This window comes from Triticum aestivum, chromosome 3A (assembly GCF_018294505.1).
Source record: "Triticum aestivum cultivar Chinese Spring chromosome 3A, IWGSC CS RefSeq v2.1, whole genome shotgun sequence".
Taxonomy (NCBI): domain Eukaryota; kingdom Viridiplantae; phylum Streptophyta; class Magnoliopsida; order Poales; family Poaceae; genus Triticum; species Triticum aestivum.
The window spans coordinates 51,631,663-51,703,751 of NC_057800.1; the positions used below are offsets into that span (position 1 = coordinate 51,631,663).

The 72,089-nt window shown below is 43.9% G+C and overlaps 1 protein-coding gene across 4 annotated transcripts; it reads left to right on the forward strand.

Moving 5' to 3' along the window:
• The first annotated feature begins 6,857 nt into the window (after window positions 1–6,857).
• LOC123060181 (ubiquitin-like domain-containing protein CIP73) lies at window positions 6,858–18,634 on the forward strand. Of its 4 annotated transcripts, none has more exons than XM_044482761.1 (16): window positions 6,858–7,154; window positions 7,473–7,598; window positions 10,990–11,107; window positions 11,870–11,950; window positions 12,958–13,061; window positions 13,170–13,205; window positions 13,283–13,420; window positions 13,502–13,586; window positions 13,671–13,855; window positions 14,435–14,599; window positions 14,691–14,762; window positions 14,848–14,962; window positions 16,269–16,661; window positions 17,563–17,927; window positions 17,995–18,104; window positions 18,273–18,634. In XM_044482761.1, exons 2-16 carry the CDS (start codon window positions 7,479–7,481, stop codon window positions 18,283–18,285), a joined length of 2,100 nt encoding a protein of 699 aa, XP_044338696.1. In that variant the 5' UTR covers window positions 6,858–7,154; window positions 7,473–7,478; the 3' UTR covers window positions 18,286–18,634. The 4 variants fall into 4 exon arrangements, with proteins under 4 accessions (XP_044338696.1, XP_044338698.1, XP_044338699.1 ...); XM_044482763.1 differs by having other exon boundaries at window positions 17,563–17,906; XM_044482762.1 differs by having other exon boundaries at window positions 6,890–7,150.
• The last annotated feature ends 53,455 nt before the right edge of the window (window positions 18,635–72,089 follow it).

Below are 72,089 nucleotides of genomic sequence, written 5' to 3' on the forward strand. Positions count from 1 at the left end.
ATGTACCTCAGAAATTCAAGGTCATGAGCCTCATAGTAGAGACTATCAAGAGGACAGCAGCAGACCAGAAGAGGAGCTGTGGATATGCCCCACAGATTCAGGAGCTCATCAACTCCAAGATGGGCACGGGCATATACTTATTGGACAAGGAACATCTGCCCATCCGTCCAGATTTTGAAGATAATCAAGTTGTTATGACTGAGAATGAACCATCGTCTGCACAAGCACAAGCAAAGAAGGAGAAGGCAAGGAAGGAGAAAGCTGCCAAGATGCCAACTCAAGAGGAGGCATCTGAATATTTCTTGAAAACTGAACAAGAGCAGCTTGGTTACCTAATTGCATCCACCCTGCGGATTGAGAGAGGACTAGCCACCCTAACTCAGAACCAGGCAAGCCTAGAGAGAATTATGGAACAAAAGTTCTATGACTTGGATGTCAAGGTGACAGAGATTCAGACTGCAGTGGAGCAGCTCCAGGATGACATGCAAGAGAGGAGAGGCAGGACTACAACTGATGCCTTTGCCAGAGTGCCACGAGGTCCGAGGTCGTCTGCAGTGCCAGTTGCTGACACCAGAGCCACCACTTCTGCACCAGCTACAACCTCAGTTCCACCTGCTCCAGCATCTACTTCAGCTCCAACTCCAGCGTCTACTTCAGCTCCAACTCCAGCGTGTACTTCAGCGTCTACAGAAGCCTTCGTCCTTGGAGTGATCCGGACTCCACCACCACCTGAAGATCAAGCCTGAGCGTCGATCTAGCACTATGCATTTTCTAGGAACTTTTTGGTAACTTGTTGCCAAAGGGGGAGAAAAATGTATAGATCATAGGCTTCGAGAGAGAGTGTTGCTTTTATTCTCTCTTGTTTTATTTGGTGGTTTTTCGAACTTTGTTTGCTTTTGAGTGCTTGAGATACTATGTCATTGCTCGTGAGACATTGATGATCATGTGTTTGATCATAAGCTACACTTAATGTTTGCTTAATGCTATTATCTTATCTATCTTATGTGATCATTCACTATTTTTGGTGATGAGTGCATGTATTTCATTCTTATCATTTTAAGCGCTCCACCAAGATGTATGTGACATGGAAGAGTAACCCATGACTCTAACTCTTTGTGCATTTGCAGTCCAAAGCAAATTTTAAATATACACAAATTCAGGGGGAGCTCTTACTTATCACATACTTCTCAAAGCGACGATATATTTCATGCGTATTATCATTTGTCGAAGCTTTGATCTATATGTTGTCATCAATTACCAAAAAGGGGGAGATTGAAAGTGCAACTATCCCTAGGTGGTTTTGGTAATTCATAACAACATATAGCTCATTGAGCTAATGCTATTCCAAGATGATTATTTCAGGAAAGCTCAATGATTGGCATGGCATGGATGTGAAAGTGGAACCCTCAAAATGCTAAGGACAAAGGATTGGCTCAAGCTCAAAAGCTCAAGACTCTTCATTTTATATTTTAGTGATCCAAGATCACATTGAGTCTTTAGGAAAAGCCAATACTATCAAGGAGGGATGAGGTGTTGCTTAATGAGCCTCTTGCTTCATGTGCTTAATGATATGCTCCAAAACCCTCAACTACTTTCCCATATCCACATATGACCTAAACCCTAAGCCAAACTCGGTCCTACCGATTCTTTCTATCCGGCGCCACCGAGTTTCATTTGTCATAAGCCACTGCCAAACCCTAGCAAATCGGTTCTACCGATAGGGATCTCGGTCTCACCGAGATGGGATTGCAAACTCTCTGTTTCCCTTTCATAACTTTTCGGTCTCACCGAAAGAGCGAATCGGTCCCACCAAGATTGCAATGTAAATTCAGTGTTTCCTTTTTGTAACTTTTCGGTCTCACCGAAAGAGCAAATCGGTCCCACCGAGTTTGCCTGACCAACTCTCTGGTTAGCTAATTACCAAAATCGGTCTCACCGAGTTTGTGTAATCGGTCTCACCGAGATTATGTTATGCCCAAACCCTAACCATATCGGTCCTACCGAGTTGCATGTCAGTCCCACCGAAAATCTCGAACGGTCACTAGGTTTACCTTTTCGGTCCGACCGAGTTTGTTGATTCGGTCCCACCGAGATTGGAAAACTGTGTGTAACGGTTGGATTTTGTGTGGAGGCTATATATACCCCTCCACCTCCTCTTCATTCGTTGAGAGAGCCATCAGAACACATACACAATTCCAACTCATATGTTCTGAGAGAGAACCACCTACTCATGTGTTGAGACCAAGATATTCCATTCCTACCATATGAATCTTGATCTCTAGCCTTCCCAAGTTGCTTTCCACTCAAATCTTCTTTCCACAAAATCCAAATCCTATGAGAGAGAGTTGAGTGTTGGGGAGACTATCATTTGAATCACAAGAGCAAGGAGTTCATTACCTACACACCATTTGTTACTTCTTGGAGAGTGGTGTCTCCTAGATTGGCTAGGTGTCACTTGGGAGCCTCCGACAAGATTGTGGAGTTGAACCAAGGAGTTTGTAAGGGCAAGGAGATCGCCTACTTCGTGAAGATCTACCGCTAGTGAGGCAAGTCCTTCGTGGGCGATGGCCATGGTGGGATAGACAAGGTTGCTACTTCGTGGACCCTTTGTGGGTGGTTGCTTCTTCGTGGACCCTTCGTGGGTGGAGCCCTTCGTGGACTCGCGCAACCGTTACCCTTTGTGGGTGGAGCCCTCCGTGGACTCGCGCAACCGTTACCCTTTGTGGGTTGAAGTCTCCATCAACGTGGATGTAGGATAGCACCACCTATCCGAACCACGGGAACAACATCCGTGTCTCCAATTGCATTTGAATTCTCCAAACCCTTCCCTTTACATTCTTGCAAGTTGCATGCTTTACTTTCCGCTGCCAATATACTCTTTGCATGCTTGCTTGAATTGTGTGATGATTGCTTGACTTGTCCTACAATAGCTAAAATCTGCCAAGAACTAAAATTGGGAAAAGGTTAAGTTTTTATTTGGTCAAGTAGTCTAATCACCCCCCTCTAGACATACTTTCGATCCTACCGATTTGCCTAGGGTTTGTGGTAGTGGCTATGACATCTGAACTCGGTGGCGCCGAATAGAAAGAATCGATGGGGCTGAGTTTGACTTTTGGTTTAGGTCATATGTGGATGTGAGAAAGTAGTTGAGGGCTTTGGAGCATATCACTAAGCATTTTGAGCAAGAGCCTCATTAAGCAACACCTCATCCCTCCTTGATAGTATTGGCTTTTCCTATAGACTCAATGTGATCTTGGATCACTAAAAATAGAAAATGTAGAGTCTTGAGCTTTGAGCTTGAGCCAATCCTTTTGTCCTTAGCATTTTGAGGGGTCCACTTTTCTCATCCATGCCATGCCAATCATTGAGCTTTCCTGAAGTATTAATCTTGAAATAGCCTTAGCTCAATGAGCTATATGTTGTTAGGAATTACCAAAACCACCTAGGGATAGTTGCACTTTCAGTGGCCGGCCGGCCTCTCCTCCACCCCTTTATATACGGGGGAGGGGGCAACCCATAGACACACAAGTTGATTTCTTAGCCGTATGCGGTGCCCCCTCCACAGATTTCCACCTCGGTCATATTTGTCGTAGTGCTTAGGCGAAGCCCTGTGTCGGTAACTTCAGCATCACCGTCAACACACCGTCGTGTTGACGAAACTCTCCCTCGGCCTCAGCTGGATCTAGAGTTCGAGGGACGTCACCGAGCTTAATGTGTGCATATCGCGGAGGTGCCGTGCGTTCGGTACTTGATCGGTTGGATCATGAAGAAGTTCGACTACATCAACCGCGTTACTCAACGCTTCCGCTTTCGGTCTACGAGGGTACGTAGACACACTCTCCCCTCTCGTTGCTATGCATCTTCTAGATAGATCTTGCGTGATCGTAGGAACTTTTTTGAAATACTGCGTTCCCCAACAATATCCATGAACAAAGAGCGAGCACTAAGCTAATCCACACCTGACGTACATGCCTGAACAAGCTGCGACAATGGCGAGTCTGCGAAATGGAGCGGTGTCGTGTTGACATTAACGCAAATAAGGCGCATGCTCCCAATGGCGGAGGTCGGGGACTTCCGACTGAGCTGCTTGGCGATGTAGATGTAGGGGGGCTCATATTGCTTTGGCCAGGCAACACATGCATGGACGACGACGGCGGTGGTGCCACACATCTAAGGCCTCAATCAACCCCTGCACCCCGTCCCCGGTCCCGCCTGCCTACCCAACACCCTTCTTTTCGTCGGCCGCCCCTCCTTTGCCTTCGCTTTGAGACAACGGGCTTGTTGTGTCACTGAGTTGACCTTGTGGGCAGCTACCTTCTCCGGATCACCCATGCGGCGAAGGAAGTGAAAAGTACGAGAATGGGGGATGGTGATGCTACTTGTGAGCTACGTTGGGATTTCCCCCGGAGAGGAAGGGTGAAGCAATATAGTAACGGATAGTATTTCCCTCAATAGAGAGCCACGGTTATCGAACCAACGGGAGACTCACGCAAACAATCGTCGATAGTACCTACACACACAAGAGCAAATACTTGCACCCGCTGAAGATCATAACGAATGAGAGAGAAAGAGAGAGCCATCTAGCTAATACTATGGACCCATAGGTCCTGTAGGAACTACTCAAACATCATTGGAGGGCAGCAAGATTGATGTAAAGCCCTCCATGGCCGAGTCACCCTCCGGCAGAGTACCGGTGGAGGCCTCCATATGAGATCGTGGAAAAACAAAGCCTTGCGGTGGCAGAATAATTGTTTCGGGTCTCGCTATGATGTTTTTGTGATTTTAAGGAATTTATAGAAGTGGATTTAGGTCAAACGGAGTTCCATGGGGCCCACAAGCTCAGGTGGCGTTGTGTGAGCTTTTGGCTCTCGCGTACATCATCTAGTCTTCTCTCGAACCTTCGAGGGTCCCTTCTGGTCCAGAAAAAATCATCGTAAAGTTTTGTTGTATTTGGACTTTGTTTGGTATTGATTTTTTGCGAAATAAAATAACAGCCAAAAACAGAAACTGGCATTGGGTACTAGGTTAATAGCTTAGTTCCCAAAAATGATATAAAATGACATATAAAGTATACAAAAATTATTATATAATAGCATGAAACAATCAAAATTATAGATACGTTGGAGACATATTAGGTGACATGGATTAGAGTAAAGAGGGGGGGTGGAGGGGGTTTTAGCACCGAAACATAGTAGACTGCCACAAATGAGTGGGCTCAGACTCGGTTTTAGGTGTGCAGGGTGTTGGAGTCCTGCGTGGCGGAGGTCCGGACTCCGCAAAGCCCCCTGGCTTACTTTCGGTTTGCGGGAAAATGAACATGCGGACTGTTGCCATTGAGAACATGGTGAGAACGAGAGTGTAGAAAGGCTTTTGTATGACAAAGTAAAGACACGAGAAGGAAGGGCTCCATCACGTAGGGTGGTTCGATGTCCGACTTGTTTATTGAAATGGTTCACAGGGCACGTAGATGCAGAAGCTGGGAGGAAGGACGACGTGGAGGCGGCTAAGGGGTGGCATTTAAGGAGGAGGGATAAGCGCGAGAAGGGTTGAAGAGTGCATGGGAAGGTTGAAGAATGACATGGCATGATGAAGAAGCAGCGCAATGCCTAGCGATGGTCACCGATGGAAGGGCGACAGAGATGTGAAATCATGAAGCTAGGAAAAATCGGGAGGAGAGAGGGGTAGAGAGGTACCTCGGTGCATGGGTTTCGGCATGACTTGTAGAAAGCGGGCCCAATAGCAATCAGGGAACAAAGGGAAAAGCTTCCCCTCAATTGACTGATGACTGTCGCACATCAGTCGTCTTCGTGGGCACCTGATCCAATTTTGATCGTACGACGCGGAGCGCAACATGAACAAACCACCTAGTTTACAACATGGACCTTGTTGCAAGCAAATGTGGACAAACACAATGCTTGTAGCGGTATGCGTCGGACGCCTCCTGCGTGTGCCATGCGTCCCCACGAAGCCGACCCACACATTACCATCCTTCTCTTCTACTACATTCTCCCTCGACCATTCAGACACTCTCCATTGCTCTACCCCCTCTTGACTCTCCGCCATTGGACACACTCTCTCTTCCTCTTCTTTTCGTCCTGACCATCCAATCCCGTCACATCGCTGCCTCGTCCCTACCTCGGCCATCCAATGCGGCAATGCCTCTCCCCAATCGCTTGATCCCATCGGCGAGGGCAAAGTTGTCCCATGATCGTGGCCGGTGCGGTAAGCCAGAGAGAGGAGGCTGCAACCTGCGAGCGTTTTTCTACACCACTATGTTGCAATGGCGAGGGTGAAACGATGACGACAACGACATGCTTCTAGAGTGGTCACATGCGCCGTTGTGCTGCAGAGTGGCCATCGCAACATCACCTCTGTCACAGACATGGGGCAACGTTGCAACACCATCGGTGTTGCAGAGTGGGCACCACAACATCATCTCTATTGCAGACAGGGTCAACGTTCGCAAGACCACCGGCGTTACAGAGTGGTCATGACAACATCACCTCTGTTGCAACAGTAGAAAACGGTTAGACGGGCAACACGACTCATTTTACAGAGACTCGAGCGCAATATGATCCATGTTGCAAAACAGCTGGGGCGCAACTATGCGGCTGACGCAGAAAAGATCGGACGACTCTCCCGTGTGCCATCTAACGGCTGTCAAGGCGGCCGGCCCGACGCGATCCGATTTATCATCCGGCTGATGCGTAGCGCCGCTCGGGAGTCGGGAACAAGCGGGTGCCGCGGTAGTGAAACAAAGTAGATACCAGCCCAATCGGACGTACCATAGTTCTTTGTGTGGTGATCTGACGGCCAGGAATGGCTCTCGCGAGGAGGCCCTCGGCGTGCGGGTCTTCGGCCCTTGCAGGGGGGATAATTGCAGCCCTATTCGCTAGAGCGAGCGAACCAAGAGGGCGCCTCCCTCCCGATCGAACGACCAGAGAGAGAGAGAGAGGCCTTTTCCCCGAGTGCGACCGCTAGGGTTCCTAGTCGCCGCCGGCCCGCCGCCGCTACTGCCGGCCCTCCGCTGCGGCGTGCCCAGCCGGCCGAAGCCTCCGCTGCCCCGCCGCCGGAACAGGAGCCCAGCGGCGCCTCCCTCTCCCGCCCAGCAACGCCGCCGCCCGGAGCTACGCCGGCGACCAGTCCATAGGCAGGTAGCCCTCCGTCCTCCGTGACATCCCCCCTCACCCTCCTCCCTCCTCCCTCTTGCATCCTCTGTCTGTTCAATTTTTTCCCCGATTTTAGTATTGGATGAGTACTTGCCGTAGATTGGCTATATTGTGACAATATAATGAGCACTGTTTCTTGACGAGTACTTGCTGAATGATTTTTCCAGTGCACGTTCGAGTTTACATGTGAAAGGATCTTGCTTGATTCCGTTCCACTGGTCCATTGGATGAATAAACTCACACTTCACATGATCAAATTGTCGGTTGGCGTTTCTAGTAACTCTGTTTCTGTCATCATCGCAGGAGATTATGGAGTGTAATTCTTCAGATGTGCAAATGTCACACTGCGCGGAGGGTTCCGAGACTACAATAGAGATCAAAATCAAGACTTTGGATTCCCAAACATACAATTTGCGCGTGAATAAATGTGTAAGTTGATAATTCATGCTCGTATCAGAAACTATGGTTATAAAGTTGCTCTCTTGGAACACACGATGTGTTTGTGTGGTTTTCTGCTGTACTCTGGAAACCCTTAGCCGTTTCCATACAATATTTGTTCACAATCAGTCTGATTCCTGCAACGTCCTCCTATTTTTTCTCAGTGAAATCACTGTTGCAAATTTCTCCCGTTAGTAATTTTGAGAACACACCAGCACATCCATATTTCATTAAGCAATGTGTTAGTTGGATGCCATTTAATATAATGCCTTTATGCCAAACATTAGAAGTTGCAACTAGTCCCTCTCCCTCTTATTATCTAAGACTATCTTGATTTGGTACTGTTATGTGTTGTTCATAGGATTCTTATGGTGTATGATTCAGAATATTCTCCAAAAGATCTCATACTGCCCTCATGGTATATTTTCTTAGTTTATTGAGTGCTTTTGCCAGAACATATATTTTTGAGGAAGTTTTGATCAAGGCATCTGCTAAGTAAAATGATGTCCAAGTCCAACGAAATTATATGTGTCATAAGGAGTATGATGGGTAAACCTTAGGAGTGATTCTCACTTGCTTAGATATTTTTTTGAATTGCAGTCTGAATGTGTTCAGCCTGCCCCCTCTGCATTGAGGTTCAGCACAGAGCTGAGCTGCACACATTGAAATGTCATTTACCCGAGTACTAAGTAATCAGCTCGACTATGCTAGATTGTCGATGCCTTTCGTGTCCCAAGCATTTCCCACAGCAGAAATGAAGCACCATGTCCTGTGCTCCATATGGGATGATGCCTTTGCTGCATAAAGGGTATTTTTTATAGCAGTCTTTCACTCGTCCCTTACTATTCATGTGTAGCAGTACCATATGTTCGTAGTCAATTAATTGTGGAGATGATGACAGTAGGCTATTTTGTCAGTATGGATATCTATTTAATTTTGAAAGAGACTGGTTTAGTTCGGAAGATAAAGATATGATTTGTTAGTAGGGATGAAAATGGAGTGGAAACTTTCCGTTTTTCCGGAGGAAAAATGGAAACGGAGAGGAAATATGAAAACGGAAACGGAAATTTACAAAACGGAAGTGGAAATGGAATTTTTTATGCGGAAGAGGAAACAAAAACAGAACGGTGTTTTCCGGTGGAACATGCATGGAAATGGAACTTTCCGTTTCCGTGAATATGGAATTTCTGTTTTTACTATAGACCTATAGCTGCTTTGTAGCCCAACCACCAAAGAGAACACAATGACACAATTAGTAGAATGGATCTAAGGCCGAACTTCTACTACCACACATGTACTCAGCTTGACCCTATACGCAATTGTCCGGTACTACTACAATACTATGCTAAGTTGCTAACATAATGATATTATTTTGTAGCCATGTTAACAACTCATTGAATTTGTTTGTTTTTGTGTGTATTTCTGTATGATTCAAGGGGTTTTTAAGTTCCGATCAATGCCTATTTCTGTTTCCGTATCCACTTTGTATTCGCTCTGTGTCCGTTTCCGGTAGTATCTATTTCCGTATTCATTTCCGGGGTTTCTGTATTTGTTTCTGCTTCTGCAAAAAAATGTGAAAACAAATATGGTAGCACTCAGTTCCGTCCGTTTCCGCTCCGTTTTCATCCCTATTTGTTAGGAAAGTTGGGATTCTATTCTTAGGCATCAAGTCGCGTCTTTTCTATAGAAGGGGCATCATGTATCCTGTACTGATTATGAATGAATGATCATAAACTAGTAAAGATCCAATGTCCGTCCTGAACTTCCTCTTCCTCATCCCTGGTGCCATGGCCATGGGCCGCGGTAGGTTAGAGTTGAAACCCATAAGATCTCAAAACCTAGTCATGATGTTGGCACATGGATAGCTAACTTGCATGCACTCCTATCCATGGCTCGTTTTTTGGTAATATTGCACTCCTTCAGGTCTCTCTTGATGGACTCCTCCCATGTCAAGTTTGGTCTACCTTGACCTCTCTGGACATTATCAACACTCTTTACCGGCACTTCTGGAGGCCTGCGTTGTATATGCCCATACCATTTCAGACGATGTTGGACAAGCTTCTCTTTAATTGGTGGTACCCCAACTATATCACGTATATCATCATTTCAGACCGCTCCCTTCTTTTGTGGCCACATATCCATCTCTGCATGCGTATCTCTGCTACACCTAGTAGTTGGACATGTTATCTATTAGTTGGCCAACATTCTGCGCCATACAACATCGCTGGTCTAATCGCGGTTCCATAGAATCTGCCTTTCAGTTTTTGTGGCACTCATGTCACAGAGGACGCCAGAAGTTTGGCGCCACTTCTATCCGGATTTGATTCAATAGCTCACATCTTCATTGATATCACCATTCTTCTGCAGCATTGACTCCAAATATCGAAAGGTGTCCTTATGAGGTACCACCTGCCCATCAAGGCCCTTCCTCGTGCCTAGTAGTACTGAAACCACACTTCGTATACTCAGTTTTGGTTCTACTAAGCCTAAACCTTCTGATTCCAAAGTCTGTCTCCACAACTAACTTACTACTTGCTAATTGCCCATGTGTTGTTGCAACAGGGGCATACATATTCTAGTGGTTCAACATCAATATTGCCCGACATAAATCTTACACCCATCATATTCTAGATTTTGGTAAGATTTGATTTGATTGGAGTATGATTAGGGGAAGGCAAAGAAAGTTCTAATTTATTGAGGCTTTGGTAAGATTTGATTTGATTTGATTTGGGTATGGGTAGGGGAAGGCAAGGAAATTTTTGATTTAATTGAGGTTTTGGTAAGATTTAATTTGATTGAGTTAATGTATGATGTGGGGGAGGGGGGATCGAGGAGAGGGGGGATTGAGTTAATGTGCATGTGGTTTTTAGGAAGAAAATCGTAAAACTAGGTGGGAGGGGATTACGTGGGAGGGAATGGAAGAAAGGGTCGAAACCTTGGAAGTAAAGATCACCCCGCACTATCATCGACTAGCACCACATCATCCGCAAAGAGCATACTCCATGGGATATCTCCTTGTATATCCCTTGTGACCTCATCCATCACCAAAGCAAAAAGATAAGGGCTCAAAGCTGACCCTTGGTGTAGTCCTATTTTAATTGGAAAGTCACGAGTGTCGCCATCACTTGTTCGGACACCTGTCACAACATTATCGTACATGCCCTTGATGAGGGTAATGTACTTTATTGGGACTTTGTGTTTCTTCAAGGCCCACCACATGACATTCCGTGGTATCTTAGCGTAGGTCTTGCCTCCTTTCATCCTTCTTAAAGCCTCCAAAATAGACGATGCATTGAAATATTTTTCAAATAGTGGGTTCTATTCCTATTTTCTCAAAACATGTCAAATTGTGTAATCTTGTTAATCTTTTGTCCTATTACAGGTGCCAATGCCTCTGCTAAAGGACAAAATAGCTACCGTAACTGGAGTATTGTCTGAACAACAACGTTTGATTTGTCGTGGGAGAGTCTTGAAGGATGATGAACTTCTCTCTGCTTATCGTATCCTCATGTACTTTTAACTTGCATTCTTATATTTCTTGTCTTAACTATTGTTTACTTGATCAATGGATATCATTTCTGACAGAGGTTATCATTAGATGCAATCCAGTGCACATTATTTTCTCTTGAGAAAATGCAAAACTTTGTTCCTCGATGCATTAATAGAAATGAGATAGTTACATTAGAAGTCTAGGATCTAGGCTATGAATGCCAGACAACTTAGCCCTCATGTTACATTCTTCGTACTTGCAAAAGCTGTTGGACACATTTAACGTCTGCCAATGCCCATTCCCTTGCCTCCACTTGCATCTTTCATCCAATGCATAATATGTCTGGCTGTTTGCCGTTGAATATTCGCACATTGCGAACGAACAATATCATAAGAAAATCAGGTTACTATTGAGTATTATAATGGAGTATTTATTCCATTTACGGTTTTCTGTCGTTAGTTTCACAAGATTTTTAGAGGATGTTTGTCACATTGTTGGGGATTTATGATGCTCCATTTGGAATTGTTTTGGTATACACTTCTAACATGGATGCGTCTTCTGGTGCAGCAGCAAATCTCTTTTATGTTTCTGTCTGTACCATTATGCAAAGCCATGAATACGAATACGCATGTCTTCACTCCTGTCATGAGAAGTTCCTAAAACCCAACTAAAGTCTCCATTGGATCATGCCAACAAAATGTTATATGTGTCGTGTGTCAAGTTGTATTTAGATTCAGCCCTGTAAATGTTACTCCTTAACAGTAGTTTTTAGATGTTGAAGATGGCCATACTTTGCATCTTGTTGTTAGACAACCAGGCCAGCCAGCTGCATCAGGAAATGCAGGAAATGAAGGTATGTGGAATTTTTCAATTGTACAGTATGAATGTTTTGTTAATTGAAACCTTTTTTTAAGATACATGGTTATCTTTGTATCTGTGCTATTTAGTCTTTTTTAGTTTGGAGTGCTTGAATACTTTGTAAGCTTCTAAAGATGGAAATAGTTTTCTAGTCATAACTGCAGTTCGTGCTATATGTTGAATCTCTTCATTATGTTATTCTTGTTTTTGTTGTTTCTGGACAGAGCTAGTGACCATTCTATAACAGTGCAGTGAAGCAGGTGTTGTGACCTATGTGTCATTGTGATTGCTGGCACATACGGTTGTTTAGTTGCAAAATAGTAATGTTCAAAAAATTGTCAAGCTTAAGCGAACTGAAAGGCCAAAGCTTAGAGCAATGGGTGCTTAAGGTTTTTTAAAATTTGGCTGTTTTTGAATAATATGCACAGGAAAGTCGGAAACATAATACATAGGCAACTGAAATAGCATCTAAAATGCAGTTCACACCATAGCAAAAGGTTCACACAGCAAGCAAAATAGCAGCTAAAAGTCTAAATTGCAGTTCAGTTCAAACAGACATATCCTAATAATAAGATAAATGGCATGTTGCCATCAAGTGCGCAAGCAGCCAATCTTAAGTGGTGCGTGCAGTCACCACTTCATCTTCATCATCCTCGTAATCTGTCCTCCGAATCTGTCTTCTCTGGTTCTTCTTTTTCAGACTCAAACTCTTAATCATGAAGATCTGTTTCATCTGACCATTCTGCAAGTACTCTGAGGTGTGAGCTTGTTGCCCTCATCGTATGGTCATTTTGGATGATAATCTGTAAACATCCGCAGTTACTATTTTTAGATTGTTACAGCCTGTGGCATTGGTAGACTAACCAGGCACAGTACAGTAGGGAATATGATTTCATTTTGTATCTTAGGAATCACACTTCCATGTTCTCAGTCTGAATACAAACTTCTTTTTTATTGGAAATAGCAACTTCTGTTCCTTTATAAACTGTCAAAATATTTCAGCTAGTGTATCAAATTCAACTCGTCTTCATGGTCGCACGGTTCGGAGTATTGTGCTTGAGGCTGTAGATTTGGACCAGGGGAGTGAATTCTCTAGCATTGCCCAGGTAATTCAACATGCTCCATATAATCTACTTGTTCTAATTCAAGAATATCTATATTTAGCATATATGACTGAGGTTTTGTTCAAATTGCCTCTATTCTTCTTTTGGCAGATTCTCCAGAGCATGTTGACCAGCCCACAAGTTCAGGTAATCCAGCATTCTCAAAATACTTCTTTAGATCAGATCTTCAGGAACTTATTTGGGATTAACTATTTTAATGCCAGGGTGGATCAGCACCTTCTGATACCAGACCTTCAGAACCTATGCAATCTTCATTCCCAAATGATGTCAGGGTCGAACTTGATCAGCAGCAGGCTTCTCTGCATTTCCCTGAAGCGGCAGTTGGATCATCAATGCCAAATGTAAATCTTTGCGTTGTCTTTCATCCTCATCGCACGCCTGGTAAGGATGTAATGTCACTAACATACTCTTATCTTTTGCAGGTCATCCCTGATTCCGTGAGTACAATTTCTCAGTACATTAACCTTATGAGGGACTCGTTTAGGAGGGAAGGCTTCAATGGAAATGGTTTGACTGTGCTTTCAATCTGCGATAGCATCCATTTTGTAGTTTGTTCTGTGAAGATTTACCCCCAGTTCTCTTCTTTTGCAGCACAAACGGTGGGTAACATTGACCCTGGAACTGCAGGAAGTGCTCATGCTAGTGGTACACAAAGCCAGGAAAGCCAGCCTGGTTCAACTTCTGCACATCATGTACTTCCTACTGCAGCATTGCTAGCTGAAACCATGCACTCTACTAGACAACTTCTTGTTGACCTGGCTGGAGAATTGCTATCTGTAAGTTGCATCTTTCAAAGCCTTCTGGGTTTCAAGTAGCTGATGCAAAATGCTAGTAGTCCTTATCATTTTAGCAAGCTGTTTTTGTTTATTCTTGTTCAGCTGAGAATGCCGTTTATTTAGTTCTTTGCCTATTCCCTTTGATAGCGGACCTCAGATATTTTCGTCATTATATATTTTAAATTCTAGCTATTCAAATGATGCCATGTTGGTATACCCGGTTTTATTATTTTAATTGGATAATGAGCTGTACAAAAGATTTTATGTTTATAGTGAGTAACCTATTTAGCTACAAAACTGAATTTGACGTTAGAATGTGTTAACTTCAACGCGGCGTCAAAATGAATTAATGTATTGTGTGTTATGATGTGGCACTTCAATATGAATAAAGGGCTGAATTAATGTATCGTGTGTTATGATGTGTCTAAGGATTCCGGTATGAAAATTTTGTATTTGGCTGATACAGGTTTACTTGTTGATTCAGTTTGCTGTTTATATATTAAGTTACTGTAATTATCAATTTTTACATCACTTACCTGTGTTTGAAGTCCGGAATTTGAAATCGTGTTATCATTCTAGCAACTCTCGACGCAATTGGGAGATCTTGGGAATGTAAGTGACTCCACAACACGGAGGAACCTTCAACAGAGTGCAATGAGACAAGGTGTTCTCCTCCAGAGTCTTGGTTCATTACTTCTAGAACTTGGTCGCACCACAATGATGCTTCGTATCAATCCCGCACCTGTAGGTTTCTGTGACAACTATGTTTACCTCATTTCAGATTGGAAACGATTTTGTTTTTGTACTTCTGCACTGACCCATTTACTATTTTCAGTCAGAAGCGGTTGTAAATTCTGGACCGGCTGTTTTTATTTCTCCATCTGGGCCAAACCCTCTAATGGTTCCTGTGAGTTTTTAAATCTTAATTTAGAATCAATAAATAGAGAAGGCATGTATCCTGTTTATCCATTTGCTAACTAATTTCTGTCCAGCCTGTTCCGTTTTTTCCAGGACCAAGATCTGTCCAAATGGGTCAGATGTTTTCTAGTCTTGGTTCACAAGGCTCTGTTCTACACCCAAGAGATGCTGATGTCCATATCCGTACAAGTGAGTAATGCTTTCCTCTGTTGATTCAGTTTTCCTTTTGGAGCATTATCGGTGTGTGAATTTCATTTTTTGCTTTGTTATGTACCGAAGGTCTGTTCAGCTATCATCATACCTTAAGTTAGTTAATGGTGGAACTATGGAAACACGAGTTCTGAGAGTCGAGTAGTGTTGATATTGTGTAGACTGGAGTCCTAACTTAGCAGACTGAGTAATCAGTACATGTAGGGTGAATGTGTCAGTTAAAAGTTTCATTTGTCACAACCTCTAGCTTGAATTACCAAATTGTTGTAAGAGCCAGTTTAGAAGTGCAGATCGGGGGTGGTTTAGATCTGATGTCTTATCTGGTATATTATCAATCAGAACATGCAGGGTGGGCGTGTTGATTCAGAGTTAGATCTAAGAATTCATGACGCTTGCTTTTAGCAATTTATGGGGGTATGCTAAACTTGATGCAGTTAGTAAGCACGGATTGGGATCTGGTTTTATCAATTTAGGCCCCGTTCGGTTTACAGGATTTGCGGCCATTCCAAAGGAAAGCTAGCTTGTACAGGATTTCTTTCCTTTTACCTGTTCGGTTCAGAGGAAGGCTGCAAAACATTCCAGAGGAAAGCATTGCTAGGCATGCAGATTTCACAGGCTTGGGCAAATCCACCCGGAGCACATTTTTGGGCGGAGTCCCGAGGCAAACAGAGCAGTTGCACTGTGTGGTAGCATAAAATATTCAAGCAAAAGTACGGTGCTGAACTAGTAGCCTAGTAAAATATTGGGTTAGCTACTGTTCATTACTCTAGCCGTTCTGTGTTTTTGTGAGCCATCCGAACGCAAGTCCTAGCTCCTATCCCTTGTTTCTCTTTTCCACAGTTTTCCACTATTCACTCAATCCAATTCCTGCACAGTTTGTTTTTCCTTTGTTTTTTATGCCTGCACACCGAACGGAGCCTTATGGTTTTATACTAAACTTTGTGCCAGATGCAAGCATATATTGGGATTGGGAATTATTTAGAGCTGAGGTAGTATTGTCATATTAAATAGACCAGAACAAGCAGAATAGGGGGTGTCAATTTAAAGTTAAATAATTGAATCAGGAGAGAGTTTTTTCTGTCCGTGGCTTGTGATTTCCCTCCACTATTTCTGATATAAATACTTATCTCTTTTGCATATGTTGTATGGGTCTCTCTTCCGGTTTGACTTGAAAGAATAAATAAATAATTGATGCATCTGGGATAACTGCCTGGCGTGTTCATTTTCCTTCTGTTGTTACTTTGGTTGATGATAATGGTTAAATGCCAGTCTTTTTGGATGTTAGGTGGGTCTGTGCCTGTAGCCAGTACTAACCCAAGTGAATCGGTTGGGGCACAGCAAGCACAAGAACATACAGATAGAACTGGCAATGCTTCACATTCAAACGCTAGAGGAGCATTTGCACGAGTTGCAGGTGGTGCTCCTTTTGCTGTTGGGTCTGGAGTTAGACTATTGCCACTTAGGACAGTTGGTGCTGTGCCTGCTGGCATCAGTCGCTCTCCATCGGGTTCTTCTAGTGGAGGAGTTGGTGTTATCATTCCAATGATCACCAGAGTTCATCAAAGAGTAAATTCTAATGGTAGCGGTGCACGAAATGGTCAAACTCCAAATGAACCTCATAGTGACACCCATGCTAATCTGCAACCGAATCCTCAGCCATCTCAAGCACATGAAGCAGGTGAATGAGTTTCCTCACTTCATCTGTGTTGTTTTCGTCCTTTTCAATTGTTGTGCTATTTGTTCTTTAATAAATCTGTAGTTTCTATTAGGGGTTTAATCTGGTTGGGTGGAGCCATATTCTAGGAGCTCAATTTATGCTATTGAAAATTTGTTCTCTAGCAGACTCACGACTAATGCGATCCTGAATCCGGGTCCTGTCAATGCCCACTGATCCTCATACCTTGTTGGATTTGGACAGTTCTTTTTTTGAGAAGATATTTGGACAGTTTTTGTTGGCTGCAGCTCGGATTCGGATCATAGTTCTCATCGATTCGAATAATATAGTGAAGGCGGAGGATGCTAAAGGGATATGGGTGCCATGTCGATGGTAACAACTGCCATCAAATGAAGTCTGTCCCATAGGTTTGACATTATGGGTGTGCTTGTTAGCCTGTTCACTGTGACAGACCAACAAGTTGCTTTTTTTTTTCTTGAGTAATATCATGGCGTGGTCACTTTGCTTTCTGTATGTGAACTTATGTTCATACATGTGCCGAATATTGCAGGTAGAAATGTTTACACAAAAACGCTTACAGTTGTTTCTAGTTTCTACCCTGAACCAATATCTGTAAAATAAAATAAAATGCTAGAACATTCCCCCCGTAAAGAGATCAAACCGATGGTTTTGTAAAAAAATTCTGACAAAAAACTGACATTACCATATGTATGTCCATATATATGATTTTTAAGAAGCAAATGCTGTTAGGATATGAGAGGGCAATATCTGACTTAATCTGATTAGTTTCTACCTGAGTTTTGCATGCCACTCCTTGATGATTCTTCATTCAGTATTCTGGTCCACATGTTGACCTTTTGGTGTTTGGAAAGACAAGGCTGAACATGAATGGATTTTGTTTTAGGTAATCTGGGACATCCGGTCGAGGTCAATGTGGGGAACACTTCGCAGGCTTCCCATGGTCAGCAGAATGGCCAGGGTCCTTTTTCTCAGTTGATGGACAGTCTGCAGTGGATTGGATCACTGTTTTCTGGAGAAAATCCCCCAGCAAATGGTACAAGTCAGCATGCACCAGCGGCTTCTGCTGAGCCGGTAGATGCTAGAAACCATGTAGTACCTGAAGCTTCAGTTGCCAGCGACGAGGGGATACGCTTTGCTAATTTGGTCAGGCAAATTATGCCACATATCTCCCAGGTTGAAAACCAGCCTCAAAGCACCCCAGCAGACACCAGCAGTACTCCTTCACAGGCAAATGCAATCCCTATTTCTGTAAGTAACTTCAGAAATAACATGGAGTTATTGGTAGATGTATCGTAACATTGAGTACTGAATGCAGGCTGCTGTGCCCGAGAGCGCAAACGGTTCAAGGGATGGGCCAAGTGATTCCAGGAATTCACGTCAACATAGCCGCGACCCAGTTGATGGGCCTAATTCTAAAAGGCAAAGGTACATTGCACGTCTCACGCATGTTTATCTATCTTCTTATGATGATAATTATTGATGTTTCATGAGATCGATTTGTTTCATCTATTCAAGGAATGATTTCCCTCGTAATTGGCCTTGAAATATCTGTGGACTAATCATTTGACCTGTGTTGGCCATTTGTTTTTGCAGAATGAGTGAGTGATTCAGGTGGGCTTGTTATTGTTGGGTGGGCGCTGCTTTTGCAGTCTGAGCTGAGAAAATTTTCCAGTTGCTGCTACACCAGAGAATTAATGATGATGATACCGTGAGTCATAATCTTATTGAGACAAGTGGAATTGTTTCTGAGTGTATAGTCGAGCCTTGGGATGTTAGGCGGTTCATAACCTGTGCTATTCCTTCTTTGCACAGCAGTGTCTGTAATCCTTTTTACTTTTTTGATGGAGCATAAGATGTTTTGCAAACTGGTACCCATCTCCAATATGTGGAAGTCAATTATATTTGGGGTGGAAATATCCGTGCGGTTAATCAAGCCTGGCTTGGTGCTTGTTGCAGTAGAGCCCATTTTTCTGTCACTTGTTGCTGTAGATCATCCTCGTTCTGGTCAGTTCAGGGGGTAAGGAAAATGCATGTAGCATGTTGCTTGAAAGGCTCTTCCTGTGCACGTATGGTTAGGGCATCTACAACCTGAGTTGGCAAATCTGGGCTCTATACATCCGTGGATGCCCTCAAATTATCACAGAAAAAAGTACATAGTCCTAACATAGTTCAATCATAAAATTTGTTCATAGTGAATAATTGATACGCCCTCAAATTATCACAGAAAAAAGTACAGTCCTAACATAGTTCAATCATAAAAATTGTTCATAGTGAATAATTGATACATAAAACACATAGGTGATTTTCAGCATGGATACACATATGATCCACAAGATCATTGAGAAGTTGCATATGCACATGTTGATCTTGAAGTTGTCAATGCACCTTAAGAAAGTTGGTAATATGCTTTGTCTCTTGTTCCGAGAAGCGGACCTAAACACCGGGCTTCTCAAAATCATGCCCTTCACCCTTGTCCTTGACAATCATGTTGTGCAAAGATTACAAAACATGTCATGAGCTGTCAATGTGTCCTCGCTTCCCACATCATTGCAGCTCCATGAACAATACTCCAACGAACTTGGAGCACTCTGAGTGCCCTCTTCATATCTTGCTTACCACCTTCTTGGGCTTGTGCAAAGAGTCATTATTTCCTAACATGAGGATCCAATATAGTGCCCTCTCCACATCCCTTTTACCACCTTCTTGGGCTTGTGCGGAGAGTCATTGTTTGCTAACACGAGGATCCGATATAGGAGAGCTCCTATGCGCCGTTCGCTGCAGCGAATTATCGAGCGGACGCACAGGCGCGTCCAGCTGGGCCGGCCCATTCGCGCAACGCAGTGAAAAAATCCCAAAAAATTATGCTGGAGAGAGGGATCAAAACAGGGACCTCCATCTTTGTATGCACGAGCTAACCATAGCGATAGACAAGCTTTCTTGGTTTGCTATGGCGTGCGGAGCTAAATGTAATGGAGACCCAAACATTTTCTCAAATTCCTAACGCAAAAATTATTTTGAAAAGGTGTTTCTTAAAAAGAGAACACTTTCCAAATTTTAGAAGAAAAACTAAAAGGCATGAAGAAATTTTTGATAAACTGAACACTTTTTAAAATCCCTAACATTTTTTGAATTTAGGGAACAAAATTTTGAAATCGAGAAGAAAATTTGAACATGAATTATTTTTAAAGCACGGACATTTTTTTAATCTTGAGAACAAATTTTGAAACGGAGAACAAATTTGTAAGTGTGGAAATTTGAGAACAAAATTTGAACATGAACATTTTTTAAAGCACGAACATTTTTTAATCTTGAGAAGAAAATTTGAAACAGAGAACAAATTTGGAAGCGTGGATTTTTTTAAAGCATGAACATTTTTTTTGAATGTTGAGAACAAATTTTGAAACATAGAATAAATTTGGAAGCGTGAACAATTTCTTAAAGCACGGACATTTTTTGAATATTGAGAATAAATTTTGAAACAGAGAACAAATTTGAAAAATCCCGAATATATTTGGAAGTGCAAACATTTTTTGAAAACCTGAACAAAAAAGTTGAAGTCTGGTACATTATATTAATTTCGAAAATTTTGCACTTTTTTGTGTAACGAGAACAATTTTCGAATTTTGAGAACAATTTTTAAAAAACTGACCATTTTACGGAAAGGCAAACAAAATTTGAATATTTTGAAAAAAGGAGAGAAAAGAAAAAGGAAATGAAATAATAAACCAAAGAAAGATAACAAACAGAAAAAACGAAAAAGAAAAAAAAGGAAACAGAAAGTAATTTGAAAATCTGAAGAACAAAAAGGAAATAGAAAGAGAAGAAAAGGAATTGAAAAAATGAAATAAAGAAACAGAAAAACAAAGAAAGAAGAAAAAAAGAGAAAGAAAAAAAAACAGTGAAAAACCGGTTCAAGAACCTTCTGGAAGGTTCCCAAAACTGGTCAGGAACCTTCCAGAAAGTACCTACTGTAGCGCGCGTAGTTGGGCCGGCCCATCTGGATCGCTAGGTCACTCGGCTCTGTGCGTTTGCTCGACAATCTGCCGCAATGAGCGTCCGCTAGGATATTCCCCGATATAGTGCTCTCTTGATATCCTTTTTACCACCTTCTTGGGCTTGTGCGAAGAATCATTGTTTCTTAACATGAGGATCCGATATAGTCTTCACAAACGCCACCCACTGAGGATAGATACCGTCGGCATGGTAGTACCCCATGTTGTAGTTGTGCCCATTGACGGTGTAGTTGCATGGCGGAGCTTCCCCATCGTTGGAGCACATTGATGTTATTGTTAGAATCAGGTGTGTCAAAGGAAGAATGTCAAAATCCGTAAGTCCTTCGACGCCACTGTTTCAAGTATGATGATGGCTTCTTTGGCGTGACCTTGGTACAACCCACATAAATCTTTTGTGCAGTTCTTTCATTGCCAGTGCATGCAATCAACTGAACCGAGCATACCTGAGAATCCTCATGTTGCTTCAATTGCCAACAATTTTTTCCATGTCCTCCCAGTTGGCTCCCTTAGGCACTCTGGCCCAAACACCTTCACCAAAAGTGCGTACAAATTGCACCATGTTGTTCAAGACCGTGGTCCCTCCCATCCGGATTTCAGTTGCCTTACCATAAGCAAGCATCCTAAGAGCAGCCGTGCATTTCCGCATCAGAGAGAAATAACATTTTTCGCAACAATCGTTCCTCAACTTGAAGTTTCCATCAACCTTCTCCATGGCAGTGACTATGCGCAAGAACAAATCTCCGCTCACCCGGAAGTGCACCAAAAAACCCTTCATGGTATGTTGGGCCTAGTGTGAAGTAGTCCGTGTACAGAAGCCATGGGCCAGTGATGCTATCCCGGGGAATAACTCTTCGGACCTTTATCAAACCCTTGAAGTTCAATATGTGCTCCTCTTCTCTATTTCTTATTGGATGCTCATCATCATCATCATCATCATCATTTTAGCATCTTCATCGTCTGAATCTGACGATCCAATGAACTTTCTGTATATGAATTCATCAAGGTTCGTGTTTCCATAGCCATCATTCGACAAATCCATTGGTGACCTACAAATGACCAAAAGAATAAAAAAACTACTCAAACATTTCATTGAACATATAGAGCACAAGGTGTATATCCAAAGGAGTTGGACGTACCAAGGCGGCGTCCGATGTTGGCGACCTTGTCTGGTAGCGGGATGGTTGGCGGAGTTGTGGGTTGGGCCCTCCGGTGGCGGCACTATGGGTCAGGTACGAAGAGGTATCAACAATGGTGGTGGAGCTATGGTGGCATGCTGGGCAAGGAGGGGGACATCTTCAAGCAATTTGGCATGGGCCCTTGCAGCCAGTCCTATGTGGCAAATGCGCCCGTGCGTCCCCATATCCGCCCCACATATGGGCTGGGTATGGGGATTGTCGGTCAACCCAGACGTTTGTGCTAGATTGTCCGGTCCAGTTGGGTGGCGTTTTACTATTCGAGCAGTGATCGGGCAGTCTGCCCGTACATTTGGGGCAGATATGGAGCGTCCGGGTGTAGATGCTCTTACCAAGCTGAAACGAATACACCAGTTATCCCTTCGATTTCAGTAGTACCAGGAATTTAGTGCGACCAGTAGCCAAACTTTGGGTGGGCACTTTCAAACTGAACTGAGTGGCGTACCATGCAGCGCTCTCCTTTCTCCCCCTCCCATGCCCTCATGGCCAGTGGCGATTGTATGTATGAGCTGTGAGCCCACACCTTCTTCTAGGACAAACATGCTAAAATTATTGTAAAGTTACTATACACTATGAAGAAAATAATGCAAAAAATTAACAATGACCCCATAGGTTCTTCCGGCTGGCTTCGCCACTTCTCAAGGCGACTGAGCCCACGCTATTGGAATCACCCTGCATGGTATACATCACTCCCCTCGCCTCCCTGTCTCGGTCTCCCCTCGGTAACAGACCGCGGGTGTAAGATCACACGTACATTGTATGTAGGCATGGTTGGTGAAAACGATTTTGAGGGAGGGTGGCCTCCTTGGAGGGCCTTGACCTCCAATTCCACCCATTGTTCTTGTATGTTTGGGGCCAAAGCCATCTAATTACAAGGTTTGTGTTTGTATCAAAGGGCTGCCATGATTGGCTAGATCGCTAGAGTCTGGCTGACCTTTGCAAAGATGATGTGTTTGTGGATGGGGTGCTGCTATGAAGGATCGAAGATGCGCTACACATCGACTAGAGGGTGTGTGTGTGAATAGGAGACTAACAAATTTTAAACTTTTCTTAGTTGCTTTTAGAGGCTAGTATGAAAATATACGATGCATTATAACAAGATAACAAGCTAGATATGGCAACTAAGCAAGCAAGTAATAACATCAAGTAAAGCTAGGGAGAGACAACTGAATATGATGGAGAGATCCAGAATTCACACTCTAGGGGGGGGGTGCTAATCTTCATTCGAGAGGTGTGGAACAACAAATGCTCCCACAACAATTAATATCTCACGTAAGTCTTCGATAACCTTGGTTAATGAATGGCCCAGTTCCCTCTCACTAGGCATAATTCTTCAGGAGAGATCCCCTTACAAATGAGCCCAGGGGACAACCACACAACTTGAAAGCTCATGGGAGACACAAACCGTCTTGGGTTTTGCACAAACCCAAGAGTAACAAAATTCATGAAGGATTCTGCGAGGAATCGACAAACTCAAGTTTTGCTTTGGTGGAGTTGTAGATCAGGATCTCTTGCTCTACCTAAAGTTATAGGTAGAATGGAGGGATATCTCAAGCGTTTTAAGGGTAGAAAAATGATGGAGAGAGTGTTGGAGTCATCCCCTTTTTCATGGAGAAGGGGGCCCCACTTAAAAACTGCCCCTTATGATGTTGTCTAGAAATCTTAGAGGGTTCGAGACACCATGGAGGGTCCGGTTAGTTGGAGGGTCCTAGGGGAGTCCGTGCGAAACCAGAGGTTTCTTCTTCCAGCTAGAGGTGCCTCATATATCACTCGAATGTGCCTCATATATCACTCAAAGGGCCTGAGAGGCTAGAAGTTCCGAGACACCTTGGAGTCTTCGACCCAGGGACAGAGGCAAACATGTCAACTCGGATACCACACGGAGGGTTCGAGGTGGGTCCCAGGCTCACGGGAGAGCAAACATAAGGGCACTTTTAAGGGGCTCTCTCTCTCTCTCACACACACACAAAGGTGTGGGTGGTTTTGGCTTATCTTTGGCTCACCAATTCCCATACATCAATCCATCTTGTATCCCCTCTTTATAGTACGGCATACCTATGGCTCAAAACGAGAAATCCTCTGTAGGAAATTGATGTGCCATGTTCTTTTATTCTTTAGCTTAGGGGATCACCGACCAACTTTATGGTTCTTTTAAAAGTGTGTGTGTGTGTGTTGTATAATCACTCAAAAAATCTTTAGTATTTTGAACATAGTGCCATTAACGCCAAAACCCTCATTAGGGACTAGATTTCTATTTAATCTCCCCCTTTTTTGTGGTTGTTGACAATATGCTTAGAACAATATAACAAAGGTACTATGATTAAGATCATCATTGGTTCTAGGGATTTTTATTTCTGTGCCCCTGGTTCCTTAGTTCTACTCATTCATCCCCATGCTCTTAACTTTTGATCACTTCTCCCCACTCCCTTGCCCGAGACACTCAGAACTGGTCACAGCGGACATTGCTGTCAGGTCAATGGCTTGACCGTTAACTCTGACGAGTGGGGCCGCGTAGGGCCAAGTCCACATTTTGACCGTTACATGCTAACCAGTGGAGCCGCGAAACTGACACTCACTGTAACCTGAATCAGATCGAGTCGCTTCCGCGCCGCCCCCTCCGCCGCCGTCGTGTCGCCTCCTCCGCATCTACCCTCTCTCCCCATCTAGTATTAGGAAGCGATGTCGGGGGGCACCCCGTCTAGCCCATCGACCGTGGAGATGATTGGGTCGAATCAGAGGCGGATAATTCATGGATTCCACCTAGGTAAGCATCATTTTCCTCTCAAATTGATTAGGAGATATGTAAATTAGGCTGTATTTAACCACGTTGGCGTGAATCAGTGCAATTTATCTAAAAAAATTCGGCCTAACTGCGCCCTTTATATCTTATTTCAATCGAATAGGGTTGATCCTGCACTTGCTTTTCGCCTGGTGGTTAGAATGGAAACTAGCAAGCTGCGTGGAACTAAACCGTGTCTGATTTCTGGATTTTTCTATCCTAAAGTGGTAGAAACCAGTGTTTCGTTCACAGATTTCTGCGAGGCACTCTGTTGTGAGTATCCGTGGAGCCCTGCCAATGCTGTTGAGCTGAGATATTTCGAAGTACCGAGCAGAGATTTGTCCCATTAACTTGTGATGAGCATCTGGGATTGCTATTTAGTTTGAATGCTGAGAGCCATTTTGGTAAAATCCATATCGGTGTGCTTCAGGCATGCAAACAACATATCCCGAAGGGGAAGGGTGTTCAGACATCATCTGTCTCTGCTAATAGCGAGCGTCCTCGCACTCCTTGTAGGTCAAGACCAAGTAAACCTAGTGGTTCTGAAAGCCGCAACATGTCGGCTGCCGCTAATTCTACCACTTATCCTCTCCCTTATGCACCTGATGTAGAAGTAGATGCAGAGCCTGATGAGGAAGTGCCTCGACATGATGATGAGGATGAGATTCTATTCCCCGAACTGGTAGATAGAGTCAGTCAATAGGAAGTGGAAGATGAATAGCCAGAGGAGCCTAGCAGCCATGCTAGATTTGATGACACTAACGATGAAGAGAGGGAGGAGAACATCGACTCATTAGTTTTACAAGAATATGAGGGTGAGGACATGCCAACAATTGAGTGGAACAGGGAGAATCCTGAGCTTACTTCAGGAACCATATTCGAATCGATGGTGGACTGTCATAATGCAGTGACTACATATTGCATTCTCACTGAAAACTCTTATGAGGTTGATAGGAGTGATCCAGAAAGATTCACTGTTCATTGCGCTTATGATAGGTGTGGGTGGAGGTTGCATGCATCCACTATGCTAAAGAGCAAATTGATTCAGGTATTACAACTGAATCCTTTTATCAGATTATTTATTCATTCTATATTCAGATCATGTGTACTGTTTCTTAATTGTATTTGAAATCATTTTTCATTTTGTTTCAGCTAAAAAGCAACCCACACGGGCACACTTGCCCACCCGGAGGGAGAGGGGGAAAGGACAAATCAAAGCTTGCAAAGACTAGGTGGGTGGCAGATGCAATCTTGGATTGGGTGAGGGAAACACCAATAATTCACTACAAAAAAGACACATCCATGACATTTTGGGCCGAACGAAATTTTTTCTGTCATACTTATGACACTTCTATGACAATAATTGTGACAAAACACGGTATCATCATAGATGTGGTGGGGTCCTACTTCTATGACAAAAAATCATGACAAAAAATGGGCTTTTCGTCCTGGGCGGGCCGGAGACGCAGTTGCATGACATTCTTTGGGCTGTCCATGACGGAAAAAACCATGGTAGAAGCGAGGGCGAGGAAAATATCGGGGTGTTCCCAGTTACGGTGGGTGGTCGGGGCCGAGCGATGCATGTTTCTCTCGTACACGCACGCGCGTGGGTGTGAGGCGTTGGGCTCTAACTGAACCCGAGCGAGGTGTTGGGCTCTAACTGAACCCGAGCGATTGCACTGCAGGCTACGCGTTACTGAACCCGAGCGATCGATCAATGGCTATTAACTTAATCCGATCGAGCAATTCCTTCGCTACTGCTGCTAACTGAAGCCGATTGATGCTTCCTCTGGATGAACAGTGAGCGTTGCTGGGGGGGGGGGGGTTGGATGAACAGTTCCCGGTGGGGGTGGATGAATAGGACCCCGATTGATCGAGCCGGTTGGGGCTGGATGAACAGGACTCCATGGAGTACTTAACCCGATAGAGCGATTCCTTTGCTACTACTGCTAACTGAAGCCGATTGATGCTGCCTCTGGATGAACAGTGAGCGTTGCTGGGGGAGGGGGGGTTGGATGAACAGTTCCCGGTGGGGATGGATGAATAGGACCTCGATCGATCGAGCCGGTTGGGGGTGGATGAACAGGACCCCGTGGAGGGCAGGATGAACAGGACCACCCCGTGGAGGGCAGGATGAACAGTAGATGGTGGAGGGCTGGATGAACAGTAGCCCGTGGAGTGGTGGTTGAAAAGGAGCCCGTGGAGAGGGCTGGTTGAACAGTAGCCGATGGAGTAGCGCGCGGTGGAGGCTGGATGAATAGGAGCCCGTGGATGAACAGTTACAGGTGGAGGCTGGAGGAGGTCGACGGTGGATGAACAGTAGCCCGTGGAGGCTGGAGGGGGTCGACGGTGGAGATGAACAATATCCCATGGAGTCCCGTTTTGCGGTACGCCACACCCCTCCCGATGAACAGGACCCCCGTTTCGACCGTAGCGCTCCAACACAAGTCCGTTTCCCCCCTTTTGCGGTACGCCACACCCCTCCCGATCAACAGGACCCCCGTTTCGACCGTAGGAGGTCCGTTTCCTCCGTTTTGCGGTACGCCAGACCCCTCTCGATGAATAAGATCCCGTTTCGAACGTGGCCGGTCGAACACAAGGCCGTTTCCTTCGTTCTGCGGTACGCCAGAACTCGTTTCCATCAGCTGTTCTGTCCAAGCCCTCCCGATGAACACGACGACGCATTCCGTTCCGACCCAGCCGGTTGGCTCCCCATGAACACGATGACGACGCTGTTTCTCCGTTCCGACCCAGCCATGCACACGAGCCCGGGCTGTACGTACGCGCGAGTAGGCGTTCGAGACTCCGTCCGTATGTACGTACGTGGCTGTATTTACTTTTTTGCACCCTGACCACTGTACGTACATGTACATGCTACGTGCGCGCCTCTACATCGACCAGTATGTACGTACACGTTCGCGACCAGAATGACAACGCTACGTACGCTTCAACCAGGTGGGTCCCAACTGTCAGGCACTTCCTTGCGTGCCAAGGTGTAGCTGGTGGGTCCCAGCAGTCAGGGGAGCGAATCGTTTTTTTGCCCGGACGCACTTCCTTGCGTGCGAAGATGTAGCTGGTGGGTCCCAGTAGTCAGGGGGAAATGTTTTTTTTCGCGAAATATGGTGGCCCGTTCGGTGGGTCTTCGCTGTCAGGTGGAGGAATATTTATTCTGCGTGTAATAAGGAGGCACTTCCTTGCTGCGGCCGTGGACCCAGCTGTCAGCCTCTCCATGTATAGTACTCTTCCGATGGAAGTCGTTCCTTGACCACGCCGCGCTGAAAGCACCAGGGTGGTGGCGACGGCGAGGCCTAGGAAGGGGACGATGCGGAGCCGGGGAAGACGCGATAGTGGAATCCCGCGCAGAGAGGAGTACGAGGGTTCACTGGTTCGGCTGCGGTGTGAGGCTGCCGTCACCGCAGGGCCTGGCCAGTGGTGGGAATAGTAGGGGGTGGTGAGGCCTCCGCAGCAGCACAGCCGACCACGGGAGGCAGGAGCATGCGGCACGACCGGCGCTGCTTTGGGCGGCTGGAGCAAGAAGACCAGAGGTTGAAGAAGCACTACGGCCGTTGGATGGACATCGTATGGTCACTGGAGCTAAAACCGTGCATATTGACTAAGTTGACAAAGCTCTCCGTCCCCATCAACTTAGTAGACCCACAAGTCAGCCTCCCACTATACTGGGTCCCAGCTAGCAGGGGGAGTATTCATTTTTTTGTGCGTAATAAGGAGGCACTTCCTTGCGTGCGAAGATATAGCTGGTGGGTCCGAGCTGTCAGTGGCGGTAACATTTTTTTCGCAAAATACAGAGGCCCTTTCGGTGGGTCCCAGATGTCAGGTGGAGGAATCATTATTTTGCGCGTAATAAGGAGATATTTCCTTGGGTGCGGCCGTGACCCAGCTGTCAGCCTCTCCACGTACATTCCACTTCAAATGCATGTCGGTCGTTGACCATGTTGACCAGGCCGCGCTGAGAGCACCAGGGCGGTGGACGAAGGCGAGGCCTAGGAAGGGAACGACACGGAGCCAAGGAAGACTCGTCAGTTGTTTCCCATGCAGAGGGGGGACGACTGTACGAGGGTTTACTGGTTCGTCTGTCATTGCCGGAGAATAACAGCAGGTGTGGGTGAGTAGAGGGATGGTTAGGCCAGCGATGGGAGTACGGTGGGGCGGTGAGGCCTGCGCGGCAGCACAACCGGCCGCAGGGAGGAGAGAGCAGGCAGTCCCGCCGGCGCTTGTTTGAGCGGCTGGAGTAGGAAGAGCAGAGATTGAAGAAGCACGACGGCCGTTGGATGGACATCCAACAGTCACTGCTTGTGCATTAACCTTTTTTTAGGAAAGCCTCAAATCTGTGGAAAACATCATACATCATATATGCCATTATTTCTAATAATTTATAGCCCATTTGCCAATTCTTAAGGTTTTTTGGAGCCCATATTCTTTTTGTTAGCATTACAGCCCATATTGTGGCCACGGTTAAAAAATTATACGAAATTTTGCATATTTCGGTGCGGTCCGAACTGTTTTTAATCCTGAAATTTCGAGTCACGTTCAAACTGATTTTAAAAATAAATATATATCAATATAAAATCCAACAAATTGTCCATGCATAAAAATCAATGCAATTTAAAATCTCAAAATGAAAAAAAAGAAATTTGAAACTAATTGCCGGTTTGATGTGTTTTAAAAATGTACAACCCATTTCTCATTACTGATAGGCCATTTTCTCGGGCAGCCGAATGAAAGCTCTCCTTGTCTTGAAAGATTTACAGCCCAACAGGCCTGACAAAGTGACTTACTTGTCAAATCACAAAAAAACTAGGCTGTGGCCGTGGACCCAGCTGTCAGCCTCTCCATGTACAGTACTCTTCCGATGGAAGCCGGTCGTTGACCACATTGACCACGCCGTGCCAAGAGAACCAAGGCTGTGGACGACGACGATGCCTAGGAAGGGGATGACGCGGAGCCGGGGAAGACGCGATAGTGGATGCCCACGTGGAGAGGAGTACGGGGGTTCATTGGTTCGGCTGCGGTGTGAGGCTGCCGTCGCCGAAGGGCCTAGCTAGCGGTGGGAGTAGTAGGGGGCGATGAGGCCTGAACGGCAGCGCAGCCGGCCACTGGAGGTAGGAGCAGGCGGTCTCACCGGCGCTGGTTTGGGCGGCTGGTGCAAGAAGAGTAGCGATTGAAGAAGCAGCAGGACCGTTCGATTCAAATCCAATGGTTACTGCTGCTAGAATCGTTTGTTGACTAAGTTGACAAGCCCTGCGTACACGTCAACTTAGTAGGCCCACAGGTTAGCCTCCCAACCGGTGCGCCCAGATGTCAGTGGGAGGAACCATTTTTTCCCGTAATAAGGAGGCAGTTGATTGCGTGCGGCCATGCCAGTGGAGGGAGTAGGGTGGGCCGGGGAAGCCTGCGCGACATCACAATGGGCCACAAGAGGAGGGAGCAGGCAGTCCCGCCGATGCTAGTTTAGGCGGCTGGAGCAGGAAGATCAGAGATTGAAGAAGCACGTCCGCCGTTGGATGGACATCCAACAGTCACTGCTACTAGAATCATGTGTTGACTGACAAAGCCTTGCGTAAACAAGTGAGCCTCGAAATATGTGACGTGTAAAGCCCATTTGCTATTATTTTTATAATTTTTACTCATTTTGTAATTCATATGGAATTTATTGTAGCCCGTTTTCCATTTTTAGAATTGCTGCCCATTTTCTGGTCAGTACCAGGGTTAAAAAAATTAACTAAATATGTGGGAAATTTTGAAAATTCACAAATTTTTGCTCGGGAACAAAATATTCTTAATCCAAAAATTAGTAGTCATACTAAAACAAATTTAAAAATAAATTAGTACTATGTCATGTTAAATCCAATGAAATACATATAAGACATCAGTGAAGAACAAAAACAAAAAAGAAACTAATATCCCATTTGCTATATTTTTTTGGGATTTTCAATCCCTTTTTATATTACTTTTAACAGACATTGACCATACTCTTTGGCCAGGCCGGAATGCATCCCTCCTTGTGTTGAAAGATTTGCAGCCCAATAAGTCGGAGAAAACAAATAGGCCTAGCTTGGGTATTCTTCAAAAAGAAATACTGGGCTATCTATTTTCTCAAAGAAAAAACTACTGCGCTGGTCATGTTGTTAGACGGGCCACAGAGACCGCACAACCCAGTTTATAGCCTACTCCTCCGAATTACTACTAAAAAAAGTTGTGCAATTCTATTGTTAATTGACTATACATTGAAAATGATGTGGGTCCCATATATCAGCAGGGTGGATTAGAGTAAAAAACGAGGGGTTCATCTGAGTAGTAAAAGAAGCACTTGCTTGTGTTCGGGAGTGGACCTGGTGGGTCCGTACTGTCATACTCACAACTACAGTCCTCTCCCGATTTACTATGTTGACAGGGACCGTTTCAAAAAAAAACTATGTTGACAGGGCCGGACGGCGGTGCCGCGGCGAGCGCACCAAGGCGGAGGATAAAGTGCTGCCGCCAATGTGCTGGGCTGGGTTGGACATTCTTATTAAAAAATAAAAATGGACCGGATCTATTTATGACGTTGACTACGATTTGCATGGGTCCGCTGGTTGCAGGAAGAAAATGCTGGGAGGAAGAAGACTGGTCGCTATCTTTGCCGAAGAATAATATCGACTGAATGTAACGACACTATCATAGGAAATAATATCCTCCTGTTAAATCGTGAATTTAAAGAACTGGTGCATGAGCATTTAGCTTTATTTATTTATTTACTTATTTATGTTTAGGGGACCATGACCATGTACCTGGGCCGGATTCATGTGAGAGCCTCCCTTCCAGTTAATTATGGGCTTCTCTACTGGGCCTTCATCAGTGGACTGCATGTTATCAACAAGTGGAAAATGTGTTCCGTATGAAAAATAGTATGCGCTACGTACGGTACGGGGCACTAAAGGATCGAACCGTGCAACGACTTCCAAAACATTGTGTTTGTCGTTCTAACAACATATTTATTCAACCAACAGACGAAATATACTACTGATTGTACATTGAAAAGAGCAGCAGCAGCAACCAGGGCCGGGGCAACAGAAGCAGTAAGCAGGCCAGAAGAGTGAAGACGCAACTCTCTCTTCCAAACCAAACATCAGCCATCATTACAAAATGGCTACCAAAAAAGAACAAGTGTATCCATCAAACTAAATAAAGATCCTACTACACCAAGTGTACGCATCTAACTAATTGGCTCAGTTAGACGTTACTATTTATTAAGCTGTGGAGATTGGCTGATGGCTTGAACCAGATGGGTGCCTGACGGGGGAAACTCCAGCCAGCAGGTCGAAGTCTAATACTTGCGACCCTCTCTCCTACTTTGGGCTGCAGAGCACGGCGGCACATATCAGGGTATGGTGCATGTAGAGACGCATGGTACACTGTGTACACACAGTTTTGCCTGATGAACGAAACCGCGCTACCATCATGATCCTTGCCGTCGATTATCTCCTGGTTAATCAGATAATTCAGTCTGACAAATAGAGAGCGTGTACCAAGGCTACTTACCAACCTCCAGTCAAAAATTTCTGAAGGCCCAGAGAAGCTGGGATCTTGCTCAAAGACCTTGCAGTGACTGTGATTGTATTCCGCGAAACAACACGTCCGGTACGTGCGAACGATCATCAATCGTTCATCGTCGTCTGATCGAGCCAGAAATCATCTGCAATTGCCATGCCGCTTTTCTTTGAAAGGTTCTGAGATTAGGAAGGGTAGGGACACCAGGCGGCCTACAACATCATATCAAGTTGGAGTCAAATAAACCACAAAAAAGTTGGAGTCAAATAAAAAAGGGCTCTTGATGTAGTCAATCTTAAGAACAACATGTTATGAGCATGAATATTTTTTCAGTAAATGTTGACAATAATATAAGCAAGCCATCATGATATCATAGGAAAGTAACATAAAAAAAGTTGGAGTCAAATAAAAAAGGGCTCTTTGATGTAGTCAATCTTAAGAACAACTTGTTATGGGCATGAATATTTTTTCAGTAAATGTTGACAGTAATATAAGCAAGCCATCATGATATCATAGGAAAGTAACATACTGCTGTAACAACCATTTGTAGCGATGACTGGAGTAGGCCAGCAATACGTCCAGCCATAGGAGTCAACAGCGTAAATGAAGCCCTTGTGTTCAACGGCATCAGAGAACCATGGAGGGTGTATGATCCTGCGATGGACGTGCAGATTTATCCACTTACCGCAGTGAACTGTCAGATAGGCGAGACCGTGGTTGAAGAACGCAATTAGCCTGAAGTCTTTATAATTCGCAGATCTTGTGGGCACTTGGCAGATTACAACCTTGAGCAAATCAAACTTGGTATCATGTTGGCTACTGTAAGATTCCGAGTATTCTGGGCCACGGTGCCAAAGCAGTGCAGTGTTAATCGAAGGAAGGGGGATCAATCGCCGGGTGTAGACCTCCACGAGCATCCAGCTACCGCGACTGTCGACGAGCACCATCCAAGACGTGTTTATGCCGACCCAGTACATACCGTTAATGTAGTTGAGGGTGACGGGGATCAGATCGCAATCAAGGGGGTTGATGCTCGCCATCCTATGATCGTTATGCTGCGTGACACGCCGTTTCTGAAGATCAGGCGGCATCAGCAAGCAAGGAGCTGGCTTAAAAAGCTCCGGCCTGAGGGCTTTGAGTAAATGGTACAGCCCCGACAAGCACGCGGCGAGCGGCATGGTACTGAGATTGCCCACACGTGAAACAATGAGCTTGATTACCACTGTGGGGAGCGAATTCCAGCCATTCTTTCGGCGGACGCTGCTCGGTTGTGCCATTGTTAGTTCTTGGGTTTCGGACGAGGGGGGGGGAAGCGCCTTAGCGGGGATGGAAGATTGGACGATGGGGGAGGCACCTTAGCGGGGATTGAAGAGCGGACAAAGATGGAGAAGCGAATATGTGCTACGGGAAGTGGACAGGTGATGATGACTACAACACGCCGCTTGACTTACGAGACACATACCAGCATCGTAGGGTCATATCGAAGTCAGACAACTTGCTTGAGTGATCACAGTACTGATACTCCCTACAGTACCTGCTACTATGCCCTAACTTGCTTGAGTGGAGTAGTAGTGGAGTAGGAGTCGCTGGAGGATTAGCGCCGCCTGCTAGTTTCGGAGGAGGACGACAACGTCTTCCTCTTGATCATGGCCACCGGGCACCTTCCGTGCAACGCACGGGCACCTTACTATAGATTAGTACGACAAAAAATGAACTAACATTATATATAGTACGATAAATGATGATGCATGTCACCTAAAATTATATCATTGAAAACTATGTTCAAATACGAATCAAACGATATTGTTTTTGTTGACATGCACTAACATTTTGTGAGTTAAATCTTCAGTCAAATTCAATGGGGGATAAACCATGACCGATGTAGTAGTACTAGTGTAGAGGGCGGCGCTCCACGGGAGTCTCACCCCACTCGTGGCGCGGCAGTAAAGCCGTCATATCACAAAACCCAACCACTCCTAGTAAGACGTGGCCTGGTAAAATAAATGGACAAGCAACCAACACATCCCTCCGTCTTTTTTGCATTTCATCTCTCTGCATTTACTTTCTCCGGTTCATCTCGCACACTCGATCCGTAGCTACTACTCCTAGTATCCCTAGCTACTACTCCTAGGGCCAGTTCTTTTGGCGGCTTCCCCAGCTTTTCCCATAAGACTAGTCACAGTGGAGAGTAACATTAAGGCGCCTCACTCATTTATTTGGGCTTCTAAACTACTACTAGTAGTACCTCTGTCCTGGTTTATTCCTCACCATTGTAATTTGTGCTAAATTTTGACCAAAGATTTAACTCATAAAATGTTAGTGCATGTGACATGCACTAACATTTCATTAGTTAAATTTATGATCAAAATTTGACACAAATTACAATGGGGACCAATAAAACAGGACGAGGTAGTAGTTATGGGATTACTCATCTAGAAGCCTAAAAGAACTGGCCCTGGTACTCCTACTAGTAGTAGTACTCAAGTTGGAATTCCAATTGCATGGCACAACTTGTTAGGCAAAAAATTCGATACAGGGTGCAGGAAGCGGTTTGGGAATTTGCATGCCTTTCCAACCAGTGAGATACTCAGTACAAAGTACGACAGAGAAATAACCACAGAGAAGGAAGCTAAAAGTAAACAATCAAACGAGCATTTTTGCATTTGTTTTGCATTGAATCGTTTCACAAGCTTGACTAGTGTTGTTTTTCTACTTTAACAAAAATCGCATCGTAATGTTAAAACGTGCATTTGCACGTACATAAGTAATAGTAGTACTCCCTCCGTCTAGGTGTATAAGTCTTACCGCCTTCTTGGTCACGGTGCACAAACAAAGATGACTTATTGACCTGGACGGAGGGAGTAGCACAGTCTGCAAGCATATATAGAGAGAGACGTGTAGTGCGATAGTATATAGTAAAGTTTGTGCTATATGCACATACTTGCAAAATGTGTACGAATACACAAGGTTTCCAAACTTTCCCTTTTACATACTTAATTAAGGACGCTAATAATTCCTGAACATTCGAGATTTATCATTTGCGCCCCAAAACTAATGAAGTCGCCTTACGAAACAAAAATTATACTCCTCCTAAAAGCCACGACGCTCGCAGGAGTGCTTGCAGCACGCCACGAGTGCCCTGGTGCGTGGTCGTTTCCCAGCGCATCGACACAATGCCTCTTCCTCAGCCTCGCAACTCGTGAGGTGCTGATTGGCGGCTTGCCGGCGGGCGAGAGCAATCTCACCGGTGTGGTGATCCGGCGCCAACAGGCACTCCTCCTCGCTAGAAGCGTGCACCCGGTCCACGTACCGCCAAGCGTAGATGAGGCGCTTGGGCCCGACTGCACTCAAGGCGTCGGCACAGGCGTCCTCCGCCACCCTCACGGCCCTTGCACGAGCCTTCTGCCAAAGAACCAATTGCCCGACTCTCTCGAACGCGACATAGGCCTCCCAGGCAGCTTGTTCCGTGGTGCGCTTCTCTTCCTCGGCCTTCTTCTCAGCCTCTATTATGGCGCGCTCTGCTGGAGGCAAAGCCTCCCACAAGGCAACATCCATTTCTTTCCAAAGCTCCTCAAGGCTGGGGGGCTCGGTGAGCGGTGCGGCGTTCTCCTCGTAGCGGGGAGCCGACACGTCCTCTGACGCGTGTGCTGGTGAGATTGGGAACGCCGACTCGTCCACCTCGACGCGTCGCGACGAGGAGCGGAACGCCGACGCATCCTCCTCGACTAGTGGCGGCGAGGAATGGAACGGCGACGCGTCGCGTCGTGGCAAGGAGCGGAACGCCGACGTGTCCTTCTTGACTAGTGGCGGCGAGGATCGGAACAACGACGCGTGACCGTCCGCGCGGTGCAGCGAGGGGCGCCTAGGGCTTGGGAGGGGCAATGCCATGGTGGTTGACATGAGAGGGGGGGGGAGGAGATAGCGATGAACGTGAACATGAGGGGGAGGAGATATCGATGTCATGGGAGGCGCAGTATTTATAGCGAGCAATGGCACACCTATGTAAGATATGGATTGAGCTGCACTGACTTAACTGCAGGTCCAGTTGCATCACTGACATGTGGGCCAGACCCCTGTTGGGCCCATATGTTAGTGACCCAATGCACCTGTAGTTAAGTAACAGCTACATGGGCATATTTGTTGGAGTAAATTACGAGGGAGGGAAGGGGTGGAAATATTGCTGGTCACAACGGATTGGACGAGCGCGGGGGGAGGAGAGTCATGCATGCAGATTTTCTCCACACGGGGTGGAGTGGTGGGACCGCCGGAGGGAGAAGGAGAGTCTGGAAGGCATATTGTTTCCACACATGGAGAGGAAAAGATTTGGAGACGAACGGGCTTCCTGCAGGTATGGGAAACGGTGCATAATAAGTCTCATCTTGCATGCCGGGCTAGGTATAGTCTCAAGTCATTAAAAACATACACGCCCCACACATGTTCATATTTCAAGGTGCACTAAATTATTGCATGCGATGATTAAGGCTGGCCATAATGGTGGTATCTTAGCTAGTATCATGCACACGGGAATAGCAAACATGCTGATGTGGCAAAGAAATAAAGAAGAGAGGGGGGTTAGAGTAACTAGTGTTCATGCATGCATTGGTAAACACATTTTTTTGTGAAGAACTACAAAAACTATTCCACCGCCTCTATTTTGCTAAGAGTGGGTCAAAATTTTGAATCGATCCCTTTAAACTAGAAGGGAGGTAGTAGTACTCTAATACCTAACCTTGGCCCTGTTTGGATCCATGTGTTAGAGTTAGTTTGGGTTAGTTTGAACTCAACTAACCCCAAAAAATCTAACCCACCCAAGAGGTGCTTTATACTCATTATAATTAGTATTTTAGATATTGATATTTTTAGTATAAATGGTTGAAGGAAGTAAAAAGGACCAGAGGGAGTATCATGCATGCGGAGTAGGCAAAAAAATTGCTCATTTATAGCCGGTCGAAGTCTCAAAGGGCGCGACCGCGCGAGGGAGGCGAAGGTCGTGGGAGGCGCGACGGTTGACAGAATTAATTGAAGTTACACACAAGTCGGCATGGCGTGCGAATAGGCAGAAGCTATACCGTCAGGCCTACGATATGGGTCTAGTAGACATGACATCTAGTGGGCCCCGCATAGTTCTTGAGAACTCTTTGGGGCCTTGCAGCCGTTTATCCACTGGGCAAGCCAGCAACCCCATGCCGTCCGCACGCCCTACTCGTCCCCGTCTTCTACTAGTACAGTACCTTACAACAGTTCGCTCCCAGTCGTCCCATCCTTTCACATTACGGCAGTTTCACTAATCCTAACCCTCCTCCCAAATCCATGGCGTCCCAAATCTCCATGATCGGCAGTGAGTACAATGTTAGAACCATCACCGGTGATGAGTTCGACGTCATCTACACCTGTTCTTCCGCAACGTTGAAAGAATGTCTTACTTGCTTCAAACGCATGTTTGAAAACTCAAATGATGAGTGGGTCGCTGGGCTAGATGTTGAGTACACCATAGTCCTGGGAAGCGAGAAGAAACTAAAGGAGGCAGAGAAGAAGAAGCCCGCCGTGATCTAGGTTTGTGTGCATGACTTATACTTGGTCTACCCCATATGCCATGCCGATGTTGAGTGCGTGGAATTTAAGAAGTTCCTCAAGGGCGGCCGAGTCAAATTCGTTACTGTAGACTTTAGGAATGACAAGGAAATCCTGGGTCAGATAGGCCTCGTTTTAGGCAACCCCTTCGACCTCCAGAAGGAAGGGCTGGTGTCCTTCTCTCAGCCTTCAATGCTGACCCTGGCAGCAGCCATGATTGATTGTTCGTACGTTAAACTGAAGAAACCTCATCACGAGTTTCATCATGCATGGGAGTCAAAGACATTAGACGAAGATCACATCCTGTGCGTAGCAATGGATGCCTACCTTTGTTTAAATATCTACAAGGGTTGGATGAAGAAGTAGAGCCCAGTGTCCGGTTCAAGCAAAGAAGCGTCAGCAAAGAGGAAGAGGGACGAGGACGAAGTCGAGGACGTGTACTCGGACTCCGAGTAGGTGGCAGTGCCGTCGCTCATGCTGGTTCTACTGCAGTGTCAAGCGGACTACTACCTCTGTCCGGGATTATTGGTCCGACCAACCAAATCACCCGAACCAAGGCAGAGCGCAAGAGCATGCAAATTCCTCGATTCTTGTAGTTGTTAATTAAGCTTGCGCCTGCTGCCTTTGCATGCATTGGCTGGCTTCTACGCATGCAACGGAAGAAGCATTGGTCCCGGGACAGATGCTTGCATGCAGCCAGCCTCCCTCACATGCAGCGGCTGGCTCGTAATTAATGGAACGACAATCGATAGGAGCGGCCTAGTAAAAGCGGACGCGGCTGTGTTGCTTAAGGGCCCTATAAACCCGAACAAAGGTAGTAGTTGCTTAGTTTATTTTCAAGGGTGTGTTGTGCTGAGGCCCCAGCAGAACTACATTTATGTTCTTTCTCGTTATTTGAACTCTTTAGTACGTATAGTAGTACTAGTACTATGTCTTACTACTGTTCTTCTTGCAGTTGGTACTACTGCTCGTATCTTCGTGTTCCTACTGTAGTTAATACTTTCGTACTAGTAGTATAATTTGGGTCAATCGATTTGTGAAAGAAGTTCGACGGAGTGAAGGAAGAAGATGACAGGGTGCCCATGATCTATCTTATGAGTGTTGGGTGTGGAATGCAGTTCGCCGGAAAAAAATGGATCGTGCCCGGGGTTAAACAGATGGCGGGGGTGGGGGGAGCATCGTGGTGGCAGGCGGTTCAGGGGAGGGCGCGGCGGCGGCAGCAGGCGGTTAGGCATGTGGCGGGCTGAGAAGATGAACCGTGCATCTATTTCGGAGGTTGAAGAAGCCCTTCTAGCCATCCATGTTGCATCAAACAGCTCACAAGAGTCGTCTGGCCCAAATTGATCCTTCAGATTGCAGGATCCACGTGGCATTCAAGATCTCGAAGGTAGATTCCACGTCCGCACCCGGTTTGCGGGCTCGACGCGCGCGCGATCGGCTTCCGCCGCGACAGCCACCATGCGCGCCTCCTCCAGCGGGCGGAGATGACAATGACATGCTAGTTCCTCCTCGCCGGCGTGCTGGAGCACGCACTCGTCCTCCTCTTCGTACGCTGCGTGCATAGATGCGGCTCCACCAGTTGCTCGCGTGCTTGGCAGCGCGGCAGCATCCCGAGGAGGGACTGCAGACAACGTGAGCGGGCGAGCCTTCGGCTTGGCGGCGACACGGCGGTGATGGGCGAGAAATTGTTGGCCGGAGCAGGCGGGCGTCGGCATGTGCAACGACGGCGACATATTGATGAGTGCGCGTATGGGAGCTCAATTTAGTTTTATATAGGGTTGGTCAAACTTAAAAGAAAACCGTACTAGTACACATAAACATTAGACTTAGGTAGCGCTTTTATTAGTTACCACAGCCATGATGCGGAATCCTGTGCAAGTGCATGAACCACGGCCGCGCGGTCGATCGAACGGTGCGTCACAGTGTCGCGCTCGAAGGACATCCACCGAACCTTTTTCTCTGTGTGAAAACAATCCCCGAATATTACTCAACATTTTTTTCTGGGAAAAGTTCTTGAAGCTACAATATTTCCATATATTTGAATTCAGCTCCAGTTCGTGTTTATTTGGATTTGGACGTTTTAGGTGCGCCCTAATTCTTTTTAATACTGATTTTGGGGCTGTTTGGTTCCCAGCCACCGTTTGCGAAGCCAAAATTTGGCACCCACAGTTTAGTTTTCATGTGTTTGGTGTTTGCCAAACTTTGGCTTGCCACACTTTATTGCCCCTATGGCCCACTTGTCATAGAGACAATGTTGCCACACTTGCCTAAGGTTAGTTCTTCAAAATGAGAGCCATAAGTTGGAAAGCCTAAGGGAATCTTGCCACACTTTTTGAGTGTATGTAATGTGGGACCCTAATGTGGCTTGCCTAAGGTGTGGCTTGAACCAAACACCCACCTAAGTTGGTCAAATTTGCCTAACCTTAGGTGTGGCAACCTTAGGCAAACTTAGTCTCAAACCAGACAACCCCTGTGTGTGTGATTGTGAGAGAACGTGTGTATGTGTCCATATGTGTGTTGTGGCGGAAGGGCAATGTGGAGACGGTGTGCGTGTGATAGAGACATAGAGAGGTGTGAATGTGCAAATGATCATGCATGAGTGAGACAGACAGATGCCGATACATTGTGTATACATGAGAGAACGATCTTCTATTTTACTTGTGTGTGTGTGAGAGAGAGAGAGAGCAAGAGCGGAGCATCCGTAACACAACAACCATCTCTCTCGATTTGTCCGTCCCTCGCACGATCGCATGTAACACATGCATAAACGCGCACATTTTGACACCCTCACCCGGCCCCTGCCCACCTCAAGGCCCGCATATCGCTCTCTATCTCGCACGCACAATTTCTTCGTGAATACCCTGTTTAGCAAGTAGCTTTCCATCACATACACACACATTTCTCTCCTTAGGTTTGTTTTCTCTCAATATCTGACACACACACACACAAACATCACACATCACACACACCCCCTCCCCCGAGCACACAATTCATCCCCATCCAAGGTTATATGGCGACCACTCTCGCTTGTGCTTCTTCGCACCCCAGCATGCACAACACCTCAATCTTCAAAGAGGGCATTGAGGAGATCGAAGATGGCGACCACACTGCGCTAGAGAATGCAGGGCCATTTGGAAGCAGGATGATGTGATGACAGCTGACTGACTCCTCCCCCACCCTCTCTCTCTCACACAAAATTACCAATCCCTCTCTCCCCCGCACAAATTTATCAATCCCTCAACCCATGAATCCTTCCCCTCTCGTCCATGTTTTTCCAGCTCTCTCATCAAACCTATTGTCTCTTCTCCTTCCACGTGTACAGAATCCGGATGCACACGCATCTCACGTATATTACATGTCTCCATCTTTCTCACAGACCTAACTTCTTACTCTCTCTTTCTCTCTCTATCTCCCTGTTTCTGTTTTGTTAGGTTTGTCTCCTACTCTCTCGTCCACATACATACAATCTTTCCCGCCCCATCTGCTCCATCTTCGCAAGCTCTCTCTGCACGTTTCATTCACACATTGGGATATGTTCAAAATGTTGCTTTTATAATGGCTGATGTAGAGTTATTGTTGGTTTTGTTGCATCCTACAAAGTAATAACTATGAAATGCATTTTGATTGTCATTTGATTGGGATTATGCGAGTTTGAGCATGTTGTGAAGTACTATAAACCTCGTATACATCTTGGAATTCGACAATGATTGTAACTATTGAATTGTATAGACCATTACATTCGAAGTCAGTAGCCTAATATATTTATTTCACAATTTCAACAAATGATTAACTCACTACATACTAAGAAAACAAATGTGTACACCCTCCGTTTTTATTTAAGTTTGCGTATTAGCATTGGTCAAAGTCAAGTTTTGTAAACTCTTAGAAAGTTTATAACAAAAAATATTAACATATACAATAACAAATAAATACCATTAGATTCATTATTGAATGTACTTTCACATCATACATATATGTTATGGTAAATGTTTCTATTTTTCTATAAACTTGGTCAAACTTTAGGAAGTTTGACTTTGGTCAAACCTAATATGCAGAGTTTACTAGTACTACTCGGTAGTTGCTTAGCCGAATCACCCAACACGCCACACGGGGAGTTCAGTGTCACAAAATTTTGAGGTCAGCGGGAAAATCTCCCGCGACCCTGATTCGAGCAGTGGGAAGTTACCATCATAGCCTTCGGAACAGGCCTACGGATGACGGTTGATAGGGGGCTATTTTCGTAACTTCAGGTTCACCCTACCCAGCCAACCCCACCCCGGCACCCAGAGTAGTACACCTAAATACTCCCCATTTTCTATCCCCACCGCAAAATAGACTTCTCCCGGCACCGCAGCCTTTGTGCTCCTCCCCTTCTACATTAGCACACTCGTCCACCTCAACGCATCTGCCTCATCGACGACCTCGTACGCCGCACTGGAGCTGGTCCACCGTCATCGTCGTACACGGAGCCTCTTCCCCGGCACCGTCTTCCACGGTCTCGGATCTGCTTCCCGGAAGTCGACACCAAGCGCAGAAGCACCACCGTCGTGGACAATGAACTGACTCTCGTTGCCGACCATGACTCACAAAGGCTGCCGCGACCATCATTCTCCTCGTCGATTGGTAATGTGTGTATTGAGTCACTTAGCAGTACATGTGCAGTCCCAATTTTGTTCATACCTACCCTTCAAATTTCCTGGGTGCTATTGTTCCCATAAAAGTAATTGGTTATAGCCTCCATTGTCCAATAGAATATCAACTTGTAATTGTGCGTCGCTCCTGTATCGCGTTGTGCTTGGGTAGGTATTTCATCTGCAACCAGTAGTGTGGCAAATGATGGATAGTTTTTTAGAACTAGCAAGATGCCCATGCGTTGCACGCATCAAGATGCATTTGTATGAGTAGTTTATCTTGTGGGAGAAAAGGATGAACGAGGGAATGCCTTATGAGAGGGGTGTGGGTATCTTTTTGCAAAATTGCCACAGTTTCCTTCCTATCCGTCGGATATAAATCGGATGGCCTATATTGCAGGATAGTAGGAACACCATCATCACCAACTCTGTTTTTTATAAGAGTAGGGAAAAAGTAGAGAGTAGAGAAGTAGAGATAAATATTAAATATAAAATAAATATAACAGTAGAGAAGAGAGTAGAGATAGCAGAGATGTCCGGAAAGGATTGCGCGCGCGGGAAAAAGCGGCCGGGCGTGCGCTAGTTTTGGCGCGCGGCGTCCGGCGTGCTTTATAAAATCCAACGCCCTCCCACCGCTCTGTGCCTTGACACCGCTCTCTCCCTACTCTGTGCCTCGCCACCGCTCTCTCCCCGCTCTTTCTCGCCTCGCCGCCGCCGCGCCACCATGCTGCCGCGTCGCCGGGAAACTTGGGGATACCGCGGCTTCCGCGCGCCCCCCTCCGGCGGCTTCTCCGCCGAGATCCAGTTCCGCGGGATGCGCCTCGACCTCGGCAATTTCGACACCGTCAACGAGGCCACCCACGCGTATGACGCGGCGGCGTGGCACCTCCGGTGGCCTCATAGAACATTGAACTTCCCCAACGTGCCGACACGGGAGCGGGCATAGGAGCTCACGCCTCTGCCATGGCTTATCACCGACGAGGATCGTCGCCACAACCGGAGGCGAGAGCACTGTCTCGACATCGTCGAGATGGACGAGGAAGCCATGGCGCTGTGGCGCCAATGCTTCCCACTAGACATCATCAACGAGCGCGAGTTCTACGAGCAAAGGAGGGCGGAGAGGGATAAGAGGAGGGCGGAGCGAGCCGCCTATCGCGAGGACAAGCGTAGGCCAAAAGCGGACGCTCAATTCAACATGAGGCTAGGAGCAGCGTCGCCTTGGGAATCCGACAACGATCGGTATCTTCACGCCTACAGCCAGACGTCGGAGGAGGACATCACCGAGGTGGAGTCGGACGACGAGGAGTAGTTGAATAATCTATTTTTTTATCTATCTATGATAAGAACTATCCTCTACTCTCTATCTCTACTTCTCGATCTCAGCACTGTAAACGCTTTTTAAAGTGCCGCGCGTTGCGATTCTGTTGGAGATGCTCTAACATGGCAGACAAGTGCTTTAATGTTGCCCACAAGATGCGCGAGTATTACTAGTAGTACATTTTTCTTGCCATGTTGAGATTTTAAAACCACGAGTGCGAACATGCAGAGGAGCAGTCAAGACCAAACACGGGATATTGGGGACATCTTCAAGGAGTGTGGCAAGTTAAAGAGGAGCTGCACCGAACCTGTAAAATGAGCTTTGGTAAGTAACACCCTTTCAATTACTTCCATTTAGCCTCGTGTTCTTCGATGTGTATATGTTGTAGTTTCTGTTTCTCTTAAGCCTCGTGTTCTTCGATGTGTCATAAGAAGAGTCTTAATCATCCTAATGCTTTCGTTTTTAGCTTGATGTAGGAAGTGGGTGTTCTCACCTTGTAGTCTGTTTTTATATTTTTTCCTTTTGAATTCACTTCTCCCAGTTCTGTTTATGTGGCTTCTACTAAATGGATATGGGTTGCTCTGAGTAATTATCTAAAAAAGAAGTAACTTCATGTCAGGATGTAGTTCCTGCGAGGAGGGAAGTATGGTCAACCTCGAGATCATGTTTCCAGAATGAGGCTAGATTACACACAAGGTGCCAGTTCCCTAATGATGCTGAATTAGACACAAGGTGCAAATTCCCAGATGATGCCGGATTACACACAAGCCAGATGGAGTCGCCAGCTGTTCGTGTCCTCATGGCTCTAGTAAAGGCTGAAAGAAAGCGTGTAGCAGCCCTTGAGAATGTAGCTGAGTTCCTAAAGAAGCGAAAAGAGCAATCAAATGCTCTCTTCACCCATGCCAAAGAAGAGATGGAAGAAGCCAGAAATAAGCTAGCAGAGGCAGAGCAGGCTAGGCGTCTCCTGCTATCTAAAACTGTTGTCAATACAAAATTTCCTTCATAATAGCTAGGTTCAAATGTTTATCCAGTCAGCATGCCTGTTGTGATGTTCGTGCATCTACTGATGTGGCACAAAATATTTTTTCGGGTCATGTAATAACAACAATTACTTTCCAAACAATAACAGACGAAGCATTGGACATGGTATAGTTCACGCGCAAGCCCGACATTCCAAGTTCAACTTCCACATCAAACTCATGTTCACAGATATCTCCACATTCATACATAATGTCCACAACCATGATTCACTTCAAAGCAAAAAAAATTTGAGGAGAGTTATGAATAAAGAAAAACCTCTAGTTCCCGCTACCAGTGCGAGCACACAAGTCAAGACCATGCGTAATTAATTATATTTTGGTCACTTTTTGTGTTCTAAAATGCCGGCCGGCTCGCGGAAGGACGTGTTGCCGGCACACGCGCGGATTCAATGAAGGCAAGCGGGGCAGTCTGAAGCCGGTTGCATGCGGCGAGGAGGCGTGTTCATCCGGGCCTGTAGCGAGTGGGGCCCTCTTGGCTGGTGCGCCAGTTCAATGCCTGCGCTATCAGAGGTCGCGTCCGTGTCAGAGCAATCACTCCCTCCAGTCCTTTTTTTGTTTGCATATAACAAAATCTCGTTTTCCATTCACATTTTACAAGTAAAATTCGTGGATGAACTTTGATCCAAAAAACGATGGGGACTAGTAAACCAGAATGGAGGTAGTAGTTTTTTTAATCAAAGAAGGGTTTCCCCCTTCCGATTTTCATTACTGAAAACCAACATCTAAATCTAAACATAGTATTTGCCCTAGAACTACCAGGTTCAACATCTCGCAACATAAACCCATACAACCATACGCCAAGGAGGTACATAGTAGGTAGTACTATGAATTCCATTTTCGCTCCATACCAATCGTTCTAAAAACTACTTAGTACTTATATCCCGCCATTGAAAATCGGAACTCTTAACCCCGCTAAAAAACGATATTTTAAACGTGGCTACTCGATCTATGGCAACTGGCGAGCCACCGCCTCCAAGTCGTTCACCTGTGGTCCCGACCATCAACTCCTACGGATCAAATTATCACGCGAGCTGACTATTCCTACAAAGGTGCGCTCCACCACGTACCCGGTACCCGCGAATGCAGCAATCGTGCACCTAGGGTTTTAGGGTTTATTTGTTAACGTTGCCTTTATGTAACACTCATGTGTGCGAGACAGTGAGAGACCGACTGCGTGCGTGCGCCTCTTCTCTTCGTATATGTACTCCACCGTTTGTCTGGTGTCCACAAAATTATAATAACTACTAGCAATGTGCCAATGCGTTGCCACACGATCTGAGTAGATTAATACATATTCACCGATTTGATAGAAAAAAGTCTAGTTTTGAAATACGTATATCACTAAAAAATGTTATGTTTCACTCAAAATATATTCCTTCGGCGGTTTTGATGAGATAAGGGAGGAATGTTGTTGGTTTCAAGATTCGAGAAGTGGTATATGTCTAATTTCTACTCTTACTAGCAAGATGCCCGTGCGTTGCACGGAACATCAAGATCTTGTGGGAGAAAAGGATGAACGAGGGAAGGCCTCATCTGCAAATGTGGAGAGGTGTGCGGGTAAATTGCCATAGTTTCGTTCCTATCTGTCAGATATAAATCAGACGGCCTATATTGCAGGATGGCAGGCCCACAATCATCACCAACTCTGTTTTTATCCCTACTCTTATAAAAATAATAGTCGGTGATGATCATGTGCCTACCATCCTGCAATATAGGCCGTCCGATCTATATCTGACGGATAGGAAGGAAACTATGGCAATTTTGCAAAAAGATACCCACACCCCTCTCCACACTTGCAAATAAGGCCTTCCCTTGTTCATCCTTTTCTCCCACAAGATAAACTACTCATACAAATGCATCTTCATGTTTCGTGCAACGCATGGGCATCTTGCTAGTTGTTGCAAAAATCCCATGTGTGTGAGAGAGAGGGAGAGAGAGGAGGAGGACGGAGTGCATGTGTGACAAAGACACAAAGAGTGTGTGTGCGAGAGGTATCAACTTAAAATGAGGCGATAGTGTGTGTGTGCACGATCGAGAGGGCGTGTCTCAAGAAGGGAAGAAAAATCTACATAGATACAAGGAGCGGGAGAGAGACATGTATGCGATAGTGGAAGCACGAGTGTGCGGGTGTATAAACCTATCTAGAGGCTAGTCGATAAATGTTTGTGAGAGAAATACGAGACAGGGGTGCGAAAGCGAGAGTTTTGTGTGTGAGAGAGAGACGGTAGTCGGGAAGGGTAGTGGAAGCAGGAGTTGTGTGTGTGTGAGAGAGAGAGAGAGGAGGGAGGAGTTTGTCTGATCGGTAAATAAATGAATAATGTCAGTCTGGGATGGAGACGAAAAGAAGACCGCAACAAATGTTGTGTCTACAGAGAGAGAGAGAGAGTAATTTTAGTGGTATGAGTCATATCTAGAGACATATAGGGTGTGTGAGAGAATCCCATAGAGAGAAAGACAAAGTTAAAGACAAGTGGAGACTGTGTGTGTGGCGGTGAAAAAGAAAGCTTAGGTACCTAGTGATACGAGAGAATGATAGAGATGTGAGAGATAATGAAAACCGTTTTAATGTATAATGATAGGGAGAGTGTGACACTTCTCAAGGGAGACGTCGAGAGACCATGTTTGCGAGGATAGGAGAAACATGAAGTGAGCGTGCGGGTGAGCTAGAGAAAAGAGAGTGATAGCTACATGAAGGAGCATACATGCGAGAGAGATGGGCATGAAAGGAGTGAACATAAAAGGGATTCAAATATTTGAATTCGAGATGATGATACATGTAATCCATACTCGAACCAAAATTGATCTATCAAACATGCATACTCATATGAATTCACGCGCATCTATGTTATTTAATATGTAGATATTACTGATCCATACATTTTAGTAGAACATAATTTGGTTTAATTTTTTGAATTCAACCTTATGATTTTCAGATCATTGTATTTGTAAACCATATTATACATATAAAGGAGCAGAATTCTTTGTTGTGCTTTTGAAAGTATATATTAAAAAAATGATGTATATAGAATTTTATTCCAATTGAAAATGGATCCCGCCCGAAAAAAATAGAATACAAACGAGATTCGAACTGAGTTGGCACGGTAAACGTGCACTCTGCAAAATTTGAACGAAGCGGGGAAAGTCGCAGTAACCGCCCGAAACCAAAATCTGTGAGATGGAAATTACTACTACCTATCCCTGCCATGCAAAGCCTATCTGCTCGATTTCTATCGGTTTTTATAGGGGTAGGTTTGTAATTTAACTCGAACATGACATAACCGCCTCTCACCCGGATTCATACACGGTGGGTGCCAAAACATAGTGTGTCCTCGGCCGAAGTTGACTCCCTCCCTGATTCATACACGGTGGGCGCCAAAAACAAACTCTCGTCGGCAAATATTTGGTGTATGCGAGATTACCGTCCTATCCCCAACCAACTAATATTGTTGTGATGTAGGAAATTTGAAACGGGGGCTAAGTTTGTAAATTTCCTCGCATTTGAGACAAGTGCGCCCTGAAGACATGGTTCCCCCCTTCCTCTCCACCTCCATTTCCCCATTCGTACTCCGTGGGCGCCAAAACACCCTCTCCACCCCAGCCTCCCACCCCATCCAACGCCGTCCTCCTCCACCATGTCGGAGCTGATACCCCAATGCCGTCGTCCATTACAAGAGATCGACCTCTCTCATCCACGGCTTCGGACCGGGATCCTTGCATCTCGTCCTCTCGCTTCATCCCCACCGTCGTCCACCTTGTCGGTGCCGCTCCTACAACTGTCTCATCCACTGCTCCCCACGGCCACCGTCTACCCTCCTAGATCTGCTTCCACGCCGCCGACAGCCATCGCTACCGCAGCACCGTCAAATTCTCAGCAGGTGCATACACGGCGCCGCACCAGAGGCGGTAATCTTCCGTATCTGCTCAACTTATTTATCGCAGCAAGAAAATAGATCACCATTGCTTTACTCTGATATCTTTTCTATCACTTACTTGCTAGTTGAGAGCAAACATTTGTTGCGAAGTTGCCTTTGTCTGGTTTGCACCTTTAGATCTGCCATGGAACGCTCAACACTATACTCCCAATGCTTATGGTTTTCGCCTTTTATATTCCACACTAGTTAAATCACAACAGACTAAATTTAAAAATTGGGCTAGTCGATTTTTCAGAGCTCGCCAGAGTTCGCCGGTGCGAACGAAGGGGCTCAGGTGGGGACTTTGGTTGGTTGGGGGGGGGGGGGCGGCGGTAGGGCCTCCCTGAACGAAGAAAACTCGACGCGGGTGGGGCAGGGGGCGGGGGGGGGGGGGTGGGGTGGCGGAGGAACACATGCGGTGGGGGCCGATGGTCCGGCCGGCGGCCCATGCGGTGTTCTGTATGGGAAGAATCAGACATGAGGAAGAAGGGTTAGGAGACGTAGGATCTTCATCCAACCGCCTAAAATGGTCGACTGACCCAAATGCAGACATGCCTTTATATTCAGTACCATCATCGTACCTGCTTAGCACTGCTCCTGAATCCATCAAGCTAAACAACGTGCCACTCATAATTCCAAACTTGTTGCTCAAGTACGAATCTGACATGATGCTGATATTATTAAAACAGATAATATTTAATTGGTCAGCTAATGTTCCTACTTTACTTTCAAAAAAGCACGTGCACCACATATAGAGAGACAACAGGGAGTTTCTTTCTTAATGCGCTCTGGTTCATCATGTGTGGGCACTGCGCAACGAATATTTTATTATCCAAAATCTTCTTGCTCTTCTTTAGCATGTTCCTCTTCCGTTCTTCTTTAATAAGTACTCTTTCCGTTCCTAAATACAAGTCTTTGTATAGATTCCACCATGGACTACATATGGAGCAAAATGAGTGAATCTACACTCTAAAATGTATCTGGATACATCTGTATGTGATCCATACTGGAAATCTCTACCAAGACTTATATTTTGGAACGGAGGGAGTATGATAGTAGTACAGTATGTTCCTTGTAGTGAATATGAGTAGGGACATTTGCAGTGTCGAGGCCTATATGGTCGGTTGGTATGGACACTTTGAACTCGTCGGGCCTCTTTGATTCGTAGGATTTTGTAAACATGGGAATAGGATTTGTAGTGGTCTGCCCACTTGAATCCTATAAGAATAGCAAGGAAATGCGGGGAGTTGTGTCGCCTTTGAGAGATACACTGATATTAACAGTACTGCACCTTCAGTTGAAGAGAGCTGGTATCCGAAGGCTTTCTAGCCGTACCGACAATACTAGCACATATATTCCAGCAAATTCCACTTTGCTTATTTTACTCTAATGCTTACGGTTTTCCCGTTATACCTACACTATGATCTGTGTAGCTGCTTTGTGTCGCACTAGCAGCAGTCCACTCTTGAAGCTAAACACCGCAATGACTTACAAAATTGGCACCAAGGCATTGAGTGCCATTCTGGATGCAATGAAACTCATACGCTCACCACCTGTTGATTCTTGTTCAGAATATGATCCTAATGACTATTCTAACCTTGAGGAGTCAAAGGCAGATGGCCTGTCCTATTCACCCATCAAGGTGCATGTTCTAATTTGGCAAGGTTTTATTGATTGCGCGTATCTTGCATATGTTGTCTTGCATTTCTTCTACTTTGTTGCACCGCCATCTGCTTAGTTTACTCATCATATATGTCGAGATGCCATGCCCATCCATTATCAATACATATTCCATCTGTCATCATACCATGTTTTTTCACTCAAATGCTGTTCTTGTGCATCAGACATCAAAAAGGAAGAGGGTGATTGCCGAACCTGAAGGAGCACCAGCAAAGTCCTTGAAAAACGTGGTTGTGCCGGAGAAATCAGACATCACCCCACTTATATTGGTTGTACAACCAGTGACACAAAACGTAGGACCGACTCCAGCAGACTGTACCCATACTTCACTGGCCACACCACTAGCCGCACCACACAGGACCTGCACTCCAGCAAAAGGTATGCCGATTTCAGTTGCCATAGCACCAGCCGTACCACAGAAAAATCCCACTCCAGCAAAAAGTACAGCAAGTCCACCGGCCGAAGACCTATCCCAACTGCAGAGACGGCCAATTCCTGCAGATTGGAACCCCATTCCAGTTATTCCCAGTTTAAAAGACAATGCTTTCAATGTTGTTAGGGACTACGTGCATATATTCCCATCATGGGAAGATTATAGTGAAGACAAACACCATTTTCACATCTTCTTGTCCCACTTATGTGTAAGTGCTATTATTCATGGTGATTATTTTCCTGTTTTCTGCTGATTGAACACATCAATGATTTACATTACATTGTTGTAAGTAGGCGAGGGTCAATCTGGATAGTCATGACGATCAAAGCTTGCTTGCACTTTTCAAGGAAGCATTGCAACAGTATCGGTGTTACCTGAGGAAATCACACTTTGATGGCAAGTCTATAAATGAATTTCTAGTGAAGTCTCCTGTGCTAAATTTAGAAGACATTGAATGAAAAAACCTTGTTATGCACTGGTCTCGTTCCGAGGATGAGGTACTGTCTATGACATCGCATGACAATTTGAACTTCTACTTTTCTGCATGTGCCTTACAGATCTTTTTTGCAGGAAATATGCTCGAAAAAGAATTCCGGTTTGAAAAGAACGACAGGATATCGAAATATGATGCCCGCTGCTTTGCTCTTGTTAGTACCTTTTGTCCTGTATCACTGTACTTGCATACATACCTGGTTCATTATGTAACAACAGTATGCATGATAGCTTGCTTATCAATTGTTCGCTCCAAATTATCTGATCTATATGAATGCTTACATTAGTGTAGAATATATCCAATGCTAATGAAAATTTTTAGCTCTGCATTGTTCTTGTAAGTACCTGCTGTCCTTTATCAGTGTACTTATATTGACAGGTAGTTGTTCATGTACCATCACTTTGCAGCTTATTTTCCTTTGCCCTCCATTTTCTACACATAAGATCTATATTTACTCTTACCATAAGGTTGGATAACACCAATGGTACTGAAGAAGTTTAGCTCTGCATTGCTCTTGCTGTACCTTTTTCCTGTATCATTGTACTTACATTTATAGCTACTTGGTTATGTAGCAACACTCTTCATCTTATCTTAAATATTCTCCATTTTTTCTTATATTGTCACATCTATATTTACTCTTAACAAAATGTAGAATAAAGGCAATGCTTATGAAGAAGATTTTGTGGTAAACTTCTTGAATTGCCCCCCCCCCATCAGCATGGACAAGGGCTTTATAGAGCTTGCCTTCACCAATAATGTAAGTTTTTCCTTCTCAAGCCTTCAAACTTTGTTGTGTATATTTGGTTAGGCATGACTGCAACAACTGTTTATTTTTGGTGTTTGCATCAAATTGCATGTTTAAAGTTTATTATCTACCCCAGTTCATAAACAAAAGTTTGTCCTTCTCAATTTAAGTTTTCAGTTGTACAACTGAGTTCCTTCTTCATACCATGTAAATTAAACTATATAGAGCAAGTGATCTTATTTTGCCAATCTGAAATGGGATAAATTGACAGCACACTAACCATTGATACTTATGAGTTCTTGATCAATAATCCAGTGGTGTCGTGAAGATGCCAACTCATTCACAATGTCATTTCCTGCCATGTCTTGACCTGAACAATACCATATTAAGTTAATGCTATTTTAAACTATGTCACTTTATTTGTCAGTAAGAAATATGATGAATTGTCAGCACTGATACTTATATGTGCAAAACCTGTCATCTGTCTGCTTGTTTATCTTTCAGAGTGAGGAGGATATAAGTGTCAAACAAGTGCAGTCTCACCAACTTGCTCAGCTGCTTGCGCTGCAGCTCCTGAGTAGGGCTAACCTTTCTTGAACTCTATTGGAGTCCCGTCGGTTTTGTATATTATTTTGTCGGCGTGTTTAGTTGCACTGGTGGCGAACTTTGATGCCCAGTGTATGTAATCTGTTGTCTGCTTGTGCTTTATTATCATAGTGGCGAACTTTGATGCCCAATGGATGTAATATGCCGTAATTTCCTTATTGTATAGTCTAGTTTTTATTTTCTCGTTCACGATGCTGCAGTTATTTTATTGTATATATATCCTATCTTTGTAGTAAACCGACCAAACCGTAAAATTACGGTACATAACCGGGCCGTCATGCAAATCATCATGTATGATCCACATCATGGGCCCCGTCATCTTGGTCGGTTAACATGCCTAAATATAAAATGGCCCACTAGTAGATTCGGGCCTTTAATAGGCCGAGTAAACTGTCGGCCCTATTTTCCCAAGAAAACTCAATGGGCCTTTAGGAGGCTGAAAAGTAGGTTGGGCCTAAAACGTGCCGAACAGCTCACGGGCCGGCAGCAGGCCGAAATAGACCCCGACCCATGAATGTGCCAATCAAATCATGGGCTTATAACAGGCCAAAATTGTCTCGGTTCTTGTTTCGCCCAATCAGATTATCAGCTGCGAGCAGGCCGAATGCAAACCGGGCCGTAGTTAGGCCCAACTATATGACGGGCTTTTAACAGGCCGAAATTAATATAGGGACGAAATATTAAACGGGCCCTTAATAGGCCGAACTAATATCAGGCCGAATTACTAAATGGGCCTTTAGAAAATGGGCCCAAAAGCGTAGCGTCCAGTTGACGGGCCGAATCTGATATGGGCCATAATTTAGCCCAAAACCTCTTAAAGGGCCGGACCTGATCTGGGCCGTAATTTGGCCTAGAACATGGTAGGCTTTCAACGGGCCGGATCTCATACGAGCCATTATTAGGCCCAGAACATGGCAGGCCATTAATGGACCGGATCAAATATAGGCCGGCATTTGGCCCAAAACATGGCAGCCAGTTAATGGGCCGGCCTACTAGGGTCCTCAAAATCTTGTCGGCCTACAGCTGGGCCGACCCATTAATGTTGGCGAAATCTCGTGGGCCTTTAGCTGGGCCGGCCCATTATGGTCCACAAAAATCTTGTGGGCCTTCACCTGGGCCGACCCATTATGGCCCGCAAAAATCTTGGGGGCCTTTACCTAGGCCGGCCCATTATGGCCCGCAAAATCTTGTGGGCCTTTAGCTGGGCCGTTGATGACCCACAAGTATAGGGGATCTATCGTAGTCCTTTCGATAAGTAAGAGTGTCAAACCCAACGAGGAGCAGAAGGAAATGATAAGCGGTTTCCAGCAAGGTATTCTCTGCAAGTACTGAAATAAGTGGTAATAGATAGTTTTGAGATGGGGTAATTTGTAACGAGCAACAAGTAATAAAAGTAAATAAAGTGCAGCAAGGTGGCCCAATCCTTTTTGTAGCAAAGGACAAGCCTGGAGAAACTCTTATATAGAGAAACGCGCTCCCGAGGACACATGGGAATATCATCAAGCTAGTTTTCATCACGTTCATAAGATTCGCGTTCAGTACTTTGATAATCTGATATGTGGGTGGACCGGTGCTTGGGTACTGTCCTTTCTTGGACAAGCATCCCACTTATGATTAACCTCTATTGCAAGCATCCACAACTACAACAAAAGTATTAAGGTAAACCTAACCATAGCATGAAACATATGGATCCAAATCAGCCCCTTACGAAGCAACGCATAAACTAGGGTTTAAGCTTCTGTCACTCTAGCAACCCATCATCTACTTATTGCTCCCCAATGCCTTCCTCTAGGCCCAAATAATGGTGAAGTGTTATGTAGTCGACGTTCACATAACACCACTAGAGGGATGACAACATACATCTCATCAAAATATCAAACGAAAACCAAATTCACATGACTACTAATAGCAAGACTTCTCCCATGTCCCGAGGAACAAATGTAACTACTCACAAAGCATATCCATGTTCATAATCAGAGGGGTATTAATATGCATATAGGATCTGAACATATGATCTTTCACCAAATAAACCAACTAGCATCAACTACTAGGAGTAATTAACACTACTAGCAACCCACAGGTACCAATCCCGGACTTGGAGACAAGAATTGGATACAAGAGATGAACTAGGGTTTTGAGAGGAGATGGTGCTGGTGAAGATGTTAATGGAGATTGCCCTCTCCTGATGAGAGGAGCGTTGGTGATGACGATGGCAATGATTTCCCCCTCCCGGAGGGAAGTTTCCCCGGCAGAACAGCTCCGCAAGAGCCCTAGATTGGTTCCGCCAAGGTTCCGCCTCGTGGCGGCGGAGTTTCGTCCGAGATGATGGCTTGTTATTTTTTTTCTCATCGAAAGACCTCATATAGCAGAAGATGGCCACCGGAGGGCCACCAGGGGCGCACGAGGTAGGGGCGTGCCCAGGGGGGTAGGGCGCGCCCCCACCCTCGTGGGCAGGGTGTGACCCCCTTGGTGAACTTCTTCCGCTGAGTATTTTTTATATATTCTGAAAACGTCTTCCGTGAAGTTTCAGGACTTTTGGAGCTGTGCAGAATAGGTCTCTAATATTTGCTCCTTTTCCATCCCAGAATCCCAGCTGTCGGCATTCTCCCTCTTTATGTAAACCTTATAAAATAAGAGAAAATATGCATAAGTATTGTGACATAATGTGTAATAAAAGACCATAATGCAATAAATATCGATATAAAAGCATGATGCAAAATGGATGTATCAACTCCCCCAAGCTTAGACCTTGCTTGTCCTCAAGCGAAAGCCGAAATCAAAAAATATGTCCACATGTTTAGAGATAGAGGTGTCGATAAAAATAAAATACGGACATGGGGGCATCATGATCACTATTTAGAATCAGCAACTTATATAATTCTTGTCATATAATTTCTTATCCTAGAGTAATAATTCAATCACAATTTCAAGTATGAATAGTAAACTTCATTGAAAACTAGCAAACTATAATCTCAGTCATTGGAGAAATTGCAAGTTATCATAACATAGGAAAGAGTCAACATATAAGAGCTTTTCAGCAAGTCCACATACTCAACTATCATATAGTCTTTCACAATTGTTGACACTCACGCAATTACTTATGGGTATGGAGTTTAGTCGGACACAGAGAAAGATAGGGGCTTATAGTTTTGCCTCCCAACGTTTTACCTCAAGGGTAATGTCAACAATAATAGTTCATGAAAACTCACATCTAATTAGCCATATGTACCAGGATCTTTCCAACATGCTGTGCTTGCCAAAGGATAAAATGTAAAAAGGAAGGGTGAAGATCACCATGACTCTTATGCAAGGTAGGAAATAAAAGTAAAAGATAGGCCCTTCGCAGAGGGAAGCAGAGGTTGTCATGCGCTTTTATGGTTGGATGCACAAAATCTTAGTGCGAAAGAACGTCACTTTATATTGCCACTTGTGGTATGGACCTTTATTATGCAGTCTGTCACTTTTATTTCTTCCATATCACATGATCGTATAAAGCTTATTTCTCCCATACTAATAAGTCATACATATTTAGGGAGAAATTTTATTGCTTTGCACCGATGACAACTTACTTGGAGGATCTTATTCAATCCATAGGTAGGTATGGTGGACTCTCATGGCAAAACTGGTTTAAGGGTATTTGGAAGCACAAGTAGTATCTCTACTTGGTGCGATGAATTTGGCTAGCATGAGAGGGAGAGGCAAGCTCAACCATGTTGGATGATCCATGACAATATAATTTATCTCAGATGTAAGAAAACATAACCCATTACGTTGTCTTCCTTGTCCAACGTCAACTTTTTTAGCATGTCATAATTTAGTGAATGCTCACAATCATAAAAGATGTCTAGGATAGTATATCTATATGTGAAGACCTCTCTTTCTTTATTACTTCCTATTAATTTCAACGATGACCAAAACTATGCTTGCCAACTCTCAACAACTTTTATTCATCATACTTTTTCTACGTGAGCTCATTACTCTCCATGAGATCGATATGATCTCTTTGTTTCTTTTTATTTATTTCTCTTTTCTTTTATTCACTTAGGATCATGGCAAAATAATCAAGCCCTTGACTCAACACTAATCTTTATTATATATATAGCTCACGGACTCGATTACATAGAGGAATTATAAAGCAAAACTCACAACTAGATCATACTAAGAACTTTTATTCTACTAGATCAAGATATTACCAAAAGGATCGAACTAAGAAAAAATGGTAAAGATAAAAGTGATGGTGATACGATACCGGGGCACTCCCCCTAGCTTGGCAGTTGCCAAGGGGAGTGCCCATACCCAGGTGATTATGTCTCTCTTTTCGTGGGTGGTGATGTGATGTTATTGGTGATGATGCCCCTCAGGATACGATTCTCCTCCTCAAGCTTACTGACTTGATGCTTGAGGTCCATTATTTTATTTCGGAGTTTTCCTGTAACAGCCAAAGCTCCCTGCACCCAAGGGTGCTGCATAACTACGGGAGAACCAGTGACACTCTTTTTCATATTCTCATAAGAAAGAAATCTAACATTGGAAGGGATAACCGAGTTTGGAATAGCCGAGCTCTGTAGTTCTCCCATTGTGAATCTAGCTCGGAAGCGGGAAGTGACTTCTTGATCCTCCTCCATGGCATCTATCCTCTTCAATTCGGCCTCCATCTCTTCCTTCATTGCTGGCCCAAAGAGGTCAACATTGTTGTTTGTCATTGATCTCGGTGCCGGGTGAGACACCCGGCTCTCCCCGACTGACTCTTGCAAAGACATCTTGCTCTAATCTGTAGCAGCAACAGCTTGAAACACAAAACAGAGGATAATTGCGTGATACAGGAGTCAAAACCTCCAGGAGATTATATAATGAATTTTTAGCGGCCAAAATACGTGCCGTGTAAGAAAACGGAGTCCGGAAAGCGCACGAGGTGCCCACGAGGTAGGGGGGCGCGCCCAGGGGGGTAGGGTGCGCCCTCCACCCTCGTGGAGGCCTCGTGTCCTTCCCGGACTGCTACTTATTTTTCTATTTTTCTAAATATTCCAAAACAGAGAAATATTGCCTTAAAAACTGTTTTGGAGTCGGTTTACTTACCGTACCACATACCTATTCCTTTTCGGAGTCTGAAACATTCTGGAAAGTGTCCCTTATGTATTCCTCCGGGGTTACGGTTTCAATAACATTGGTTTCAACATTTATGGGATTACCTGAGATATAATGTTCAATTCTTTGACCGTTCACCACCTTCGGATTTGTGCCTTCAAAATTGTTAATTTTTATGGCACCGGAAGGATAGACCTCCTCGATAATGTAAGGACCTTCCCATTTAGAGAGAAGTTTTCCTGTAAAAAATCTTAAACAAGAGTTGTATAGCAATACATAATCACCTACATTAAACTCACGCTTTTGTATTCTTTTGTCATGCCATCTTTTAACCTTTTCTTTGAACAACTTGGCATTTTTGTAGGCTTGGGTTCTCCATTCATCGAGTGAGCTAATATCAAATAACCTCTTCTCACCGGCAAGTTTTAAATCATAATTGAGCTCTTTAATAGCCCAATATGCCTTATGTTCTAGTTCGAGAGGTAAGTGACATGCTTTTCCATAAACCATTTTATACGGAGACATACCCATAGGATTTTTACATGCAGTTCTATAGGCCCATAATGCATCATCAAGTTTCTTGGACCAATTCTTTCTAGATCTATTAACAGTCTTTTGCAAAATTAATTTGAGTTCTTTGTTGCTCAATTCTACCTGACCACTAGACTGAGGGTGATAAGGAGATGCAATCCTATGATTAACATCATATTTAGCAAGCATTTTACGAAAAGCACCATGAATAAAGTGTGAACCACCATCATTCATTAAATATCTAGGGACTCCAAATCTTGGAAAAATAACTTCTTTAAGCATTTTAATAGAGGTGTTATGATCAGCACTACTAGTTGGAATAGCTTCTACCCACTTAGTAATGTAATCAACAACAACTAAAATATGTGTATATCCATTAGAGGAAGGGAAAGGTCCCATATAATCAAATCCCCAAACATCAAATGGTTCAATAACAAGTGAATAGTTCATAGGCATTTCTTGACGTCTACTAATATTACCAATTCTTTGACATTCATCACAAGATAAAACAAACTTACGGGCATCTTTGAAGAGGGTAGGCCAATAAAAACCAGATTGCAATACCTTATGTGCAGTTCTATCTCCAGCATGGTGTCCTCCATAAGCTTTGGAGTGACACATGCGTAGGATATGTTCCTGTTCATTGTCAGGTACACAATGTCTAATAACACCATCTACCCCTTCTTTATAAAGATGTGGGTCATCCCAAAAGTAATGCCTCAAATCATAGAAGAACTTTTTCTTTTGTTGGTATGTGAAACTAGGTGGTATGAATTTAGCAACAATATGATTAGCATAATCAGCATACCATGGAGCAGTATGAGAAGCATTTATGACATTTAATTGCTCATCAGGAAAGCTATCATCAATAGGTAGTGGGTCATCAAGCACATTTTCTAACCTAGACAAGTTGTCTGCAACGGGGTTCTCAGCTCCCTTTCTATCAACAATATGTAAGTCAAATTCTTGTAGCAAGAGAACCCATCTAATAAGTCTAGGTTTAGCACCTTTCTTTTCCATGAGATATTTAATAGCAGCATGATCAGTGTGAATAGTTACTTTAGAATCAACAATATAGGGTCTAAACTTATCACAAGCAAATACAACTGCTAAGAATTCTTTTTCAGTAGTAGCATAATTTCTTTGAGTGTTGTCTAGGGTTTTACTAGCATATTGAATAACATTTAATTTCTTATCAACTCTTTGCCCTAGAACAGCACCTACAGCATAATCACTAGCATCACACATAATTTCAAAAGGTAAATTCCAATCAGGTGGCTGAACAATAGGTGCAGAGATCAATGCTTTCTTAAGTATTTCAAATGCTTCTACACAATCATCATCAAAAACAAATGGTATATCTTTTTGTAATAAATTAGTCAGAGGCCGAGAAATTTTGGAGAAGTCCTTAATGAACCTCCTATAAAACCCGACATGACCAAGGAAACTTCTTATACCTTTGATGTCCTTGGGACATGGCATCTTTTCAATAGCATCAACCTTGGCTTTATCAACCTCAATACCTCTTTCAGAAACTTTATGCCCCAGGACAATACCTTCATTAACCATAAAGTGGCAATTTTCCCAATTCAAGACAAGATTAGTTTCTTCACATCTCTGCAAAACTCGATCAAGGTTGCTCAAGCAATCATCAAAAGAAGATCCATAGACGGAGAAATCCTCCATGAAAACCTCACAAATCTTTTCACAAAAGTCAGAGAATATAGCCATCATGCATCTTTGAAAGGTAGCAGGTGCATTACATAAACCAAAAGGCATATGTCTATAAGCAAAAGTACCAAATGGGCAAGTAAAAGTAGTCTTTGATTGATCTTTGGCCGACACAGGTATTTGAGAGAAACCAGAATAACCATCTAGAAAGAAAAAATGTGTATGTATGGATAATCTTTCTAGCATTTGATCGATAAAAGGTAAGGGGTAATGATCCTTTTTAGTAGCCTTATTTAATTTGCGGAAATCAATTACCATCCTATAACCTATAATAATTCTTTGAGGGATTTATTCATCTTTATCATTATGAACAACAGTAATACCTCCCTTCTTGGGGACACAATGGACATGACTTACCCACTGATTATCAGCAACGGGATAAATTATACCTGCCTCAAGGAGCTTTAGTATTTCCTTTCTTACCACTTCTTTCATTTTATGATTCAGCCGTCATTGATGATCACGAACTGGTTTAGAATCTTCTTCCAAATTTATTTTATGTTGACATAGAGTGGGACTAATGCCCTTAAGATCATTAAGAGTATACCCAATAGCAGCACGATGCTTCTTCAGAGTTTTCAATAATCTCTCTTCCTCATACTCCGAAAGGTTAGCACTAATAATAACATGATATATCTTTTTCTCATCAAGATAAGCATATTTAAGAGTATCATGCAACAGTTTAAGCTCAAACACGGGATCACCCTTGGGTGGAGGAGGATCCCCTATGATTTCAACAGGTAAATTATTTTTCAGAATAGGTTCATGTTTAAAGAATACTTCATCTATTTCGCTTCTTTCATTCATAAACATATCATTCTCATGGTCTAGCAAATAATGTTCTAAAGGATCACTAGGAGGTACGGCAATAGAAGCAAGACCAATAATTTCATCCTTACTAGGTAATTCTTCTTCACGGTGTTGTCTACTAAATTTAGATAAATTAAATTCATGAGACATATCATCTAAACCGATAGTAATAACGTCCCTTTTGCAATCTATGGTAGCATTAACAGTCTTCAGGAAGGGTCTACCAAATATAATGGGACAAAAGCTATCTTGTGGGGAACCAAGAACAAGAAAATCAGCAGGATATTTAGTTTTCCCGCACAAGACTTCAACATCTCTAACAATTCCCATTGGTGAAAAAGTATCTCTATTGGCAAGTTTAATTGTGACATCTATATCTTCTAACTCAACAGGTGCAATATCATGCATAATTTCTCTATAAAGGCTAATAGGTATTGCACTAGCACTGGCACCCATATCACATAAGCCATGATAACAATGATCTCCTATTTTAACAGAAATAACAGGCATGCCTACCACAGGTCTAGGTTTATATTTAGCACAAGGTTTAGCAATTCTAGCAGTTTCATCACAGAAATAAATAACATGCCCATGGGTATTATCAGACAAGAGATCTTTAACAATAGCAATATTAGGTTCAACTTTAATTTGCTCAGGAGGTGTATAAGTTTTAATATTGCTTTTACAAAGCACAGTTGAAGCTTTAGCATGATCCTTTATCCTAACAGGGAAATGTGGTTTCTCAACATACGAAGTAGGAACAACAGGATCATTATAAGTGATAACCTTTTCTTCAACTTTAATAGGTGCTACTACTTTTACTTCTATGGGAGGATGATATTTAAACCACTTCTCCTTGGGGAGATCAACATAAGTAGCAAAAGATTCACAGAAAGAAGCTACTATCTCAGAGTCAAGTCCATATTTAGTGCTAAATTTACGGAAAACATCGGTATCCATAAAAGATTTAACACAATCAAACTTAGGTGTCATACCTGACTCCTTACCTTTGTTGAGGTCCCAATCTTCAGAGTTGTGTTTAATCCTTTCCAATAAATCCCATTTGAATTCAATAGTCTTCATCATAAAAGAGCTAGCACAAGAAGTATCAAGCATGGTGCGATTGCTATCAGAAAGCCGAGCATAAATTTTTTGAATAATCATTTCTCTTGAGAGTTCATGATTGGGGCATGAATATAACATTGATTTAAGCCTCCCCCAAGCTTGAGCGATGCTTTCTCCTTTGCGAGGCCAAAAGTTATATATATAATTACGATCACGATGAACGAGATGCATAGGATAAAACTTCTGATGAAATTCCAATTTCAATCGTTTGTAATTCCAAGACCCCATATCATCACATAGCCTAAACCATGTTGATGCATCTCCCCTCAAAGATAAAGGGAAGACCTTCTTCTTAACAGCATCTCCGGGTACACCTGCAAGCTTAAAATAATCCACAAACTTCATCCACATATATTAGATGCTCATCAGGATGCTTTGTTCCATCTCCTACAAAAGGATAAGCTAGCAGTTTTTCTATCATACCCGAAGGAATTTCAAAGCAGACGTTTTCATTTTCAGTAGGTCCAGTAGGTTGAGGAGAAACTCTTTGCTCTACTGGTCGGGGTGAAGATACCCCGAACAAGCCCCTTAGAGGATTACTTTCCATAGTAACAAGTGACAGTAAATTTCAGCACACTATATAAATTTTTCCTTACCAAATTCCACCTAATAAAGGCGCGCTTCACTCCCTGGCAACGACGCCAGAAAAGAGTCTTGATGACCCACAAGTATAGGGGATCTATCATAGTCCTTTCGATAAGTAAGAGTGTCGAACCCAACGAGGAGCAGAAGGAAATGATAAGCGGTTCCCAGCAAGGTATTCTCTGCAAGAAGTATCGAGCATGGTGCTGTTGTTATCAGAAAGCCGAGCATATAAATTTTTAATAATCATTTCTCTTGAGAGCTCATGATTGGGGCATGAATATAACATTGATTTAAGCCTCCCCCAAGCTTGAGCGATGCTTTATCCTTCGCAAGGCCAAAAATTATATATATAATTGCAATCACGATGAACAAGATGCATAGGATAAAACTTCCGATGAAATTCCAATTTCAATCGCTTGTAGTTCCATGACCCCGTATCATCACATAGCCTATACCATGTCAATGCATCTTTCTTCAAAGATAAAGGGAAGACCTTCTTCTTAATAACATCTCCGGGTACACCTGCAAGCTTAAATAATCCACAAACTTCATCCACATATATTAGGTGCTCATCAGGATGCACTATTCCGTCTCCTGCAAAAGGATTAGCTAGCAGTTTTTCTATCATACCCGAAGGAATTTCAAAGCAGACATTTTCATTTTCAGTAGGTTCAGTAGGTTGAGGAGCAACTCTTTGCTCTACTAGTCAGGGTGAAGATACCCCGAACAAGCCCCTCAAAGGATTACTTTCCATAGTAACAAGTGACAGTAAATTTCAGCACACTATATAAATTTTTCCTTACCAAATTCCACCTACCAAAGGCGCTCCACTCCCGGCAATAGTGCCAGAAAAGAGTCTTGATGACCCACAAGTATAGGGGATCTATCGTAGTCCTTTCAATAAGTAAGAGTGTTGAACCCAACGAGGAGCAGAAGGAAATGATAAGCGGTTTTCAGCAAGGTATTCTCTGCAAGCACTGCAATAATAGGTAATAGATAGTTTTGTGATAGGATAATTTGTAATGAGTAACAAGTAAAAAAAGTAAATAAAGTGCAGCAAGGTGGCCCAATCCTTTTTGTAGAAAAGGACAAGCCTGGACAAACTCTTATATAGAGAAAAGCGCTCCCGAGGACACATGGGAATATCGTCAAGCTAGTTTTCATCACGTTCATATGATTCACGTTCAGTACTTTGATAATCTGATATGTGGGTGGACCGGTGCTTGGGTACTATCCTTACTTGGATAAGCATCCCACTTATGATTAACCTCTATTGCAAGCATCCGCAACTACAACAAAAGTATTAAGGTAAACCTAACCATAGCATGAAACATATGGATCCAAATCAACCCCTTACGAAGCAACACATAAACTAGGTTTTAAGCTTCTGTCACTCTAGCAACCCATCATCTACTTATTGATCCCCAATTCCTTCCTCTAGACCCAAATAATGGTGAAGTGTTATGTAGTCGACGTTCACATAACACCACTAGAGGGATGACACCATACATCTCATCAAAATATCGAACGAAGACCAAATTCACATGACTACTAATAGCAAGTCTTCTCCCATGTCCTCAGGAACAAACGTAACTACTCACAAAGCATATTCTTGTTCATAATGAGAGGGGTATTAATATGCATATAGGATCTGAACATATGATTTTTCACCAAATAAACCAACTAGCATCAACTACTAGGAGTAATTAACACTACTAGCAACCCACAAGTACCAATCCCGGACTTGGAGACAAGAATTGGATACAAGAGATGAACTAGCGCTTTGAGAGGAGATGGTGCTGGTGAAGATGTTGATGGAGATTTCCCTCTCCTGATGAGAGGAGCGTTGATGATGACGATGGCGATGATTTCCCCCTCCCGGAGGGAAGTTTCCCCGGCAGAACAGCTCCGCCAGAGCCCTAGATTGGTTTCGCCAAGGTTCCGCCTCGTGGCGGCGGAGTTTCGTCTACGATGATGGCTTGTTATTTTTTCTAATCAAAAGACCTCATATAGCAAAAGATGGCCACCGGAGGGCCACCAGGGGGCCCACGAGGTAGGGGGGCGCGCCCCCACCCTCGTGGGCAGGGTGTGGCCCCCTTGGTGAACTTCTTCCGCTGAGTATTTTTTTATATATTCTGAAAACGTCTTTCGTGAAGTTTTAGGACATTTGAAGCTACGCAAAATAGGTCTCTAATATTTTCTCCTTTTCCAGCCCAGAATCCCAGCTACCGGCATTCTCCCTCTTTATGTAAACCTTATAAAATAAGAGAAAATAGGCATAAGTATTGTGACATAATGTGTAATAAAAGCCCATAATGCAATAAACATCAATATAAAAGCATGATGCAAAATGGACGTATCAGCAGTCCCATTCTGGTCCGCAAAATCTTGTGGGCCTTTAGTTGGGCCGGCCCATTTAAACTTTATGGGCCACTTTAGGGCCGGTCCACGTGTTAACATATCATAGGTGCATCTCGCTGATACGTCTCCAACGTATCTATAATTTTTGATTGTTCCATGCTATTATATTATCTGTTTTGGATGTTTATGGGATTTATTATACACTTTTATATTATTTTTGGGACTAACCTATTAACCCAGAGCCTAGTGCCAGTTTTTGTTTTTTCCTTGTTTTAGAGTATCGCAGAAAAGGAAAATCAAACGGAGTCCAATTGACCTGAAACTTCACGGAACTTATTTTTGGACCAGAAGAAGCCCATGGAGTATCGGAGATGGACCAGGAGAGTCCCGGGCTCCCCACGAGGGTGGGGGGCGCGCCCCCCAGCCTCGTGGACAGCCCGGAGATCCACCGACGCACTTCTTCCTCCCATATATACCCATATACCCTAAAAACTTCGGGGTGCACAATAGATCGGGAGTTCCGCCGCCACAAGCCTCCGTAGCCACCAAAAACCAATCTAGACCCGTTCCGGCACCTTGCCGGAGGGGGCAACCCCTCTCCGGTGGCCATCTTCATCATCCCGACGCTCTCCATGACGAGGAGGGAGTAGTTCTCCCTCGGGGCTGAGGGTATGTACCAGTAGCTATGTGTTTGATCTTTCTCTCTCGTGTTCTTGAGGTGGTACGATCTTGATGTATCGCGAGCTTTGCTATTATAGTTGGATCTTATGATGTCTCTCCCCCTCTACTCTCTTGTAATGGATTGAGTTTTCCCTTTGAAGTTATCTTATCGGATTGAGTCTTTAAGGATTTGAGAACACTTGATGTATGTCTTGTGTGGGATACCCGTGGTGACAATGGGGTATTTTATTGATCCACTTGATGTATGTTTTGGTGATCAACTTGCTGGTTCCGCCCATTAACCTATGCATAGGGGTTGGCACATGTTTTCATCTTGACTCTCCGGTAGAATCTTTGGGGCACTCTTTGAGGTTCTTTCTGTTGGTTGAATAGATGAATATGAGATTGTGTGATGCATATCGTATAATCATACCCACAGATACTTCAGGTGACATTGGAGTATCTAGGTGACATTAGGGTTTTGGTTGATTTCTGTCTTAAGGTGTTATTCTAGTACGAACTCTAGGATAGATTGAACGGAAAGAATAGCTTCGTGTTATTTTACTACGGACTCTTGAATAGATCGATCAGAAAGGATAACTTTGAGGTGGTTTTGTACCCTACCATAACCTCTTCGTTTGTTCTCCGCTATTAGTGACTTTGGAGTGACTCTTTGTTGCATGTTTAGGGATAGTTATATGATCCAATTATGTTATTATTGTTGAGAGAACTTGCACTAGTGAAAGTATGAACCCTAGGCTTTGTTTCAGCGCATATCAATACCGTTTGTGCTCACTTTTATCATTAGTTACCTTGCTGTTTTTATATTCTCAGATTACAAAAACCTTTATCTACCATCCATATACCACTTGTATCAACATCTCTTCGTCGAACTAGTGCACCTATACAATTTACCATTGTATTGGGTGTGTTGGGGACACAAGAGACTCTTTGTTATTTGGTTGCAGGGTTGCTTGAGAGAGACCATCTTCATCCTACGCCTCCTACGGATTGATAAACCTTAGGTCATCCACTTGAGGGAAATTTGCTACTATCCTACAAACCTCTGCACTTGGAGGCCCAACAATGTCTACAAGAAGAAGGTTGTGTAGTAGACATCACTCGCCCATTGGATCAGTGACACCTATGCCAACACGGAGCTGACACGTGTTTCCTCCAGCCAATGATGATTTTACACGTGGAAAATCCCCATTGGTCGGAGCTGTTAACGGGTTATCGGATCCAAAACAGGACCCGATAGCTTAACGATGTTCCGTTACGGTGGATGCCATGTGTCGGTCACCCTTAACGAAAGCACTTCTGTGACACGCGATTTATCGTCATGGAAGTGGACACTTCTGTGATGATAATTTTGGTAATGTCAAGGAACACTTCTACGAGAGCACAGGTATGACTATCTTGATTCTGTCATAAATTTGTCATGGATGTACATGCCTGACAGAAAACGTGACCTACTGTGACAAACATGTATCATCACGGAAGTGTATTTTTTGTAGTGATTGGTCCAACAACACTCCATGGGAAGCTATTTGAGAAGTACAAGATTAATATACCTTACATGAGGATTTTCTATGCTAAGGAAAGGGCTCTTGATAGGATTAATGGTACATGGAATGAGAGTTTTCAGTTGCTTTACGCCTTCAAAGCTGAAGTGGAGACGGCTAGTCTAAGGAGTGTTGTAGATATTGACAAGCATATAGTTAAGTACAAATTAAAAGGGAAGGCACTGGAGAAGGAGTGCTTCAGGAGGGCTTTTGTTTGTTTCAAGGCTTGCTGGCAGGGGTTTCTGAATGGTTGTAGGCCCTATTTGGCTATCGATGCAACTCTTTGAATGGAAGATGGAGAGGCCAGCTAGTAGCAGCTTCTACAATTGATGGGCACAACTGGCTATTCCCAGTTGCATTTGGTGTGTTAGAGGTAGAGTCCGAGGAGAGTTGGGTCTAGTTTCTGCAGTAGTTGTGCAACATTATAGGTACATCCTCAGGTTTAGTTATACACACAAATGCTTGCAAGGGTTTAGAAACTGCAGTAGAAATTTTATTCCCTAGAGTGGAACATAGGGAATGTATGCATCACCTGGCGCAAAATTTTAAAAAGAAATTCAAAGGTAAAGTTTATGATGAGAATCTATGGCCAGCATCATACGCATGCAGCTTGAGGAAGCATGAGCACCATTTGAGAGTGTTGTATGATCATAATCCTTTGGTGAAGGAGTACATGGATGAACATCATGGAAAGGTGTGGTCAAGAAGCAAATTCAATGAAATCTACAAAGTAGACTATGTGACCAATAACCTCGCTGAGTGTTTCAATGCAAAGTTCAAGTTAGTGAAAGGGCTTTTGTTGTGGCAAGCATTTGATAAGATCAGGCAGATGATCATGATAAAGATGGCTCTTCGTAAAAGAATTACAGAAACACAATATGTTGGCAATCTTATGCTCCCATCTCTGATTAAGGCATTACATGCCAAGGCAAGAGGACTAAGGATAAAATGCATTCGACCATCGACATACGAGGCTGAGGTGACATACACTGACAACAAAAATAGGGAATGAAGATATCCGGTGAACCTTGCAACTAAGGAATGCAGTTGTAGGCAATGGGAGATCCGCGGGAAACTGTGCATACATGACCTACATCTCATGACTGTTATTGGAGGTGAAGATGGTGAAGTTGATCAGTATTGCTCTGAATATTTCTCTGTTGCCAAATTTAGGGCTGCTTATGCTGAAAATGTGCCTGCACTCTTGGGAAAAGACCAATGGAACATAGTAGACCCAGGGTTCAAACTCTATTCTCCTCTACTGACTAGACCACCAGGAAGACCAAGGAAAAACATGATAAGAGCTGGTGAAGAGGGTCGTGTAAAAAAATAGCGTAAGTGCAAAAGATGTGGTATTCTAGGGCATATTTCTAGGCTTTGTACCAATCCAGTTGATGCATCATTTGGAGAAGAGGAACAATGGGCAGCACCAAATGCAGAGGAGAATGCAACAAGTTTAGAGGAGAATGAAGCAACTGAAGTAGCAGCTTGATATGTGTGAAATCTTTCCCTTTTTTTATTTGTTCTCTTTTTTTATCGATGGCTAAGCTTATTTCTATTTGACCCAGCTCTAGGATAATTAGAGGCACAAGACAGAAAAGACTTAGAGAGGAAGAAACTTCGGTTAAACCAGCATCTGATGCAGAATTTGAAACCATGGCTTATGAAGGTTTTGAAGCTATAAGAGAGGAGGAAGTTATTTTGTCTGAAGTTCCTTTAAGTATTAGTGAATCCATAGATGGCCGACAACTGATCATCACTTGTCCGGTCAGTCAAAGCTCAACAAAACCGCCACCAAGTGAAGATCAGAAGCAACAAGACAAAGCTTTCAAAAGCACAAAATATCCCAGCCAGGGAAACGAGAAGCAAGACGGTTAACCCTTCCCAGAACACAAGGATCAAGGCAAAGATTTGAATTTGAACTTGAATGCAAGTAATGTCTACTACGCAACCTTCTTCTTGTAGACACGTGTTGGGCCTCCAAGCGCAGAGTTTTGTAAGACAGTAGCAAATTTCCCTCAAGTGGATGACCTAAGGTTTATCAATCCGTGGGAGGCGTAGGATGAAGATGGTCTCTCTCAAACAACCCTGCAACCAAATAACAAAGAGTCTTTTGTGTCCGCAACACACCCAATACAATGATAAATTCTATATGTGCACTAGTTCGGCGAGAGATGGTGATACAAGTGCAATATGGATGGTAGATATAGGTTTTTGTAATCTGAAAATATAAAAACAGCAAGGTAACTAGTAGCAAAAGTGAGCGAAAACGGTATTGCAATGCTTGGAAACAAGGCATAGGGTTCATACTTTCACTAATGCAAGTTCTGTCAACAATGATAACATAATTGGATCACATAACAATCCCTCAGCATGCAACAAACAGTCACTCCAAAGTCACTAATAGCGGAGAACAAATGAAGAGATTATTGTAGGGTACGAAACCACCTCAAAGTTATTTTCTCTGATTGATCTATTGGGCTATTCCTATAAGTGTCACAAACATCCCTAGAGTTTGTACTAAAATAACACCTTAAGACACACATCAACCAAAACACTAATGTCACCTAGATACTCCAATGTCACCACAAGTATCCGCGGGTTTGATTATATGATATGCATCACACAATCTCAGATTTATCTATTCAAACCAACACAAAGAACTTCAAAGAGTGCCCCAAAGTTTCTACCAGAGAGTAAAGACGAAAACTTGTGCCAACCCCTATGCATAAGTTCACAAGGTCACAAAACCCGCAAGTTGATCACCAAAACATACATCAAGTAGATCACATGAATATCCCATTGTCACCATAGATAAGCACATGCAAGACATATATCAAGTGTTCTCAAAACCTTGAAGACTCAATCCGATAAGATAACTTCAAAGGGAAAACTCAATCCATTACAAGAAGGTAGAGGGAGAGAAACATCATAAGATCCAACTATAATAGCAAAGCTCACAGTACATCAAGATTGTGTCAAATCAAGAACACGAGAGAGAGAGAGATAGATCAAACACATAGCTACTGGTACATACCCTTAGCCCCGAGGGTGAACTACTCCCTCCTTGTCACGGTGAGCACTGGGATGACGAAGATGGCCACCGGTGATGATTTCCCCCTCCGGCAGGGTGCTGGAACAGGGCCCCGATTAGTTTTTGGTGGCTACAGAGGCTTGAGGAGGTGGAACTCCCGATCTAGGTTTATTTCTGGGGGTTTCTATATTATAGAATTTTTTGGCGTCGAAAACAAGTCTGGGGGGTCCACGAGTCAACCACCAGGTTAGAAGGCGCGCCCTCCATCCTTGTGGAGGCTTCGTGGCTCTTCTGGCCCATCTCTTTTGCTTCGGGGGCTTATTTTGGTCCATGAAAAATCATAGTAAATTTTCAGGTCATTTGGACTCCGTTTGATATTCCTTTTCTGTAAAACTCAAAAATAAGGAAAAACCAGAAACTTTCACTGGGCTCTAGGTTGATAGGTTAGTCTCAAAAATCATATAAAATAGCATATAAATGCATATAAAACATCCAATATAGATAATATAATAGCATGGAACAATCAAAAATTATAGATACGTTGGAGACGTATCAACAAGTCATAAACTTTGAACTTTAAGGATTTGTAATAAGGATTCTGTCGTCAATTTGAACTACTGTGAAAACTTGTAAGGTGTAATAATTCTATTTGTAATTTGATGTGAAATTTGAAGTACAATACAAAACTGAGGCAAAATTTGAATTTTAGGCAAACTTTGAATTTGAACCAACACTTGAAGTCCATTCCCCTATGGCGTGAGTTGCAAAGTTTGCTGAACTATTATAAACGTTAGGTGATCAATCCGATCTCTTTTGTGTGGTAAAACTTGTAGTCATGAGAATGTGCTCCAAATGAGCTCCCAAGCTAGGGTAAACAACCCCATTTGTAATCAAGTTTTTTGGACCTACTCCAAATGAGCCAAATATTTTTTATTAACACCTATTCGATCAATATAGTGTAGATTCAAAGAATCACTATTTATTGAATTGATCTTTATATTTTTACAATTTTTTGAAAAAATATACTTTAATAGAAAACCATTAAAAACACATTTAAAATATGAAAATGGAAAACTAAGTTCAGATCCTTCTTATTCACTTTGAAATCAAGCTTTGGTGATTTTTTGGATTTTTTTAATTTTCAAACACCGAAGGGAACCCTACCTCCTCTCCTTGGTCTCTATAAAATGTTATACGTGATAGCTCATATGTGTGAATGTTTTTTTCATGAAAATGTCCATAGACAAAGTTTATGATTTTTTGTTGGTAACATGTCACACAAGACAATATTGTGCGCATGTTTATATTTTTTGATTTTTTAAAATTAATGGTGCTCATTTAACCTCGATCGTGCTAGCTAGGTTTTTTGTAAATGTACGTATACCAAGTTTAGTATTTTCCTTGTTAGTGTGTCTTATAAAACGACGAACGGCGAAGGTTTCATAATTTTTTGATTTTTTAAAAATTAGTTATGCTCAGTGAAAGCCTTGGAAACCCCGTTGATCGACCAACTCAAAATCCCTCTAAACCCCGCGGGGTTTCGCCTAACCCTATCTCCAAACGTCAGCCGTCCCATCATAACCTAGCTCCAAGCGACAACCCTCAGATGTGGTCTTCTAGAAGGCATTCCGAGGGCAGGCTGCATGCAGGCTCCGTGCCGTTGGATCACATGGACGGCTCCGCATCATTGGATCGTGGGACAATCCGCGAGAGGCGATCCGCGAGACTTGTTGGTTGCGCCTCCCCTTTCTTCTGTTGTTTATTCTGCGGTGACGAGAGCAGCCACTCCTCCTCTGCTTCTTCTTCTCCGGCGATGAGAGGAGCCACTCACTACAAAAAAAATACACTTCCGTGATGATACGTGTTTGTCATAGTAGGTCGCTTTTTTTGTCATGCATGTACATCCATGACAAATTTATGACAAAATCAAGATAGTCATACCTGTGCTGTCATAGAAGTGTT

Excerpts from the sequence above, each read along its gene's own strand:
- LOC123060181 (XM_044482761.1), top strand. The coding sequence starts at position 7,479 with ATGGAGTGTAATTCTTCAGATGTGCAAATGTCACACTGCGCGGAGGGT. Across the intron at positions 13,206-13,282 it reads TGACCAGCCCACAAGTTCAG|GGTGGATCAGCACCTTCTGA; the intron begins GTAATCCAGCAT and ends TTTTAATGCCAG. Across the intron at positions 14,963-16,268 it reads TGATGTCCATATCCGTACAA|GTGGGTCTGTGCCTGTAGCC; the intron begins GTGAGTAATGCT and ends TTTGGATGTTAG.